The 55,539-nt window shown below is 40.7% G+C and overlaps 3 protein-coding genes across 3 annotated transcripts; 1 reads left to right on the forward strand and 2 right to left on the reverse strand.

Moving 5' to 3' along the window:
• Nucleotides 1-16,818: 16,818 nt before the first annotated feature.
• pou3f2b (POU class 3 homeobox 2b) lies at nucleotides 16,819-21,916 on the forward strand. The gene has a single exon (XM_088999294.1). The coding sequence runs from the start codon at nucleotides 18,017-18,019 to the stop codon at nucleotides 19,202-19,204; it is 1,188 nt and encodes a 395-aa protein (XP_088855420.1). The 5' UTR covers nucleotides 16,819-18,016; the 3' UTR covers nucleotides 19,205-21,916.
• A 5,012-nt stretch (nucleotides 21,917-26,928) lies between these two features.
• Nucleotides 26,929-40,178, reverse strand: fbxl4 (F-box and leucine rich repeat protein 4). The gene is made up of 8 exons (XM_088999000.1): nucleotides 39,579-40,178; nucleotides 34,927-35,254; nucleotides 34,197-34,441; nucleotides 33,828-34,041; nucleotides 31,712-31,783; nucleotides 30,870-30,994; nucleotides 30,558-30,745; nucleotides 26,929-29,894 (listed from the first exon to the last, which is right to left on the reverse strand). The coding sequence occupies exons 1-8, from the start codon at nucleotides 40,067-40,069 to the stop codon at nucleotides 29,731-29,733; spliced, it is 1,827 nt and encodes a 608-aa protein (XP_088855126.1). The 5' UTR covers nucleotides 40,070-40,178; the 3' UTR covers nucleotides 26,929-29,730.
• Nucleotides 40,179-42,623: 2,445 nt separating this feature from the next.
• On the reverse strand, nucleotides 42,624-55,070 carry LOC148896182 (uncharacterized). Its single transcript, XM_088998359.1, has 6 exons — nucleotides 54,966-55,070; nucleotides 54,768-54,896; nucleotides 43,964-44,082; nucleotides 43,811-43,858; nucleotides 43,375-43,464; nucleotides 42,624-43,257 (listed from the first exon to the last, which is right to left on the reverse strand). The coding sequence occupies exons 1-6, from the start codon at nucleotides 55,068-55,070 to the stop codon at nucleotides 42,624-42,626; spliced, it is 1,125 nt and encodes a 374-aa protein (XP_088854485.1).
• Between the last annotated feature and the right edge of the window lie 469 nt (nucleotides 55,071-55,539).

Below are 55,539 nucleotides of genomic sequence, written 5' to 3' on the forward strand. Positions count from 1 at the left end.
TTGTGTGCACTATTCCAGTTACTGTATCTTGTATTTGACCCCCATGTGTGCTTGTTTGGCGGTCGTGTGGCAAAGGAACATAAATTGCTGTGATTATATGGCAGTAATTGAGCAGTGACGGTGTGTTTAATTGAGTTCTTTCTGATGTCTCTGTGACAGGTGCCTGAGAGTTGGCATCTTTTTTTATTTAATTTTCTTCCATGCTGCCAGGGAAGGCTTTGTTGTATCTCTTTTAGCTTGCTTATTCTGTGTTTGGCCTAATGGTTTATTTGACTGGGGAGGATGCTATAGAGACTGTTTGGAGGGTTACCTGACAGAAAGCGATATATGTCTTTGTGGTTGTCTGTCTTTCAAAATGTGTATTTGAAGGCTTTCATTGTTCTTGCATCCTTTATGTATTCATGTTCATGCCTATGCTGATGTTAACATCTGTTTGTGTGTGTGTGTGTGTGTGTGTGTGTGTGTGTGTGTGTGTGTGTGTGTGTGTGTGTGTGTGTGTGTGTGTGTGTGTGTGTGTGTGTGTGTGTGTGTGTGTGTGTGTGTGTGTGTGTGTGTGTGTGTGTGCGTGTGTGTGTGTCTGATCTGCCTCCTGGGCTCTATGACCCACATCAAATGGTAGGAAACATCAATTTCACTATCTTATCTCCTCCTCCCCTCCTTCCTCTCTCCTTGTCTAATTTCTTTTCTCCACTTGCTCTCCTCCCCTGCAGCTCCTCCTTGCCTCCTTCTGTTACAGAGGTGTGATTAGGGTGCTCTGCTGTTTGTGTCTGTTGGCGTGTGCGTGTGTAAGTGTGTGTGTGCGCATGTGTGTGTACATGCGTGTGTGTGTGATTGCTGACTCGTTGGTGATGCAAGCAGTCTGGCAATGGGTATTGTATGGTGCAATTCCTGGATGACGTCCCTCGATGAATGCCTCAATTCACAATTATAGCCTCTCCATTAGTTGGAGCCTTCACTGTCTTGTAGTCGGTACTCCTTCCAAGAAAAAAGACGCAATTAAAGGAGGACAAAAACAAGCACAGACACAAACGGCGAAGATAGGGAAAACACTTGGTTGGAGAGACCTTTTATGAGTGTATGTGCATCTGCGTGCTGGTACGTGTGTACCAAGAAGTCTCTTGAACATACAAATAAACACAGATTGAGATGTTCACTGATTTTTCACATTTCACATTTTTCATTCGCTGGTTTTTGACTCAAGAATAGACTTTGTTTTTGTGTTTGATGAATTTGACTTTATTTTTGTTTTTAACTTTTGGACATCTGATTTTACTCCTTGTACAGCACTTTGTATGCAGTGGTGTTTGTTTTTGAAGTGCTCTATGGACTTTGGGTTGCTTTTTTTTACTTCTGCTAGCTACTTTTCTGTAGGGTGTATCTGATCAGCTGATCCACAACATATTTGGAAATACAGTAAAGTCTCGTTATATCGATATTCAAGGGAGTCCGAAAAAATATCGATATAACCGGGACTATCGATATATCCGACCCTGTTTGCATGTAATTTTCTCCGTGCGTGCATAGAAATAGTATCGATATAACCGGGACTATCGATATATCCGATATCGATATAACGAGACTTTATTGTATATCAAATGTCAGAAGGAAGATTTACAGGTAATGCCCTTATGGTGGACATTTCTTCACGGATCTTGACAGTGCTTGTAATTCATGTCACACAGACATTGGTCATCTCATGAATCATTTGTATTTTAATGAGAGTGCAAAGTAGTTCAAATTAATGTTGTGCAAACAAAAGCCCAAATTATGTTTTACATTACGAATCGCTAAACTCAAACATTTTTGTTCCTTTTTGAAATTGAGCATTTTCAAAGTACAAGACTTTTCCTTTCAATCCCATACTTGGAAAAAACATGAATAAAATGTTTTCAAAATAAGAGAGAATTCAGTATTTCAGAGGATTTGAGAAACTGCATCAAAAATGGGGTGATGCTTATTATTTGTTGATCTGTGATATAGAATGATTAATATCGGTGTGAGAGAATTACAATGATGCTCCATGTGAACTGGAAATTTAGTTCAGGATATGACATGGTGGTAACATGGTTGTATGAGCAAAATAATAACTTTTCAATGTGACATTAAATGCAACTTGCAAAATGGCGACAAACTTTCCTCTGTGTTGAGATCAAATTACACATTTATCATTGTATAGTTTTCCTTTGCCTGTTTGTGTCTTTGTACGCGCATCATCTCCATCCTTGAGTCCATGTATAAGTGACCTAAGAGGTTCGCCGTGGAATGAAAGACAGGAACTACCGTGTTGCTGATCTCACGGTTCCACCCAGTCACGAGTAGCTGTAAAGAGACACGCAACAGACACATGCTGTGATTTCCGATTCCAATAGTGGCCTAATTTCCTAAGGAGTGAAGTTTCCCCTGGACATATCTGCATTGATCAACCTCACATGTTGAAATGAGCGAGACAGCGCAAAAAGCGAAATTAAGGAATGGAATGTCTTGCACTGTCAAGGTGAAAGGAATTGAATTCTTGCACGTGCAGCATTTCCTTTCAAAGCCGCGCTCACTGTCAAGGCTTTGGGATACAAATACTCGTCTCAGCGTAATAACATTTGAAATGTCAGAATCATCGCCACTGAGATGGGGATCAGACAGGTGAATCAGGACTGAGATATTGTTATTCTGATCCGATCTGCACACAACACTTCAAGTTGGTTTAAATACAATGAAATATCATTCCATCTTGAAAAGCAGTTGGAGATTCGATTGGGATATAATTGCTGCTCTATTTATTCATTCTCAGCACTGCATGTGCATGCGCAACTCAGAACGTCCTTTCCAGTGCGCATAGCTCAGACATCTATAGCCCCAATTTGTGCACAAGTGGTAGAGTGAAAAACATTGTCAAAGCAAAGAGGAGGAATCAATTTTGACAAAAAAAAGGACAAATCGATTGATGTTTGAAAACACGAGAACATCTTGACCCCTTCCCTCCACACACACACACAAACATGAGCACACTTCCTGACGCTCTGTTTAACAATTGACATTTTTTGCTTTTTTCCATTAGTATGTTGGGTTGAAGATGGGGTGTGGCCTGTGTGCGTGTGTGTTTTCGTGTGTGTGCGTGCATGCGGGCGCCTCTGCGTGTGTGCATGTGTGCATATTTTGGGTTGGGGGTTGTCTCTCAGTGAGCACTCCTCCCCCCCCACTCCCTTTTGCTCTCATTTTCACCAAAGGCTTCTCATCTAAAGTCGAAGAGAAAGATCCGCTCCAGGAAAAGATGTCAGTCGTCTGTTTTTGTTGACAAGCTAAAGGCAAAAAAAGATTGCATTGCTTGAATGAGCGGCCGATCTGACAATGTGAAGCATTTAATGCGATCATTTTGGTTCTTGGTCTTACTTTTGAGGATTGGTTCCTATTTCATGTATGTAATAACACAACCATAAATAATAACATTGTGCCCACAAAGATATTTTCAATAATTTAGTAACAGCAATTCAAATTCAAGTTTAATTATCTGGAATTAATGCTGTATATCAACAACATATTTCTGACTAAAGTCACACCGATGTTTTGGACCATAATTCGCAGGCTTTTCAGAAAGTTTTTTGAAAAGCGATTTGTTCGAAATCCAAAATAGTCTTATTCGCCCATAATTAGGGGCTAGAACACTATGCAGAAGTGTAAAAAAGTCTGGCTGGTGTAAATAACAACCAACACCTCTGCTCTCAATGGAGGTTACACGAGGAATTGTAACTTTCTCATCAATTGGATTGGCTTTAATTAGTCTCCCACTGGAGGAATTAACATTTTACAGCAGCAAAGTTATGGAACGAAGAGGAAAGGGAAAGAAGAAGTCGAAAAACATAATAATAATAATAATAATAATAATAATAATAATAATAATAATAATAATAATAATAATAATAATAATAATAATAATACTAGTGCAGCGTGTTCTACCGGAAACAAATTCCTTGTGTGTTCTACATACTTGGCAATAAAGATGATTCTGATCTGATAATAATAATAATAATATAACAACAAAAATATTGTAAGGAAACAGAGAGGAGACCTTGAATTTTATGGTCGAAAACGGATTTGGTTGAGAACAGAGACGTTTGACAACCGACATAGGGCTGTACTTATTTTTAGAGATGTCAATTTATTGCATTAATTGCGACTAAATAATTACAGCCTCTTTAGCGTGTGTCTTTTTTTATTAATCTATATTTTAACCTGTAACTTTTTTGTTTCTATAGGTTGGTTGCCTTTTTCTAAGATACCCATTTATGAGTTGATTTCCTTTGTTTGAGTTGTTGAGGGTGCGGAAACAAGTGTCAGACACAGCCCGAAGCCGACATTGATTGCCATTATGTTTGGGCTTGTTTAGCCAAAGCTGATTGGCTCCCATTGGAGTTGGGCGGGCTAAGTAAGCAGCGGTGAGGAAAGGAGATTCCAAAAACACCTTGACAGCACTATTGATAAGGGTAGAGTGGCATGCCTAATTTGTAAGGGGCTCAAATTTAGCCAACCACATTAATGCAAAGCACCCACCGACGAGTCGAGAGTGCACCCCCAGCTAATGTTAGTCCCGAAAGCACAGCAAAGCTCATCAGCAAACGAAACTCAAGGAGAACACCCCGTTCTCAAGGCAGGAAGTCAACATAGCTATTAGGTCGTCTGTGGCCTCCTGGAAATGATTGATTTTTATTTCAGCATTTTATTTTGAAATAATGAGCAGTATTTTTTATTGTAATTTACAGCACTTGATTTAAGGGTATGTTTTGATTGATTTATTTATTTTTTTGGGTGTTTGGTGTTGAGTACTCCGTCAGAACATTGTTCTTACTGTTTTTAATTGGTTAACCTTTGCATGTTTGAAGGACATGATGTTCTATTTTATTTTTATATTTTAATGCTTTGGAGATTTACAAAAACTAACAAAACAGTGATATCCCCACTCGTGGTCAAAACTAAATGTTGCAGGTAAAACTTGGGACTCATGTCAAATACAGCAGAAAGTAAACAATGATGACTGTATTTTTCCAAGTCTTTTGAACAATAAAATAATAACAATAAAATACTTTATAATGCCACTTTTTGTATCTGTCTCAATAATGTAATACAATGAAAATGAAAATTGGGGTTTTTAAAGCAATTTTACATGACATTAAAATGGGGATTAAATAGATCAATTAATTATGGGTCTTTATCATTTAATCTCATTTTTAATTACAGTCCTTGACAGCATGCTCGTGTATTTGGTCATCTTTTTTGTTTCAATTGTGGATCCGGCACCCTGAAAACATGATAAACTGTCACTTCTAGTAACCACTGTCCCTGAAAGTGTTAATTCAAGTCACTGTAACAAAGTTGTGACTAGTCAAAAACATCCATCCATCCATCCATCCATCCATCCATCCATCCATCCATCCATCCATCCATCCATCCATCCATCTATCCATCCATCCATCCTTCCATTATTTGTACCACTTATTCCTCATTTGGGTCGCTGGGGCTAGTGGAGTGTATCTCATCCGTTTTAGGGCACTTGGCAGGAGACACCGTGAATTGATTGCCAGCCAATCGCAAGGCACACAAAGACAACCATTCACTCTCACACTGACACATAGGGACAATGTTTGAGTGTTCAATCAGCCTGACATGCATGTTTTTGGAATGTGGGCGGAAACTGATGGACTCTGAGAAAAACCACACGGGTCTGGTGAGAACATGCAAACTCCACACGCGATGGTCAAAACGATACATTGTAAAATCTGTGCTCATGGTTTGATGCATTAATGTTGAACTATGGATGGCAATGTATTTTTTGCCAAAATGACACTTTATTCTTAATCACAGAGATTTATCGACAGTTAACTTACTTCCAAACAGAGCGAAGGGAAGAATAACTCTACTGCTGCTCTGTTGATCCATTTATTTGCTCGCTTTCGTGACTGTGAGTAAAATTAGAATAGCGTAAAGTTGCTCGCTCGTCAGCGCTAACCGAGATGGCAGGCAGCGCGCATGTGCGTCAAATCTTTCCAGCAATGCAGGTGACAATAGTATTGCACAGGAGTGTCCGTGAATGAAGAGATGGAGAAGGTAGCATTGTATACAAGAGGGTGCCCAAACATTTTGGACCAAAGATTAACTTTTTGATCAACCAACCTCCCGCGATTGACCAGCGCATATACACACATACGCAAAGGCCATGATGAGCAACAGCCTGACACAGACGCATTTGATGCACTTGTGCAGCCCGTGAACTATTGTAGCAAACACATACCAATGTCAAGTGCTTCCCTCAGCACTCTCGTTTTGTGTTCTTTGCCGTGCCTTCTTTGAATTGCATGCGTGGCGAACTCTAACTAAAAATAATGATAACGATAAAAGGTAGAGCGCCACAGCTTTGATCACAAGCTAAGCGCTCACAACTTCCAATGAAACAGGTTTTAATGTCACTGTAGATTAAAGATTTACCTGCTTTATTTATTTATTTATTCATACTTTTTCTGAAAATGAGACTCATGAGATAATTAAGATGCAGAGTACATTAAAACAAAAAACATATGAATAACATACACAACGAAACACACTTTGCAATCCACTTGGGACTCGTCTGCGATCAACTGGTCAATCAAGTTCATTCATACAGAATTATCATGGAGTATAAAATTATTAATCAACGTCAGTATTACTCTAGCCATCTCAGATACTAAGTACGATATTCTGAATTTACTTGTGAACTGAAAACTACAGTAACTTCAATCAACAACAAAATTGGACATAATATTACCATCCTTTCTTATGTATAAGGCGCACCCAAAAGCTTTCTTCAAAAGATGACAGTGCGCCTTATACGCAGGTGCACCTTATATATGAAGTAATATTGAGTATTGTAAGTACTTCCCTTCATGCACCAATAAGTTAACATGTTCCGCGTTTACTGCTATTTGTTGTTATTAGCTTGTATTCCACTGTGTAAGATAAAGAGTTAAGACAGAATCCCTTAATCATTTGTTCACAGATTGTGCATTTAGGATTATTAACAATACATGCATTTGTCTGTACTGTATTTCAGTTTGACATAATTCCCAGTAAACTTCATGGAAATGAATCGAGTGTGCCCAGGAGTTTTTTTAGGACTGTTTAAACTAAATTGGATCATAAGCCAAGACAGTAATCACAAAGTGATACATTTCTGTGATCACGAACAAGAACAAGTGTCATTTTGGCAAAAATTACTTTGCCGATATCGGTAGTTCAATGTTAATGCATCAAACCATGAGCACAGATTTTGCAATGTATGGTTTTGACCTTCCCGGACCTGTGTAGGTTTTCGCCGAGTCCTCCGGTTTCCTCCCACATTCCAAAAACATGCATGGCAGGCTGATTTAAAAGGCCTTCCAAACGACTGTCCCCAGCCACGACTCCATTTCCCCCTGTAGAAGTAGTAGCTAACTCCAGCCTCTACTGTAACGCCTTATACCGTAGTGTGCCTTATATTTGGAAAACCTTGATATATTTATATATTATATTTGAAAAAGTTTTTTCATTCATTTAAAGTGCGCCTTATGGTCTGGTGAGTCTTATACATGGAAAAAAGTTTGAAAATACATCATTGATTGGGGGTGCGCCTTATACACCAGAAAATATGGTAATTATTTTCGGCTTTGCTGAATTTATCATCATTTACATTTGTACTCCCCAAGAAGTGGATTTTTGCTCCATTCCGGGATGTGTGTGTGCTTCACAATAATCTCCCTCCGCCCAGTAGCAAGATGTATACTCAGTCTCCAGCAGCCTGGGAGTTCTCTTCGCTCTGTGTCTTTTTATAGGTTTGTCTTACTGTACTCCCTACTGGGCTTCTATTTTCGTGAATGCTGTGAGAAATAATTGAAAGTGTTGTGTGCAGTCTTATCTTTTACAGCGTTCACACTTCTTCCACGTGCCTTGTAATAAACTCCATCGGTAAAATCCCTGCTGGCTGTGGATTCTTAATTCCTGTGAGATAGTAAACACTTGCTGGAAATTTGAGCAAAGATGAAATCTACACCGGCGACTTAGACAGTGTTTGATTGATTTAAGATTCAAAGTGTTTGTGCTCATTTTGTACCTTGTGACAAACACAATCGGTCGGTCTGACAGTCTCGATATCCATAAGGGGACAACACATTTTCATATTTAGAGCTTTTGATATTCAGTGCAATCATGACTCACTGCACTCCAAATATAATGCAAGGAAAGGTACTGAAGTACAGATCCTTTTTTCCACTCAACTCAAGCTTTTCTATCACTTTTTGATAAAGTTTTGGTCAGAGTCTTTCAGGACTTTGCTCGCACTTCTGTCAAATGCCAGGTTGTCGTTTCTCTGCAAGGAAGCAGTTTGCCACTTTTGATGATGCCTCTTTACCCCTGGTCATCAAAACCTCTGCAGACATTTAATTGTTACATCTTGACATATGCACTTTGGAATTTGTCACTTCAGTCACTAACAGAGTCATTTGTTCCCTCTAATTTTTCATGTGTCTGAGCAGACACATAAGCTCCCTGAGCACACTGTGGCCTGTAACCCGAACGGCATGTATGGAAAGGGCACATTCGTGCCGTTCTGCTCCGATTGGCTGCGTACAGCCACCTAGTACATTGCAAAACGGTACCAAAAAAAAATATATATATATATATAACGCAAGTGTCCATCAAATGTGGCATATATCAAGGTGATGCACTCTCCCCACTGCTGTTCTGCATAGGACTGAACCCCCTGAGCCAGATAATCGCCAAGACAGGCTATGTATACCGCCTCAGAAATGGAGCTACGATCCGTCAACTCCTCTACATGGATGACATAAAGCTGTATGCTAAGAGCGAAAGGGACATAGACTCCCTGATCCACACAACCAGGATCTACAGCAGTGATATCGGAATGTCATTCGGGCTGGAGAAATGTAGTCGGATGGTGACTAAGAGGAGAGGAGCAAGGTAGTCCACACTGAAGGGGTCTCACTCCCTGAAGGAACAATAACAGACATTGAAAACAGCTACAAGTACAAGTACAAGTACAGCTACAAGTACCTAGGTATACCACAGGCCAATGTCCTCAGAAGCCAGCTCAATGGCAAGAACAAGACCCGGGCAATAAACAGCTATGCCCTGCCAGTGATCAGATACCCTGCAGGAATAATAAGGTGGCCAAAGGAAGAGATCCAGACCACGGATGTTAAGATCCGAAAACTCCTCACCATGCATGGAGGGTTCCATCCCAAGTCCAGCACCCTGAGACTGTACACAAGCCGTAAGGAAGCAGGCCGGGTACTAGTGAGTGTGAGAGCCACTGTCCAGGATGAAACCTCCAAGCTCAATGAATACATCAAACAGAAAGCTCCAACGGATGATGTACTCAGAGAATGTCTCAGTCAATGGGGAACAGAGGATGAGGTGCTGGAAGAGGGACAATCATGGGAGGAAAAGCCCCTACACGGGCTGTACCACCGAACCATAGCAGAAGTGGCTGATATCAACAAGTCATGTCAGTGGCTAGAGAGGGCTGGCCTAAAGGACAGCACAGAGGCACTCATCCTGGCTGCCCAAGAGCAGGCCATGAACACCAGAGCCATCAAGGCAGGGATATACCACACCAGACAAGACCCAAGGTGTAGGTTGTGCAAAGAGGCACCTGAGACAATCCAACACATAACTGCAGGGTGTAAGATGCTGACAGGGAAAGCCTACATGGAGCGCCATAACCAGGTGGCTGGCATAGTCTACCGAAACATCTGTGCGGAGTATGGACTGGAAACCCCAAGGTCAAAATGGGAAACACCTCCCAAGGTGGTGGAGAATGACCGAGCAAAGATCCTGTGGAACTTCCAGATACAGACTGACAAGATTGTAATGGCGAACCAACCAGATATCGTGCTCATAGATAAAGGGGAAAGGAAAGCCGCTGTCGTGGATGTAGCGGTCCAGAGTGATGGAAACATCAGAAAGAAGGAACATGAGAAAATCGAGAAATACCAAGGGCTCAGAGAGGAGCTGGAGAGAGCCTGGAAGGTAAAGGTGACAGTCGTGCCTGTGGTGGTCGGAGCACTCGGGGCAGTGACCCCCAAACTCGACGAGTGGTTGCAAAAGATCCCGGGAACAACATCGAACATCTCGGTCCAGAAAAGCGCAGTGCTGGGAACAGCACGGATACTGCGCAGAACCCTCAAGCTTCCTGGCCTCTGGTAGAGGACCCAAGCTGAAATGGGAGACAGACACCACCCATGGTGGGTGAGACGAGGATTTTATATATATATATACAGTAAAGTCTCGTTATATCGATATTAAAGGGAGTCCGAAAAAATATCGATATAACCGTGACTATCGATATATCCGACCCTGTTTGCATGTAATTTTCTCGTGCGCGCATAGAAATAGTATCGATATAACCGGGACTATCGATATATCCGATATCGATATAACTAGACTTTACTGTATATATATATATATATATATATATATATATATATATATATATATATATATATATATATATATATATATATATATATATATATATATATATATATATATATATATATATATATATATATGTGTGTGTGTGTGTGTGTGTGTGTGTGTGTGTGTGTGTGTGTGTGTGTGTGTGTGTGTGTGTGTGTGTGTGTGTGTGTGTGTGTCAGTGACGTGCGGTGAGGTTCATGGCTGGTGAGGCACTGACGTCATCAATGACGTCACCGCCTCACCGTATTTGAACGGTAAATTCAGCGATTTTGAAAAAAATCCTAAAACGGTGAAGTTAAATGGACAAGAACTTTAAAGTACAAATCACTAAATACATCTAACTGATTAATTTATTTTTTCATTTGATATTTCCATGACAGCTTTCCATGATGACAGGTGAGGCACTGCCTCACCTGCCTCCACTGACCGCACGTCACTGGTGTGTGTGTGTAAGCAGTGCGCGATTGCGCATGCGCCTGGCTTAGAGGGAACATTGTTTGGGAGTGCCTTTTTTGTGAGCCTTCTGCCTTTCTAAATTTCTGTCATCAAATATTTTCCTTGACCATTCAGCGTCTCTTATTATAAACGGGTGGTTTCTTTTTCGTCTGCAATTGCTTATTTTTCACCCACAGACGACCCACAGATGACTTTCATGTCCGTCACACTTCTTCACGTAGTCTGCAAAGGAAAAACTCAAGTGCAGACAGGCAGTGCTGAAAAGTTAATTGAACTGTTGAGCTCTGGTCTTTGATTAGTGAATGAGTCTGGCGGTGGCAAGACTTTTAGAGAACAGTGTAACTGTTTGTTGCATACCCTTGATGCAGTTTTAGGTCATCAAAAAGATATAAACTTTTGCACAAATGCAGATTAGATCATCAGATCATGCAACACCTTGGCCTTACCAGAAGACACGGCATTCGCAGATGTGTGCAAGTTTCTGTCGCAACGAGGGAAAACTGCAAAGTAAAAGGCAGTGCAAGAAAAAGAGGAAAAAATAAACAAGGGTTTTCAAAAAGAATGAAATCAAGTCAACTGTGCGGCAAGTCAGATGATCATGAGTCAAGCCCTTGGCTGCGTGTGTGTGGCCTTACCGTCAGCAAAGAGTTGGATTACTGACTTGGTTTTAGAACTCCATCACTCTGTCACCCTGCAAACACATCCAAGCATAAATCACCTGTCAAAAACAAATTGTCTCAGGAGCAGGTCCTTCCTCTGCTTCGAGTTTTACAGCTCAGACAAATATGTTTGTCTTTTTCCACTTCGTTGAAGTGCGAATTCAGATCCGCTAAATAGGAAATGGAGAAGTCTTTAACGAAGGAGCCTTCGTCATTCCCCACTGGGTTGAACAAATAACAAATTAATTTCTAGCCGCCTAATTTCTCTCTGTTCTCCACTGAATTTACGGTAACATCAAATTACCGATCACAGGAATGTGAACTCCCTCAAGTCTTTATCAATTCATTAAAAATGATGCCGCAAAGGAGACGCTACAGAGCTGGTTCTCTTTTTAATTTGACTCCATGCTTCCTTTAGCGCCTCGGCACTCCACAAACACAAATCAACTGATGTGTGTCATCCAAATGAGGAGATTCGGCAAACCTGAAACAAACTGATGGCAGAAACATGTTGCATTGTGATAATTACACAGTCGACTTTCAACTTTTCAAAGTAAAACAGTCTGACTATGTAAACTATTTTCTCTGTGGGTCGCGCTGTTTGGTAAAGAAGCAGTTGTGTATTGACAGGGCCGTATTGATGTTTCAATTAGAGCAGTGTTACATTGTGCAGCAGCACGGTAACACCATGCATCTCCTGCCATCTGCTCTGCCTCCACGTCTGACGAACGACACACGTGGGGCTAATCGAGCCACACATGAGCGATGGGACCGCAAGCTCTGACACACGGTCACACACAGGCATACATGCACATGCGCGCACAAACGCACACTCCTTCTTTATGTGCATCCTTCTGCAGAAAACTGGGGGATGGACGAGGGCGGGCGAGCTCCTGTTTTAACACCCTTCAGAAAGCCTGTGATTCCTCCCCTTCTGCCTTCATGTGCGCATCACGAGCGGGTTATTCCTCTGACTGGGAACATGCAAAACAGCAGATGTAAGAGTTCAAATAGATCAAAAGCTCATCTGATGCAAAGATTGAAAAAACAATAATAAATACGTTGGAGGAAAAAAATAGAAGGGGACTGACTGCTTGTGCCAGATTTGCCATGCAGGCGTTACCGCCTGCCAAACCACATGAATCAAAGAGCTCATTGTATGGATTATTTTGTTAATCTATTGATGCCATTGAAGAGTATTGCAGGTGTTAACGTGCCAGATCCCCCCCCCTGCTTTATTGGGGAGGTGTAGCGTTAGGTCGGTAATCTGTTTTAAATGCTTTCTGGGGAACCAGACACTGAAACGCAGCCAAGAAAATTCTGCCGTGCTGAAGAGCCTTCCCTTAATACAACGCAGGCGAGACTAATGCCAACAGGGGAGCGCCAAGGAGCAACACTTGTTGAAATATTTGACTGCATGAATAATAAGGTGGGAGGGATATGATATAGCTGAAGCAGTCCGTTATTCGCATCCATCCCACCTACGCCCCTTCTCCTGCACGAGTTGTGTGTTCTATGCCAAGCTCTTCTCCACGCCCGCTCCAGCTGACTTTGGAGGAGCACGGCAAAGCGACACAAAGAGGGAAGGCCATAAAGAGGCTGAGAGTGATGAAAGGTAAGAGGGAAAGCGGACAGAAAGAGAGGTAATCCTGCCTTTTCTATACTCCCCAGGGTGGTCTCTTCATCCAGGCCTTCAAAAGGAGGGACGGAATACACCTCTGTGACAATGGAAGGGACCCACAGGAGTTGGTGCTAACCGTGTGCGAGTGTGTACGTGTATTTGTGCGTGTGCATGTGTGTGTACGCGTGCGCACGGCCTGGTACAGCTTTAAGCAGGGCTTTGAGTGGCCTAATTGCGTTGGAATACAAGCAGTCTGAGAGCTGGCTCAGATCACGGTGGGCTGCTTGGAGGGGTTAGAGTCCGCGCCTTCGACAGCCACACTCAGCAAAAGAGAGCTCAATGCGTGCAATTAATGTTCTCCCTCTCGTTAACTCGTTCCCCACTTTTTGTCCTCCTCAACTATTTGAGACCGCTCCCCTCCCCCTTCGCCGTCCCTGCGGTTCCCTCCCTCTCGCCTCAGCCTGTCGTCATCGGGCCGACGCATTAATCCGCCTTTCCAGCCTGTCAATCTCCATCCTCTTTGATGCCCTCAACAATTAGAGTCGGCATGAAAGGCGTGGGTCAGCTGCTGTTATGTAAGCCTCGCAGCAGCCTTGACAACCATTTTTCGTACCTGTTATTCAATAAACAGTATGACTTTCGAAAGAGATGATACTTAATGCTTGATTTAATCATAGTATTAGTTTAGAACTCACTATTATTTGAAATATTGCGATGGTGGAGGGGAAGAAATCTTTGATTAAAAAAATAAGTCATTTTTTTCCACCATCTGATTATCCCAAATTTATGATTATTTACATGCATGCCCATTTGTGAGCCCTTGAAAATGGCCGTGCTCTTGAATAAAAAAGTCTGTATGATTCCAGGATGGTAAAATTGTTTTGTTTCTAATACATTGTGGTGGTGTCAACAAGCCAAATTGTGACTTTTTTTTACATTATCCAAACACTTCTGAATTTGTCAATTTCATGATTAACCCCCCCAACCACTCCCTTTAAAAATTTCATATTTTACTGCACACTCCAAAGTGGGGTCTTTGGCTGGTGCCTCTGCATCACGGTGGCCATTGGGGGTTTACATCAGGTCCTCTATTTCGACCTGCAAAAATCCATGGAAGGTTAATTGAACACTTGAATATTCCTATGTGTGAGAATTATAGTTGGTCTCGATCTTTCGGCTTTTTTGTTTGACCGACGATCAGTCCTCGTTGTTCCCTGCACAAAGTCAGTCGGGATAAGCTCCAGAGCTCACCTCTGACCCTGAGCAGAATAGGTGAGAGAAAGAAAAAAAAGATGGATGGACCAACTCCGTTCCATCAAGTGATTGAAAGCATCATGAAAATTATTATTGTGCTTTAAATATGAAATGAGGAAGTCAAAAATCCATAATATTTCCGGCCATGTTGTCTAACATGGAATCTGGGAACTTCTGCTCGTGTGTCACTTTAGACTTTTCAAATGGAAATGGTGGACAGCGTGTGGAACAAGCCATTTAAATGACATATCATATTTCAACGGTGCCTCCTTTGTCTCCGTTCATTACACAAGCCATGTCTTAATAAAGTGCAATTATTTCCGCTCACAGGATGCTTTCTAGTGAGAAAATGGCAGAGGGATGTGAACTGGGGAGACGGTTGCCTAATTAGCGCGTTAGAAATTGAATCTTTACAACACACGGGTCATATAATTATCCCACTGTTAATTTAATGCTTACATTCTCTGCTGTTCATCTTTATTCCTTTAAACGTTGGTTGACAGCGGCTCTTGGTGCCTTGTGAATAGTTTTGGGTAAGAGATTTTACTTTGGCCCCATCACACTGGGCCCTTTGAGCGATGGAATAAGGAAGGATCCTGCAGTCCAAATAGCAAGGCCCACATCATTTATGCATAGTTAAACCCTGTAATTGAAACAAGACATATTTTGCATATTAGACCATTAGAATAATGCGCTTTACGTTTCTCCCAACACGACTATTTAAGCCTGTGTGGCGATGTGGTAATTCCTTGAATTACAGCCTAATTAACACAATGTTCTTTTTATTTGGCCCATTTCTAAGTTACGCCACAATAATGTTCAATATTACCAGAAGGAATTACCGAGCCGTGCCCAGAAACTTTATCTCATATCACTTGAATTCATTGAAAGGATTATTAGCCTATGAATTGATCGCCGCGAATGGTCCAATCAGGTGCACTTGTTGAATGAAGCGTTCCACTAAGAACTGGAATAACAGTACAAGCACTCGGTGGGTTTTTTCACCAGGCTTTGCGAAGTGCTCCCATCTGTTTATTCAGTAAAAAGGATTGTTTGCTCAATAGATGAACGGTGAAAGCCATTGCCAAGCCTTAAAACTTTCAAAATATACTTCTGTAAACGTAAACAGCATGTGGCTCAAGCTACCTTTAGCGGTATACACGTTGAGCAATAAATATTCCATCTTTATCGTAACAACAATTGGGGTGGGCTTTGTGCAAAATGAAGATTTCATTCTTCTCTCAGTGACTGTGGGTGAGTGAGTGATTTTTATTGCCATTTTCTCTGTGTGATACAAAAAAATACTGAATGAATTGTAGTTCTGTGTCAATGTATATACAGTATGTACATTTGGTCGATTTGAAGAACGCTGTCCATTGATTTGTGAATCTGATCCTTTTTCGCTTTGTTCGTGTGAGATGAAATTTAAACTAAATGGGTGCTTTTCTTTTTTGTGTTTTCTTTTTCTTCGTGGTCATATTCGTTCAATTATTAAATCCATTCAAAAGTAAACACTTGTGATTTACCTCAAAAAGGTGTTTTTCCAAAACTTTTCCTTTCTTGCTTGCTTTCATTCTTTCTTTCTATTTATAAAAGTAGTTTGCATTATCTTACAGCGGTGTGGGGAGAAGCTTTGAGGAGGGACATAATCTCTCTCATCTTTTCGGTTTCCTTCTCCTCTGGCCCTCTCAGGGCTCTGTGCTCTTTCCTCCTCCCTTCCTTTATCCCCGGCCATGCTTTGTCCCCACAGCAGAGAGCCTCTCTAAATAGAGGCCTTTCGATGCCACAGGAGCATTCAGGGAGGGGGAAGGGACTAACGCCACTGCTGTTGTTTCATTTACTTCTCCCTATGGCAACCAGCAGCGTTGAGACAGGAATGTCCCCTCTCCGGACAAAGCCCTGGTCCCCAAAGCTGACACCAGGGGGATGACAGCTGGGAAGGGAAAGGATGGAAGCCTTCTCCCTCTGCTCTGGACCCAAGGCCCCAGTTAGAACATTAAACTGTCTCTTCATTAATTCTGATCTGTCTGTGCTTTGCTGTGTGATGAGCAGCCAGTTTCCCCACACGCCATTAAACTTGAGTGTGACGAATAATAGAACTGCCGCAAATATTTTGAAGATCTCTTTTGGTGAGGATTGGGGATTTTACAATTTCACCTTTGTTTTGGCCCTGATCTCACAGAAGGTTGTACAGAAAATGTAAGGTCATACAAAATACATCATCACACTCATCCTCGCAGAAAAAGTGCAACTTTTTTTATTACTGTCAGAAAAATAAGAATTCACAAAGTTTGTTGAATATTTTATCCTTCTTTTTTTCAGTTAATGCAAAAATAAAAATGCACTGACATGTTTTTGAACATCTTGAAAGTTATGGAAAGCAAACACTTTGTATTTTTGTACATTTTCTAAAATGCTCGGAACCTACATGAAACCATTTTAGCATTTCCTTTTCTTGATGAATCATGTACAATTCCATTAAACACAATTAACCCCAAGGTCGCATTCAAATCGTTTAATTCGGCATCTATCTAATGTCAGACCATTACACTTCAACGTGCATCCTTCAAAATCTACATTTTTTTTTAAATACAGCATTTTTTTATCTTACAAATGATATTGCCTGAAGTTCCTTTTTGTCAACATGCATCATTTCTAAAACAAACACATCTTTTTTGTATAGTTTCTTATTCAAAGAACAGCTGTGACCATTTACTGAATACTTGTATTGAGAAAACATGTCAAACAATCTATAAATTCTGTTTATAGGACTGCAAATGTATAATGTTTGCTCACGTGTTGTTTTCAAACATATTGCAATTTTTTTTTCGATGTAAAGTTCTGCGTTGCAGCTGTTGTTCAGTGCAATACAAATGAAGCTGTGTTCTATTAACGTATAAGTCAAACTTTAATAAAAGACAAAGTGGGATCAAACACCATATTTTCGGAATTGCAAGTATACCGCACATCAATGCGAACAACTGCAGTAGCATTTAACATTTAACAACTCCTGCACGTCGTCACGATCGAAGTTTCCCCAAATTAAAGATGCACACAAATAGATGAGGACGTTGTCGGTAAACAATTTCATATGCCCATCAAGACAATTGGTATCAGCGGTGGGCATCATTTCTTTTCTGGCGTTAAGGGCTACCGAGAGATATCTTTCGTGATGACAGTGCGTGATAATGCCAAATAAATCAACGCTATCTTACAGTTGCACTGCCACTTCCCCCGCCGAAGCCACCGCTCCGCGTTTCCATGCCGCACTCCAACTCTCGCCTCCGCGAGGCTCCCTCTCACACCCCGCTCACTCACCAAAGAGAGGAAGGAGCGCGTTGCCGGTGGCCAATCGGCGCCTCGTCGCCCTTAGCAACGACGTCAATCAGCCCGGCTCGGCCAATGAGTGCGCGGGGCGTGGCGGCGCGGACTCTCAGGTTAGCCTCGGCGTCCACTCCGCAGAGAGCCTGGGAGGGAGCCGACTGGAAGCAGCGGGCGAGAGGATGCGCGCGTCAAATGCGAGCTGGCTCTGATGAGAGCTGGCAGTCCGGCTCCGAGCGTCATGGCGACCGCAGCGTCTAACCACTACAGCATCCTCACCTCCAGCGCGTCCATCGTGCACTCGGAGCCTGGCGGCGGCATGCAGCAAGCCGCGACGTACCGGGACGCGCAGAGCCTGTTGCAGAGCGACTACCAGCTGCAGGGCAACGGCCACGCGCTGAGCCACGCTCACCAGTGGATCGCCGCGCTGTCCCACGGAGAGGCGAGCCCCTGGTCCTCGGAGCAGGACATCAAGCCGACTGTGCAGAGCGCCCGGGACGACCTGCACAACTCCGGCAGCAACCTGCAGCACCAATCGCGGGCGCCGCCGTCCCACCTGCCGGTGCACCAGGTGGCGCACGGGGGCAGCCACCACGACGCCCGGGCGTGGAGGACCACCACGGCAGCGTCGCACATCCCCAGCATGGCGACCACCAACGGCCAGAGCTTGATCTACTCGCAGCCGAGCTTCGGCGTCAACGGGCTGATCCCGGGGCCGGGCGGCGGCCAGGGGCTGCACCACCACAACCTGCGAGACCCCCACGAGGACCACCACAGCCCGCACCTGAGCGAGCACGGCCATCCGGCGTCTCAGCAGCATCAGCACCAGCACGGCCCGAACCACCACGACCACTCGGACGAGGACACGCCGACCTCGGACGACTTGGAGCAGTTCGCCAAACAGTTCAAGCAGCGGAGGATCAAGCTCGGCTTCACGCAGGCGGACGTGGGGCTCGCCCTGGGGACCTTGTACGGGAATGTCTTCTCGCAGACCACCATTTGCAGGTTCGAGGCCCTACAGCTCAGCTTCAAAAACATGTGCAAGCTGAAGCCTCTGTTGAACAAGTGGCTCGAGGAGGCGGACTCCACCTCGGGCAGCCCGACCAGTCTGGACAAAATCGCCGCGCAGGGCAGGAAAAGGAAAAAACGGACCTCCATCGAGGTCAGCGTCAAGGGGGCTTTGGAGAGCCATTTTTTGAAGTGCCCAAAGCCCGCAGCCTCGGAAATTATCTCCCTGGCGGACAGCCTGCACTTGGAGAAAGAAGTGGTCAGGGTTTGGTTTTGTAACAGGAGACAGAAAGAGAAACGGATGACGCCTCCCGGAGGACCTCTGCCGGGGAGCGAGGACGTGTTCGGGGACACACCGCCCCACCACGGGGTCCAGACCCCCGTGCAATGAGCCCCCTCCGACGGGACCTGGTCGAGATCGTGACTTATCTCCGCCGCGCCGCGCGGGTTATATAGAAATCACTGGACTATAAAACGATAGTGGGTGTTTTATGTATGGTAAATACCACCAGTCCCCAAATCTGCAGCGACAACGAAAGGAGAAAGGGGAGGCGGCTGCGGGACGACCCCTCTTCTCGTGTCTCTCCCAGAGCTCAAGGAACATCAACGTGTGTTCTCTTCTGTTCTGAGGATACCAGCGTAGCACTGTGAGTCCATTCGACGCAGTTTCAAGGTGTAGCCCCCCATTGTGTCATGGAATTATCAAAGCGCAGAGGGAGGGGAGGGCGCAAGGATGCCGTTGTTTTCAACGCCAAACGCACGCGTCCGCTCTTCAACTGCAAAATCGCTTCGGCCACTTTATCCACAACACTTTATCCCCGTGTGTAAAAAAACCGTAGCGATTAAAAAGAACAATAACAAGGCAAAAGTGTTTTAGGTGCGTCGCCCCATGCAGCAAAGATGCTCGCTGCTTGATTGGATGCTGGGGGCCACTAAAGAGTCGAGCTCAGGGTGAGCATCTGTCAGCTCTGCATTCATTTTATTGTGCCGAGACAGCAGGCCATGCGGCTCCTATATTTAGTCGATGATAACTGAGGTTATCAGCATTACATCATCCAAAACAGACACGTGTCGGTGTAATAATGAAGGAATTGATGATTGTATTTGTGGTTAAAACTCATGGCCGTGGCTGTGATGTGATCAGCTTTTGTTAACAAGAGGATAAAGTCTTATAACGAATCAAAACGCCGCGCCTTTTTTGTCCTTTCGACTCCCAGCTTCCAAAAACAAAGGACGGACTCTTGATTTGTACAATAATAATAGCAACATTTGCATCCGATTTTGTAAATAATGTACTTTAAATGTAATAGTTTCTTTTTTATTTTATTTTTATTTTTTTCCACTGGGGCACTTTTTGAAATAATATTTCAGATAGAGATTTTTTTCAAAGCCGGATTGCATCATAATCGACCCACTGCCTTCTGTCTGTGTGTTATTTATCGTTCGCATTGGCCGGTGCATTTGCTATATTTTTTATGTCATGTAAATTCCGTTTAAATCGTTTCAGGAGTTTGATTCTGTTGCACTATACTGCTGAAAATATTTAATTCAATGACAAATTCGCAGGTATGCTTGATGAACTCCATTTTAAATTAAAAGTCATTCTTTTTTTTAGGAATTCACCACAAATCAAGGTCAGAGTGAGTTAAAAGGAGCAAAACTAAGCAGAACCTCTCATTTGTTACCACCAAGCATATTGTAGACTCCCACCCCCTCCCGAAAACATCAACATTTGATCAAAAATTATTATTATTATTATTATTATTATTATTATATTATTATTATTATTATTATTTTGTCGCCGACGCTGTTGCGGGGGAAGTGTGATGGGTTCCCACTCAGTGGCGGTGTGAATGTGGGAGTGAATGTTTGTTTGTCTCTCTATGTGCCCAGCGACTGAATGGCGACCAGTTCAGGGCGTAGTCTGCCTTCCGCCCTAAATCAGCCGGGATAGGCTGCAGCAACTCCATGCGATACTGTTTAAGAAAAGTGGTGTTGAAAATAGATGGATTGGTTTGAATTATTATTATTATTATTATTATTATTATTATTATTATTATTATGGCAGTGTTTTCGATTTGTCATATTCATTTTTTTTGTGTTTTTTTTTTCATCACTTGGAAGCCTTTTGTTTTGTATTTGTATTTGTCTGTATTTGTAATTTATTCTTGAATTAATGGGGGACACGTGATAGTGGAAAACAAGGTGTTGGTTTCCTAGGGAACAACTATTTTAATTTCCATTTTCACAACATGTATAGACATCTTTTTTATCCCGTAGGTGGCCTCTTATTTTATCCAAACATTTCGACCATTGAAGGGTTTGTTTCACTCACTGGGCATTTTTGTCCACGCCAGAAAGCAAGAGAAACCCTCGTTACATTGAAATGTTTCTTCGGTAGCTTTAACCAATCGATTCAAGTCCAAATTCACTGCAAGTTCAAGTTGTGAGATTAGGATCTGCTCTGAAACCACCCTACGTTGTTTTTACTTTTTTCATGCGGGGATATGACTTGTTTTTTTTTTGCGTTTATGTTTATTTGTTTGTATATGGCATATTTCCAGGATGAACCTGGGGTTAAAGAGGCGTTAATTGTGTGGCCATTTCATGACGCCTATGAACAAACGGACTACTTGCACATTTTTAAACAACGGGGTTAATATTAAAGAGCTTTTTTCCAATGTCGGGACTAAATGTGTTTTAAGTCAAAATTGAGCTCATTCACTGGCTTGATTTGAGGCCAACCTCTCGGATGTTGTTTTTATTCGTGCACCAGGTTACTTTAAAAAAAATGAGTTTCTCATTTTTTTTCATTATGAGGCCCTGCAGGCATTGGTGAGCCACAGAGAGGCCTTTTTATCCCCGCAATTAAACTCTAAGAAAACAAAGCTCTAAAAATGAAATATGTAGAGATAAACATACCATAAAATCCATCATTTGAACGTTTTGGGGGTATTAGAGGCACGCTTTAAAATGTTTAATGACTTAATTCCTTCCGAACACAGAATGGAATATTAGTCCTGCCACAGGGCAATACATTCGGGATTAACAAAGCAATAACAACAAATAACAACAATAAATAAATAAATAAATAAATAAATAAATAAATAAATAAATAAATAAATAAATAATAAGAATAACAAGGATACTACTACTACTACTACTACTACTACTACTACTACTACTACTACTACTACTACTACTACTACTACTACTAATAATAATAATAATAATAATAATAATAATATGACCGAGACGTCATGAAAATCAGCGATAGGGATATAGATAATAACAATAACATCATTTTGTCTGTACTTTTTTTCAAATAAACAATAAAACTCCATGCAGAGTTGCAGACAATTTTGTTAGTGTTGAATTCTGCATAATTGCAAGTTTACTTTGAGTCCAAAAAGATTTCTGGAATTCATTCCTGCGATTGTTGTTGTTGACAGTTGCAGTTAACGTGAACAGAAACAATTTAGCAACCCCGTTCATTTAAATTGCGATAGTTAAACATACAGTATTGACAGAATCGGATGCTATAGCGGTTGGGAAATGCCATCGTTTTATTTAGCAGGCAGGTATAATTAGGTCTTAAATAGTGTTTAATGAACTCATTAAACAAAATGACCTTAAATATGGCTGTCTGTAAAAACTTAAGCGATGTGGTTTCTTATTTAGTTTCCTTTTCCACCTCACCTGTTTTTATGGCACATTCTAATATAAGGGCAATGTGATCAATTCGTTTCAAGAGCGGTTAATGTTCCTTTAAAATTGAGAGTTCCAGTTCACATCGCCAGTAAACACGTCTTTTTGAACTGGCAGCTCATTTTATTACCAGTCCGCGATGCCCAAAAAGGACACCCATGTGCCCGCTGTAGCAAATGCAATTAATAGTGCGTTGCCTTAATTATACCTTCCTCTTTATTTCAGTGATATTTCCCACTAGACTTTCAGGTAAGGAAAAGTGCAGCTTTTGTCTGGATGGTGGTCGTAAACCATTGAGTAAGAGTAGTCAGTTTCGTAGCGCCACCTCGTGGTATTACGTGACGCTCTAGTTGGCATTGATGGAGAGTGGAAAGATTTGCTCATCCCAATCCATACAGTATGTATAATGAACGTTAACCATGTGACAAATTAATCGTGCAGTTTGAAGAGACTGTTATTTTCCGGATGAATTTGAGGCTGCAAACGATGTCAAACATGATTTGTTCAAAAAACAAACAAACAAACTGCAAAACATCAAAGATTTTCAAGGATCCAAGGACAAACTACCGTATTAATCAAGCGCTTCCTTTCCGAGCGTATGAAGACAGATAAATTCATTTTGAAAAATCACAATAAAATCAAAACAGAGTCTCTACTAGGGTCAAACTGAGTATGAAATGAACAATAATATAATTACATATAATTAACAAGAATTAATCTGGCAAGAAACAACATTAATGCATTTGAAAATGAATTTATCTGTGTTCATATGAACAGGCTTGGTGTGAATGGGTTAAAAATAATTATGATAAAAATCTCTTTTATAATGGCCAATCAATTCGGCGTAAAAAATGTAAACTGTCACTGTTTGACTAACAATACACTAGTGTGTACATCACTATCACTTTGATTCCTCACAAAAAAATATGTAGTAACTGTCAACTAAGTTTTAAATATTCTTACTCCAAACAACAGATTCTGTAACCATAGAATTGTGGGCACATTATTTTATTTTAACAGCTTTTGAGCATCCTTGGTAGAACGATTGCATCAATCAAGCAATAAAGAGTGTCCATAAATCACAACAGAAGTCAAGGTGATCCTCCAAAAGGCGGAGAAGATCAATGGAAACATGTGTTGGACGCTTTTTGGCTTCCAGCATCTCACCTCTGACATTCTGCAGCACACTTTTCTCAACTCCAGCACACCGTAAATTGATTACGTTTTGGCAGCGGCTTGGATCAAACAGGGAATAGTCCCACCTCACCAAAGACATTGTGACAATTCAAGGTAAGGTAAGTCGGGAAAATGAATTCAATTCTGGGTACGGGGGTTCCTGCAATACTTGAATTAAATAAGCAGATCAATTTTTCTTCCATGCACTGTATTAGAAATGAACCATTGCAGAGATTGCCGAATGTCGACAAACACAGTTGGAGGGAAAACAGTCCAAATATAAGATAAACATCGATATCTTCTGGTGCTGCATAATTGCCATTTGATCCTTGTCCTTAATCTGGACAGTTAATTATTTACTAAAGCATCCAAATCCCGATGCTGTCATCAGAAAACTACAACGCATGAGCAGTGGCTGACTGTAGGTATCATTGTCGCTTGGAATTTTTTGAAATGGCCCCAATTTACTTCTAAAAATCTGTTAAACACTTTAAAAAAATATGTAAAATGACTGAAGCAAATCCAATGCTAAATGGTGGCTTGTTGTTTTGTGGTCAATGAGAAGAGGCCCATAATGTTGGTCAAGCCATCATTTTTGTTGACATCAAATCATTCATATCTTGCTGTTTAAATCATTGAGCACTGCTTGAAAGCAACCATGCAAATTTCCCCATTGTGGAACGATTAAAGGCTTTCCGATTCTGATTCAATGCACCAAAAGGTTAAAAGACACAATAACTACACCGCGTCGAACCGAACAATTTTCATTTCCCGGTAAGACTTTTCCTAATAAAATTATTTGTCATATACTGTAGTTACACCATGTGAGGAGGCTCTTTTGCAAGTCAAACATTGTGCAACTCCAATATTTGACATTGTTGTTCTTCCATCTCGCTCAGACGCTCTGCTGCTAATTACACCCGGCACACTTAAGCACACAAATACGTGTGTGTGTTCATTTGTAAACGATTTTAGTGTTTAATTAGAACTTCATATGAACTTTTCTGATCAGTGGAGCGAATCGTGTCACCCCATCGGCGATTTGTTATGCCGGCTATAATTGCTCGACATGCTCATTTGAGCTCCGAATCCTCCAAAACCCCCCTGAGACACTGTTGGTCAAGGTAAACCAATCGGAACAGTCAGAAGATGCTGTAAATAAATAAAATAAACCAATTTAAAATGTTGAATGGATATTAAAATTCGACACACCCTTGTGCAAATGCCAAGTTTGGTAATAAAAAAAAAAAAAAAAAAAAAAAAAAAAATCAACACATGTTCAAGGCATTTCCATCATTCATGCAACCTACAACGAGTCAATTGGGATCTCTTTGTGAGGGACAATATATAACCAACTGATCTCAACGTGTTGCAAAAATATATATTCCATCTTGGCTGTATTCAGAATTAAGATTACATTGGTTTTAAGGTTTAAAATAGCAAGATTACATAAAATTACATTACCTTACGCTATTTAATGCACCTCTGATTAATTAAAAGTAAGGTTTTGCTTTATTGAAGCCTTTTCATGCATCCGAAAATGGGTTATGCCGAAACCAAGAGTGAACCACCAACAAGAAACAAAACTCATCACATGGTGTGCCATGTGGTAAGCCATCACTCTCGTTCTGTCCCCCTTTGTTAGTATCATTCTTGTTTCATTTCTTGAACAGGTTCATCGATACAGACAAACCGTTTATATCCATGAGGGTCACAGGCGTGAAGGAGCCTATCTCAGCTGCCTTCGGGGGTGGGGCGCGGTACACCTAGGTGTCAGCCAAATGCCAGGCACACACTACAAAAACTTTGCAGTAACATCCATGGACAAGATTTTTGTTTTTGGAATGTGGGAGTACCGGGAGAAAACTAACTAAATGTGATTTTTTTATTTGCATTTAAAGACAAAATGGTGAGGAACCGTCCAACTCTGATGGCTTCTACTCAGAAATCTCCCCTTGCATGTTTGCAAGCGTGCAAGGGAGCACCCAGTGTAGCTCTAAATTGAATTTCTTCTTTTGCAATCAATTAAATGCAATAAAAATTATATACACGGAGTAAATATCCTTACAGTGACAATACTTTTGTTTTCTCACTTGGGGAAATGCAAAAGCCAATGAATATATTTTTATCTAAACTGAGAAAAATCCACTCCTAAACATCAACATTGCAATCTATATCCACTCCAACATTAGAACAAAGTAATTATAAGTGAAAAAAATAATTTAAAAAACAATACAAAAACCCCTGAATACATGTTCATTAATTATATGAAGTATAATTGATTACTTAACAAAAATAATTGCAACAAAATCTTACTGAATTAACTGCAACAAATAATAATTCTAGCAACAATGTACTTAATTTCATGACTCTTCATTTTCAATTCATATAATGGATGAGCTTGCAGGGTTCGTTATTCGTCACAACAAAGTACTTTATCTAAGTCGAACTGTGGGCAGGAAAACAAAAGCGGGTGCTTCCGGATTTCATCCTCATCCAAAAACTTTCATCCTCTTTTCAGCAGTGCTTAAAGTTGTCCTTGAGAACATACCAAAGAGAAAGTAGGATGCAAAAAGTAGAGCCAATATTCAACCTTTGCTCATCACCTCATTGTTTCCTTCACTGATATTTCCAGGTCCGAACTATGAAACAGAGAGTAGATCCAAACTCATCTCCCACAGATTTAACAAACGTGCTCAAAGTTCAAGAAACTGCTAGATTCCTGTCCTCGGATAAAACTGCTTCCTAGCAGAAAGTGAGTGGGGAATCAAACGACAGCACCTTGCAGAGAAGCCTTCAATGAATTCTGTTTGCATCCTCACACTGAGCACTGGCTGAGGAATAATCATTGGGGAGGCAGCCTAAATTAATACTCCAGTTGAAGCCGCCTCATTCTCCGTCATTAGGGCACATTACAGGGCCACAATATACATCATTAATCTAGGCACAAACAATTCATTAAAAGGCAGTTAAGGAGACAAGCTCGTGTCACTTCTCCCTGTGGTTTTAATAGACCGCAAAACAGCAGAGGTCCAAGTCAAAAAGAATCATCCTGCCATTTGCTTACATTCAGTCATCCTGGCTAATGGCTGCATTTGTCCTCATTGTGGTTGAGGCTTTTGAACCATCTCACTCACAAAGCCAGGCGTTGGTAAATTGGTAAATACCTCAGTAAATAACTTCCACTGCGCAACAATCATGAAAAGAAAAGAAGTCCTCATGCACCAGTCACCCATCAGTTTTTTTATTTAACATTTGGTTCAAGGGAAGTACACAATATGTTCACAAAACCAGAAACAAAAGCATGTCAACGGGGGCAAAGTGCAGCATGGCGTGCCCAACCAATATGGCACTGTGATTCATCACACATTGGGGCTGGGAGGGTTTAATGTTCAAAAACTGAGTAAATTTCATTCAGTCAGTCTTGAATAGAATATGCAATGCTGTGTCGAGTATCCAAAAATAAATCACAACGATTCTCTTTACACATTACACCAATCTGCTGTCGCACATGTACCATAGGCATAGGTGGACATAATTGGAGAGACAACAATGTTGCTAACATCAACATAAACTGATGCACAACTGGAAGTCAGTCTGAAAACACACAAAGAATTGCATGTAATAAGTGCACGTACGATTCCGATTCATAATTATATGTATTTGGAACAGACTATTTGTGTCCTCCAGTTTCATTTGGGTTAGTCTGTTAAATCATAATTCACATGTGATATGACTAATGCACAGTGTTCCACAAGTATTTCAGCAGATAATTCTCCAAACTCAAAAGCAGCGTCTGATTTTCACGGTTTGATTTGTAACAAATGTTCTTTTATTTTGACTATTACTAAAATTATTGTATATATTTTATTATTATCATCATCATCTTTTTTTGGTTTGTTTCATAACAGAAGGGTACGAACAAGTTTGTCCAGTTGCATGTCCAAGTTGTGACCGGGACATTGATTGCATTGCCACCAACGTGAGGGCAGCATGAGTTAATCTAACAGAAATAACCCTGTCGGAAAAATAAATAAAAATATGAAATAAAATAGACAGTAAAATTTGCAGCAATATGTCAGTATTGATGTGTTATGCTAGAACTATGACGTTGAACAAGAATTGCTAAAAGTTGAGCTGCAGCTGCATGTGAATTATGCAAACAAAATAACTCAGACTGGATTAATTAGGATTTGGTTGCACCATTTTCAGAATTCCAAAAGATATTCACCCTGATACATCATATTTATAAGTAAAGCTAATTTGGTGACTAAATAGTGATTGGTAGTATGCTAGCTACGGTATGTCTGCTGTGTTAAAAAAGCAAAAGGAGATGAACCCTGAGCTTCACAACAAATAGTGATCATAACAGAATGACACGGTGTCATTTTAAGATGTTAAGAGTACAAACAAGATGAATGGATTGGCCAGGTGGATTACAAATGAATTATTCATGCAAGGAATTATTCATGCAAGGAAAATAATTTGGATCATTGTTCTAGTCAATATCGCCAACATTTTGGAAAATGAAAACAAAAAAAAGAGTTTAAGCATGGCATTTTTTTACTATCTGTCTTTTGATTGATAGATAGATCGGCGGGGTCACACTCAAAGTAGTGCTACAAAAACCATTTCGATGGTCGATTATAATTATGGAAATGAATCACTGAATTGTACATTAAAATGTGGTTTTAATTTGTACCCCATTAGTCAAAAAAATTGGTTGGTGAAGTCAGAAAATCTCAAAGGGCCCAACCGCTGATTATTGATCCAAAGTACAAGCAAAAAATTACAATGTTTTCATTTTAAAACATCAACACATAAAGGACAGACATACTTTGTGGGTGTATTTACTGTTGAGAGGCTGAAATTATGAAGATTCAGACACTTTAAAATTAAACGAGGCCTGGCATGGGCCAAAACCCAATATGTCAAAATTTGGTAAATTTAATAACAATGAGAATCATAAGAATAAGAACACCTTTATTTGCCCCACAATGGAGCAATTTGCGTGTTTTTTCTTCCCAAAACCGAAATATGTCTGCTAATTTTACAAATCATTGATCAGAGTTGGAAAACGGTTTGTTCTTTGACAATGCAATCTTAATGGCGAAACAAACATGTTGTTTATTTGGTTTCGTGAGAAGAGCAGGTTTTGAAGATGGGAAAACACCATCTTGTGCCAGTGTCATGTTAAGTGACAGTCTGTAAAGACTTCCTCTGATTAATAACAGTGGCATTCCACAGAAATTGACAGAAATTTTCTGCTTATCTGAGCTAAAAAAAACATTCAAACCCAACCACATTGCTGTAATAACACACTGAAATCTCCAAAACGCAGGTGGAAAAATTGGCACAGTATTTGTTTAGTCTTTGTTTCATCATGTTGCGCAATTGAGAACAGTTTCTCAGTCAAGATGACATGATCTAAGGAAATAAAGGTTGCCGTTTTGGTTCTAATTTCCAGAGGTGTGCTTGGCACAAACAACACTGCTCATCGTCAAAAGAACACCATGCCTTCAATGGAGCATGGTATTGGCAGCTTCATGCTGGGGACTGGAACTCGGGCCTGAGTCAAGGCAGAGAGAATGATGAACAGTTTCAAATACAGCCCAGTTTTAGCACAAAACATTCTGTTGAAGGTCCATAGGAATTTTATCTTCCGGCATCGCATGATACTGGTCTTATGGTCAATCTGACCAAAGACTGACCAAAGAATCAGAATCAGAAAACCTTTATTCGTCCCACAATGGGGAAATTTGCAGCCTTGATTATTCACGTTCAGAGATGCAGTTCACTGTGTCCAAAAGTACTCAAATTTCGAATTTCATAGACCTCTCGGTCTAAGTCAGTTTTGTTTTGGATTTGCTTTTGTTCCTTTCCAATCTAAAGATCTTCACCACCAAGTTGACTGTCTTATTTACTGACCACTAATAGAAGATGTGATACTGACGCGTCTCTCCATCTTCTACTGCGCATCACTTTGCCACCTCTGACTCTCCAAAGGCAATAATAAATGAGAGTGTATTGCACTCAGTGTGTGAAACTCCTCTTGATGGCTACACCAGGGAAGAGGCTGGATAGCTCTTGAGCTGTCCTTGTGTCTATTTGGGAGCAGAAGGAAACGTCCAGGAGGAGCAGCTTTGGACACGACTTGAGGAGATTCTTCAATGAGGCAGCACTCACAAGCCGCGTACCTGACATGTCAAAACATCAATATGAAGTGAAGAAGGTTGGAATGTTTGATGATGCTAATTAAAACACATATGCACAAGCAGAATTGCCATAAGATTATCTCATGTCAACTGACAGTATTTTATTCGCTTGTCAAATAAAGAATGCAATCACTTGACACTTGCACAAATTTAGAAATGAACCAGGACCTTGGAACAGATTGTGTTTGGCGTTCAAGAATTCACTATTTGCTTCTAACGTTGACGTTTTGGTGTCATCCACGTCCACATGCAGGACAAAATGCCGTGAGCCGCGATGGGTCAATCTAGCATCTGCACGCTTTGGTGATCCTTAACAACATTGCACACGTGCCACAAATAAAAAGGCACAACTAGGTTCTAATGGACGTGCATGACCGAAGATAATCAAGAGTGAGTGAGAGTGTGACTTCTAAGTGAAGGGACCGCCATACATGAACGAAACAAACACCTATCTTGCAATTTGCTGGAATTACAAATTTGCATTTCTCAAATATGTCCACATTTTGATAACGTTGCAGGACAGAACCTACTTCTATTTGGTCATCGTAGCTACTGTGGTGATTAGTGACTTTTATGACAGTGTTGCTACGACCATTGACGTGACATTGCAATGCCTGTTGTGTAATGTAAAATGAAATCATTTACCCAGTATGTCAAGATGTTGAAGCAAGGGGCAGCTGGAGGCCAACTCTTCGATGTCCGAGTCACGGACCGTACGATTGGCAGTGAGGAAAAGTTTGCGTAAGCGCGGTAAGCTGCGAGCGAGGTGCTGGAAACATCCAGTGGTGCTCTGCAGTGTGGGACTCCAGCCCAAGTCCAGTTCCTCTAACATTCTGAGCAGTCACAGATCAAAACAACAAACACTTGAGACAACTGAGTGACTCCAAAATTTGCAAGCCACCATAAGTGAGGTCAATTTTGAACTGCTGCCGGCTGTCAGAGCTAAATTTGACTTACCTGCAGCCAGAGACAAGCTCATTCAGACCACGATCTGTCAGGTTTCTGCAGCGCCAAAGGTCCAGTGAACTTAGCGAACGGCAACGGGTAGCCAGCATACTGGCCACAACATCGTAGTCTTCAATCTGTACACAATCACTGCCAGTCAGGGCAGACTTGCAGTTTAACTGTAAACCTCAAGCTTTGGTAACCATCTGCTCATATTTTGTATTTGACTGAGAACTGTTTCATATCCTCATCATTGAACTATGGTGACCTGATGAGGGACTTTTACATCTCATCTATCACAAACGATTAAGAAAAAATTAAATCATAAAACCAATGTGATTAACCTTCCAAAGGGAAAAACACTTTTAAATGCACCTGTACCTTATTTATTAAGAAAACAAAGATTGAAGTCTTTTTGTCATGCCAAAAAAAACACCACACACTACCAATAATGCTGGTGCAGCATAATGCCAGCAAACAGACCACGCAGACTAATGTCACTTCTCCAGAAGAACGTTTAGACTGGGCCAGCAAGAAGCCACATATGAATTTTAATTTGATGAATGAATAAAACAAATCACTCAGCTATTCAAACTTGCGTGCCATTTTGATTCATCTATCATAGTGGATGTTGGGTAAAAAGTAATATACATCTTCAATCAGTATTGTCTTGCTGTCCATCCGTCTTGTCCATCAATATGTCCATGTGTCCACCGGTCTGATTAAAAGGAGCATTAAAAGGCTAATTTCTATAAAGGGGCTACTTTTTGTCACATAATGGCAGAATGTCCTCATTCTATCACTTATAAAAGCTGATTCTAATTTGTTTTTGTGTATGTTGTGTTTATTCTCACCCTGACACAGCTCCCGAGGTTCAGGTGTTTCAACTCAATGCAGAAAGTCAAGATACTAAGAATAGCTGTTTGCTACAGTGGAAGCAAGGGAGAGAAGACAATGTAAATGTAAGGATTGTTTAACAGCTATACACATCCAAAAGACGGTGGTTCATTTCATACAAATACGAAAACGGACGTAGTGTAGCTGACTTTGTTTAAACCTTATTATGCTGACACTCGTTACACACACTTGACCTTGTGACCAAGGGCACAATTAAAATTATTCAAAATAAATGCAGCTATACTGAAGATTAAAATGCAAAAGGATGACAAATTAAGGTGGTATAATCTGAGAGTACACCAACAGTATGTGAGGAAAGGTTGAGTTTTTATGTGGACACATTTATCAGCAGTGAGACAGTGTCAGTGTAAGTAGACATGCTCAAGTCCGCCTCTGGCATCTTTGGTGAGCGAGACATTCATGCATTGAGTGACAACATCATGACAGCCCGAGAAAAAAGAAAAAGACAACATAACGTGCTGTTCATTCTTTCTGTCTCGCTGTAAACAAACTGCATGCATGGCGCCATCCATCCATTGCAGAATCTCAACTTCTCTCTTTTGACGCCTCAGTATGAAAACATGACGAAGAACTAAAATCTCTAGAATCTGACACCAGAGTCACAACTTTATATCTTACATACATCCCCGAACATGAGCACTGGAGTATTTCATGGTCCGCACCGGCTTCTTATGTTAAAATCAATGGTGGCGACTCTGAGATATACAAGTGAATCAACATATATTATGCATGCTGGGGTTTTGTTTTTAAATCCAACAAAAAAATGTGTTAAAAAAGGCTCAGATCCTACAAATACGAATTTGTGAAGAAAAAAAAACATAGGTCAGAGTTTAATTGTTAATTGGTTGTATTTACGCGACCTCCAAAATGTTGTCTTTTAAGTGACGATTGTGTTTCTTCTCAATGCCGATTAATTGAAAACAATGGTTTGACGGCCAAACAGCAATCAAAGCAAATGCTGTGTCTTCCTACATTCGAGTCAAACTTTAATACTCAAAAAAAGTGGGTTGCATTTATGAGATGAATGAAGAAATTCATTAAGTAAGTGCTGTTGGGAACACAAAGTTGTATTTCCTCAGGTATCAAGAGATTCAAGAGAAGAGAAGATTGGTTTAAACTTAAGCTCAAATAAAACAGCAAATATCTTTATGAGTGCACATTTAAAAGGAAATAGACACAAGACGGCATGGTGATTTACTGGTTAGGATGTCACCTTTCCTGTGTGAAGTTGTCTGAGTGGGGTGTTTTTGGGGGGGTACTCCGGTTTCCTCCCGTGTTCTAAGAACATGCTTGGTTGGTTAATGGAGCACACTAAATTGTTCCGAGGTGTGATTGTGAGTGTGAATGGTTGTTCATCTATGAGGGCACAAATAGATGAACAACCATTGACACACAATTGGATGGCATTCAGGTTGTCCCCAACCTCCTGGCCGATGACAGTTGGGATAGACTCCAGCACGCCTGTGAGCCCCGTAAAGATAAATGGATTAGAAAATGGATTGATGGATATTCACAGACATCAATCCACAGGAGATTGATGAAAGTGACAAATGCAGAGCAACTTGTAAACAATCCATTTAGTCCAGGTCATAGTAACATTAACACCTACCATATTTTTCACACCATCAGGTGCACCTAAAACCATTACATTTTTTCAAAAGATGACAATGTGCCTTATAATCTAGTGCGCTTTATATCTGAAGAAATTTGTTGAAGGTATATCTTATATATGGAAAAGTTTAAAAATGTCATTCATTGAAGGTGCACCTCATAATCGGGTGAGCCTTATGGACCGAAAAATACTGTAGTTACATTGTTATATAAAATTCTGTTCCATTTCCCAGTTTTCCATGTTGTATTTTTAATCGTATCCTAAATTGAACCATGAAAATGGGCATTTTGTGTTGGATTTATTAAAAAAAAACACCACCCAGGTTTACCTGTTAAAGACAAAATATGTGCTGTACAGCAAAGAGCAGTCTGGCATTGTTGTGAGGTAACGATGCAGCTTGCGTTCAAACAACAAGGTCGCTGATCTATGACGGCGCCTACCTCAACCTTGGTCCGATAAAGCACTAGTCTGCGGAGACGTGTAAGTTTGGAAATGTGTGTGAAGGCTTGCGGGTGAAGACGGTCGCAGGAGGCCAGGTTAAGCTCCTGTAGGCCGGGACAAGTCTGGGCAAGGACCTCCAAACAGGCCTCATTAAGGAAGTGGCAACAAGACAGCTCAAGACACACCAGACTCAGCCCACAGGCCTTCATGAAACTGTGGAAAAAGGAGAAATAAGGATAGATACGTCATTTGAATCAACTACTATGAAATATCAGAAGTGGGTAAACTTGTATGTATGCAATCCTTTGCAACTTTTCAAGTTCTTCAAGGCCATTTCTATCCTTTAGAGTCCATGCTGAGAATCTGACCTGCTGAAGCTAGTGAGGGTGAGAGCGCCACGGTTGCCAGTCCAAGAAAGGTTGAGCCTCTGGAGGCGTGTGCAGCGGCTCTGCAGGTGTCCCAGGGAGGTGTCACTCAACCTGGCCCAGTAGGGCTGCAAACTCAGCTGGGTGTATTGCAGCGGGTCACAACAGTGCTGGTGTAGCATCTTACAACTCTGGGCCAGACGGCACAAGTCTGGCAAGGTCAGGTGGCTGAGTATCAGTTGAATGAGCTAAGGATCGGGGCAGAAATCAAGAGAAGGGGGAAATATATTTGAGGAGAGAAGGCATCAAAACACCAATAAATAACAGCAAACAAAGATGAGCAGAAAGCGGAAATTTGGGGGCAGAAGGGGACAACACCTCACCAGACAATGCTGATGAACATTGATTGGAGCGATCTTATTTTCAGTACATAGCAATAATTACAATGGAAAATGCATTGTGTAGAAATCAGGGATTTAGTCAGTTTTGTTGATGACGTAACATTACTTTGTATTTCACAGGAGCAGTGGTGCATTATGGGCACAAATTCCAATTGTCTTGTGTGGAGCTCAGCTCGTGGACTTTATTCAGGTTGTGTGCAATTGATCTTTCTGCTCCCTTCAAAATTACAGCCACCTGAACACCATATTTAGGAATAGCCTGACAAGTCCCAATTTCAGTCATAAAAAATGATCAAATGAATAGAAAGTCTTGCCTCAGTAGAGTCATTCACCTCATAGGGTAGTTTGTCAAAGTAGCCATTGCCTGTCCTGCTGTCTGCACTCTGTCTGAAAGGACCTCCAAGATCAGAAAAGTCTTCTTCACTGTCACTCAGGTCAATGATGTCAATGACAGGTATTTTGTAGAGTGCGAGCATGGGCCTCTCTTTCACGCCACGGAGGATGACGGCATCCAGCTCAGTATAATAATCCAGAAGAGAGCTGTTGACCTCCAGGCGTAGCAGATTAGTGGGAAAACTGATATGCTTGATGTTCGGTGAAAACTGGCGAGCCTGGGGTGCCAACACCTTGGTGGGCTCCCCCGACCACAACACCTCCCACCTGCAGGAGAGAAATTGAACAGGATGAACCTCCGATTCATTATTTAGTCAAGTGATTGCTATGACTTGTCAGTGTTTAAATGGTTACATCAATCTATTTTTCTTGCCAAAAATATTACAGTGTTGTTATGATTTATTTTTGTTGTATGCAATCAAACCTCTGAAGATGGAGGACACTGATTCGCTGTGGTGACCCTTTGAAGGGAAACGCCGAAAGGAAAAGAACAACTCCAGAGCTTGAAACTATAAAAATATTTTGTTCTGTACTGTGATCAAAATCTGCTCAGCAGATTTTGTATTTCTGCCTTACCATCGTTACCATCAATTGCCTCATGCTCAAACACCCAATGATCTGTTGTCATTCTCCCTTATCTAATAATGCACTTCAGGGAGATCACAACACACTCCTCAGTAGGCTGTGAAATATGTGCCACCAGAAATTAAATGTGAAAGATTCACACATCAGATTGGCTGCAATTAAATCTGTGTGAAAAATATTTGAATATGTCATTCAATGTGAAAAGGTAGACACAACTGAAATGAAATTCTAACTGTACAATTCGAATCCTGTTTTTCAAAGCAAAGATTCAAATTGAACAATGCAAATTCAATTGATTGAAACTAGATTCAGTTTTTCAAAGAACTTTATCAAATTTGGAAATTCAAATTAAAATGGAAATTATTCTAATTCAGTTTGTAGTGGAACATATTCCGGCCTATGCCACTCAACGTCTATGTGTGCATCAGAGCTTAACCCAAAAAGTCTACATGTGCTTTGAGTACTGTTGAGAATGTATTTGAAAATGTCCCGTGAGTGGTATTTGGGGAGTGTTGGTTATTTAAAGGTGCAGCTTTTATTTACAATAATGGTAGTTTGTGAGACATTGAGATCAATGGGAATATGTTTGTTCATTTTTTGATGTGAATTCTGACATTTAACTTGTTTTTCCAATTATAATTAAGGGGATTTCAAGTTCAAAATGTTCATTCCAATGCGATTTTGCATCCCCATGAGGCTAAATAGAGTGCTCTGATTAATTTTGCATTTGTTGAATATGAATTCAGCCAAAACATCCAGCCTGTTGAATTAATCACAGAGGTTGAGGTTTTGCCTCAAATCACCACTTTCTGTCGACTGAAGATGACATCACAGTGCCTAATATGAAGAACCATCATGGCTCAACTGTTTTCTGGGTTTAGTCATGCGACGTCGACTTCAAGTAGCAGTATACAAGGCAAACTGGCCAAACCATGAGATGGATAAAATGGACAGATTTTTCAACCTTATTTATAGTCCACAAAATGCAATATTAATCTTAATAACTAATTCTCACAAGAGGGGGTGCATAGAACACTTATTATGATTATGTTTTGACTAGACTTTCTCTCAAGGATTGCGTTCTAAGTGCCATTTTGTCTCAGATTAAGCATTTTACCTTCCAAGAAGTACAGGTGATGGCTGAAGAAACCTTTTCATTGATGGCAGAAAGATAATTTAAGATGAAGACCATAGCACAGAAAACAAGTGAGTACAATAGAGCAGTAGTGAGCAACAAAATGCAGTCTCTGCCCTGGGATGTGAGAAATATTACCATGTTATGTCATTTGTAGTCATAGTGTATCGATGAAAAGGTTTATTCAGCCGTCATCTGTACTTCTTTGAAGGTGTCGGACATTTCGCTTCTTATCCAAGAAACTTTGTCAGCAAACTGAGTCATAGTTATAGTGTACTTTTCATCAAATGGTGAGTATAGTTTTTACTTTTTTGAATGTTGCTGTGCCGATGACCATTTTGTGTTTTGGAGCTTTAGCTTTGTGGCTGTAGCCACAAAGGGACATAAGTCTTCTTGTGCCAGTCCCAAGCCCGGATAAATACAGAGGGTTGCGTCAGGAAGGGCATCCGACGTAAAAGCTCGGCCAAAACAATCATGCGGATCAAACCTCTAAAGATGGAGGACACTGATTTGCTGTGGCGACCCCTTGAAGGGAAAAGCCGAAAGGAAAAGAAGAAGATCGTAAAGAAAAAAAAAGATATGAACATTTAAAAAGACACATTTTTCCAATGGTAGTTGGTGCAGTTCATACTATAGTATACAGTACTCATTTGAGTGGGAAAGAATAAGAAATTGGATTTTTCTATACAACCTGATGGAATACAGCAGACGAGCTCATCGGCAAGCTTTGCAGAAGCCTCATAATGACCGTAGTCATCTGAATCAGGTGTGTTGGAGGAGGGAAACATGTTTAACAGGTTGGGTGGGGACACTCGAGAAGCAGACTTATATATTGCGATTTGTCACTTGCGATTTGTCACTTGTATTGTACTTCAAGTTAACAACACATGGTGGACACAATCCTAGCTTAGAGTAAGTTACGTGAACACATTGGTCACTTCCATGACAAAGAAAAATTAAAAATATGACAGCAATCCAAAGTACTGGGCTTATGTTTTATTGGGGGGAAATGTGATGTATTATGAAAGACTTTATTATTGTGAGATTGGCATAATTGCAATATTTTGCATGGACCTAAGGAAATATTTAATTTATTTTCAAATGAATAAGAGAGTGTTTTCATGGGGGAAAATAAGTAGGCTCTATTCTTATGGAATTAATTGTAGCGACTTATTATTCATTCATCCATACATTTTCCGTTCCAATTTATCCTCAAAAGGGGCGCAGGTATCCTGGAACCTAGAGCAGGTGTCTTTGGGAAGACAGCGGGTACACACTGAACTAGTTGTAATCCAATCGCAGGGCAGAGATAGACAAACAACCATCCATGCTCACACTCACAACGAGAAACAATTACGTTCGGTGAACTTTTCCTGCATGTTTTTTAGGAAGTGGGAAGAACGCACAGTACCGGGAGAAAACCCATACAGGCACAGCGAGAACATAGAAACTCCACATAAGAAGGCCAGGAGCCAGAATTGAATCTTGCACGTTCTGCACCGTGAGACACATACGCTAATCAATTGACGACCTACCTACCTTATTTATTTACATATAATACATTTCATTTTGTGTTAAACGCTCCTAGACACCGTTCCCATATTGGAAGCCAATGCAAAAAAGCTGCATGTGATTGGTCAATGTCATCAGAAAATCAAACAAACAATTGTGATATATCCATATGAAAGTATCCATTTTTGTGATAAACATCTCGCAAACGCCATTGTTGCAATATTTTAGCAAAATATTATTTATTCCTACAAGTTATGGCATCGCCTTACAATTAAAGGACAACCGACACCATTTTTGTTTCCTAACTGACATCAAAAAAGCGTTTTATAGCATCTAAAATAGCCAAAACATGCAGACTGATATTTTTAGTCAAATGCAAAACACCAATAACAATGACTTAAAGTGTCCCAAAACTGCCACAAAATGGGCTCGGAACTGGGCAGATTCAGAAAGTCCTGCCTCCTTGTTCGTGACGTCACAATTGGTCACACACTGCTTTGCTCCACAATCAAAACAATGGCTTCAGAGTTCAGATTCTGAGAAGATGCTTTCTTGTTACTCATCCAGTTATGAATATGATTCAAATAGTTCTGAAGAGGAAAGCATAAATGTTTGCCATCTGGACTCCAATGTAGCGCCCAGAAAATGCACAAGATGGCACACGAGCTCCGTGGGAAATGGGCTGATTTGTCCGCTGGGAATTTGTATCAAATAGTAGTCTTGGTGCAACACACAACGATTCACCATCGCTTTATTTATGTGTTTTTCTTATAATTTCGTCATCAACACAGGTCAACATGATGTTTTTAGACAAAACAAAGTATCCAAAATGCATTGTGGGTCGCTTTCTCGGTCACGGGCGTTCCTCCGTGACGTCACTTCGGGGATCGTCATCAACTCCAAAACAAGACTTGCTGAATATTAAGTGTCAGTCTTAAAACGTAAAATATAGCTATATGTGGTGGAATCTTTGTAAAATGCGCTCAGTAGAAGTCATTTGAAGTGATTTTACATATTATGGACACAACTTGTCCGTGGTGTCGGTTGTCCTTTAAGTCATACCTGTCGATGAATGAGATAAGAACGAGGGTGTTTCAGAAGTGTTTCAGGAAGCTTTGTTTTCACGCTCAGGTGTAACACATGGCAAGTCGGACTCATTAATTAACACTAAACATGCATTTTTAGAAGATATAGGAGCTTTTATGCATTTGCTTCGATTTCCTCTCTATGAGTTAAGAACCTTAATTCTAAAGATTCTTGTACACAAAGCATGGGCTAAGCATACAGGCAACATATGCATGTAGTAACACATTGACATTGTGTCTGCTCTTAATTTTCAAAATGAGATGGTTGCCTCACCTGACATCCGTGGGAGGATTTTGGGAAAAGGGGTTATGTGAGCAGGCCAGAATCTGGACAATAGCCCCAGGGTAATAAGTCTCAAGCACCTCCACAGCTGTCGGGTAAACTGGCTCTTCAAATCCCAACTCAATATAATCTTGGCTGTAGAAACGTTTAGGGGTACGTCGGAAACGCGGTGAAGCGCTGGCACATTGTTCCCACCAATTTCCATAAGTTCTGAATACCGCAGTTTGTGTAAAGTCCCCAGAGCTGGGATAGACATTGGGTACACCAGCCAGGTTCCACATAGTGTAGGACATACTATTCTCACTTCCATAATGAGAGCTGAAGTCCAAAACCTCCTTGGTGTATTGCTCCAACTCCACACTGACGATTGCCCGTTGGCCAGACTCCACTGCTCGCCGACTGGTCAGTGGCTCACCACGAGTCCCACTCCTGGAGCGTCGCCGGAGACAGATATAGTAAAACATGCTCAACAGGGTTAACATAGGGAACTCTGGGCTGTTGGAGGCAGTGGGGACAAATGGAGACGAGCTAAGGAAGAGCTTGCACCGACCAGAAGAATAATTGCTCTTGGGTGATTGGTAAAAAAAAAAAAAAAAAAAAAAAGGGCAGGTTAGAGGCCTGGCCGCATGCATGACCTGTAGGTTAGAGACAAACATTCATGAGTGAGAATATTTCCTGACTAAATTCATGAATACAAACCTAAAACAATATCTTTGTATAGATGCTCATCTGCTCTTTTAACTGGTTTGAGAGTTTTGATGTTTAAAATGTATTATTATAATTAATAATAATAATCTTCTTCTTTTCCGTTCGGCTTTTCCCTTCAAGGGGTCGCCACAGCAAATCAGTGTCCTCCATCTTCAGAGGTTTGATTCACGTTTGTTTTGGCCAAGCTTTTACGTCGGATGCCCTTCCTGACACAACCCTATGTATTTATCCGGGCTTGGGACCGGCACAAGAAGACACTGGCTTATGTCCTTAATGAAGATGAAGATATTGATGAAGATAAAGAAATACTAATACGACAACAACTACTACTACTACTACTACTACTACGAACACTAACACTAATACTAAATACTAATACTAATACTAATGTTAATATTAATACTAATACTAATAATACTAATACTACTAATAATAATAATCAAGTGTAACAATATCCTTGACAGGAAAAGCCAAAAGGAAAAGAAGTGTAACAATATCAATACGTATGATCCTTTTGGTTCGTGTTTAGTATTTTATAAATTAATGGCTTTTAGTTGCAGTTTAAATGAGGAAAACACAAGTGTACATTTGGTGACGCTCACCTCAATCAATAGTTGTCCCATAGAGTAAAACTGTATATTCATTCATACAAGCGGAGCAAAACTAAAAGAACCTAAAATAACATTCTGGTGGTGATATATATTTTTTGGTTTTGTTTTTTGCTTGCTTGTTTCAAAATTTCCATGGAAAGTTGTTCGATAACAAACAAACGAACAAGCAATGCAAATGCACTAGATTTGGCATACAAAGTTACCACAAAGCATTGTCATCCATATCAGCTTTATCGACATGGACAATATGTACCAAACGAAATTTTTAAATATTTATTACGTAGAAGTTATAAAAGTGTTTCAGTGTTTGGTAGTCAGGTTACAAGCATTGAGATCACGTTCGCGTTTAAGTAACAAGTAGTGCTAAAACAGCTGATGTTTTTAGTGTTAGCTAGCTAACGTACACAGTCTCGTTCGCTCACCTTTCTAAAACATGAGCAGTTAGTCAACAACCAGACAGAAAGGAACACACATGGGGAAAGTATTGCTAAATGTAGACGGACGCATACATTGATTTAAGGGGGCAATTCTATTTATATTCTCAAAATACACGAACAGCCTGACCCGCAATCGGGATGTTACCTTATAATGCCTTCCATAACGTTGCAGTTGCACGCACACCCTAATTAAAACGGCAACCCATGCAGTACGACGGGAAACGATACCAGGATGTGTCCAATTCCCTGATAGGTAATAAAATGCATACTGGTAGGCAAGCTCACTCAAAAACTATATCGTATTAGGAAAAATACTTATATTGCACTACACAAGGGTATCTATTCAAAATATGCTGTAAAACGTCATCATACGTCCAATTTTAGATTAGCATTCTTTACAATGAGAAACGATTTAAGGTAGAACCCAAAACGGCAGGAAGCTCCATGTTATCGATGACAGGAGCAAGTTCGACAAAACATTAGATCAACTTCCGGTCGGTGGAAGAAATGATTTCTGGGAGTTGGTGTTTTTTTTTCGTTTATTTATTTGCGGACATTAAAATCTATACAGTATTTAAAAAACATGAATTTATTTGAATCTGGCTTCCTATTTAAGATTTCTTCAAGCAAATGAATTGAACATCCAGTAGATTTGAATAAAGAGGAAACGGGTATCAGCACCAAGCCTTCGGACTGTTAAAATAGCAATAGAAAACAGCAAATACATAGTTATTTAAACAAATCAAAATATCCCCACAGTCCACAGTGAGTATATTACAGTCGACATTGCAAATATATATGTTTTAGAAAAGGCATATGGTGTAATGTATGTTCTATATGTAAATAACGCAAATGGTTTCTCTGGCAACCTGCATGGCCCCAAAGTCAACTACTGCTGGAATAAAATGCCCCATTCACAGTACAGTACTGTCATCTAAGAAGTGATTTGCACTTTTGTCACCCCCCCCCCCCCCCCCCCCCCCACACACACACACACACAACCCCCATCGTTCCACTTTGGATAAAGTGAAACAAAAAGCGGGCTTGAAATTGTCCTGGGAATTTGCTTCAAAAGCAAATGGAGGCCCACCAATTTAAACGTTACAATTGCTGAAAAAACTTGTATTCAGGTAAGCGTGGCGCTGACGTCACCATGCATCTAATTATTTTATGAGGCAAGCTGCAACTACTGTGTGACTTGGCAATAACCCACTTTGAGGAGTGGACCAAAGGCAAGAAGACATCAATTATAGATATAGCATGTAAATGTAAAAATTCTATCATCTTAATCTGTTTTTCACCCAATTTGAGGTGTTACTGAGGATGCTCAGCAACATTGTAGTCACTTCCTGACTAATGTTCTCTTTCTCTTTGCTTGAAGAAAGTAACTGATCTGATGATAAAGCGACTGTTTCTTCAGTGGCAACAGGATCCTTCTCCTGGGTCGGCTCCAGAATAAGGTTGTCATCATCTGGCACAGAAGCCGTCTCCAAAGACAGGTCCGCAGATGGTGAAGACGGAAAGGATTCAAAAAGAACAAAGACTGCACCAAGTTCTTCAACCGTGACATCTGTGATGGTCTTTAAGAACCTTGGTTGAAAGCTGTGAATGCTCTCCACCAGGTCATATGCATTGAAAGCCTGTCTCACTTTTTTATGGATAGACTGGACTAAATTGTCTCTTATGGAGTAGGAGAATTGCAGTTGGACAGAATAAAGTGTCTGGGAGATACGGTCCAACACAGCCTGTGTCACTCCGAGAGCCATTTTGCTAAGGTACCTGAATGGCATCTGCAGGACCTTCGGAAGAACCTTTATCACCATCGCACGTGGATTAAGAAGATCAGCATAGGTTGTCATCTGCCGCTTCAAGCTCACAGCAAACTGCTGAGCTTTGCGAAGGATCATGGTGTGGCTGGAGTTAATAAATAATTCAAACATATATTGGAATATATGTTTGATCGATACTGCATGCAGACATCAGGAATACCATACTTTAGCTAATAATAAATGTGCATGATGGCTGACTCACTTAAACTGGGAAGGGATCATCTCAGGAGAATCAAGGAGCCTTTTGGCTTCAACGTCTCTCATCTTCATGCTGGTGTTCACTTCAAAAACACAATAACAAGAAGCTGTGACATCTTTCATCAGATTTATGCACGTTTGCAGAGCCAGTATTATTAAACAAAACCATAAAAATATCGAACAAAACTCCCTGCTGCAGTGAACGACATCACAAATTATAGAACCTTCTCCACAAAAGCCTAATTTTCAGAGGACAAAAATTGTCCGCCTCATCTTCTAACTCAATGTGACACAATTTATGTAGGTATAAATAAATAAATGGAAAATGGAAATTGGCTTCAAATCTTGGAGAAGTGCCTCTACTCTCAAGTTGAGCGTTTTCTAACAAAATGATGTGTGACAAACAAGTGAATGCTAACTGTTGGGAGTCTTCTCTTACCAGCTTGGATTCGGCCTCACAGCGGTCTTCTACTTTATACTCCCAAAGTCTGCAAATAAACACCAACAAAAGACTAGACTTATGCCTCTTCACACATCTTCAAGAGAGTCATCTTAGAATGAGAAGAACCACCTTGATCAAAGTTTATACTAACTTCACTCGAATTGAATTATTTGTCTCCTCAACGAGCAGGTCAGCTATTGCATCAGCAGTGACCGCAGATGAGATCACGTTCTTCTGCTGGAGTACAAAAAGTTCGACCAACAGTCCGATCTAACAAAGAAAACAAGACCATATATCTTCTTCTTCTTTTCCTTTTGGCTTTTCCCCTCAGGGGTCGCCACAGCGTATCAATGTCCTCCATCTATCCCGGTTTTGTCCATCCTCTTCCCTCACGCCAGCTACCTTCATGTCCTCTTTGACCACATCCAGAAACCTCCTCTTCGGTCTTCTCTCGGTCTCCTGCCTGGCAGTTCAAGGCTCCGCATCCTTTTCCAACGAACCTACTTACAAATAAAGAGAAACATGAAACTCTTTAAGTTCACGCATGGGTGCTTGAACAACGTGCTGCTGGGAGAGGTTTGTCAACGGTGCAGTTGCGTCTCCACGCCCAGGTCGTTGCCAAGGAGATGAATATACACGGCTTTGCAGGAGGACCTTCTTGGTGTTACCGCTTCATGCAACGCAAACGCCTCTCTATCAGAAATCTCTATCACAAATAAAATTTCCCCAAAAATGCGACTTCTCCTGCAGTGCGACCTATATATGTATTTTTCTTCTTAATTATGCATGTTTTGGCTGGTGCGACCTATAATCCGGAGCGATGTATAATCCAAAAAATACGTTAATGGACTAGGGACAATAGAACAACATTGTACTGTAAATGTTGAGTGTAGTCACACGAAAGGATAACATGGAGAAATATACTTACTGGTCTCTAAATGCTAAAATATAAATAACAAAACATTTTCTTCACTGAGGCTTGTAATGTTGTATTTTGTTTTGTTTTTACTCTGGATGACCGACAAGCTTTCTAAAATTTATGGTAAATAAATTCATTTCCATCTTAGTTATGAATGACAAACCAGGCTTCACCATAAATATAAATGATCAAATAAAGAGTCATGTTGACTGATTACATTCATCATCGAGGCCCGCGCACATGGCATCTGACTTGTGATAACAAATATGAACCATTGCGAACTTCTCCACCATTCCACAGTTAATGACAGAATCAGCAGAAAATAATTAATGCTGCAAGAAAACACAGCCAGAGATAGCAGAGAGCAGCTGTCATGTGCTATTGTTTTGCCGTACGTGTCCTCCAACCGAACTTCACCAGCCGACAGATTAATTGGTTGCACAGAATCGGGTGTGTGGAGGAGCCATGACCTTGATCTTTCTCTCAGATAAATGATTTTTTTTAACCAACCTGCTATACATGCAAATATAGGGAAGTAAACAGATACAGATTGTCTCATTTTCTCGTGTGTTTAGTGGCTGATTAGCTGCCTAATTAAATAGAAAGCTCCTAAATTCAGAAGCAAACAGAGAAGACACTGACCCTGTGACTTCCAAGGTACCCTGGGGAAAATCTGAACAAAGAGAATAAACGCACACGGTCTGATATATAAAGCATACATTTACTGTAGAGACTTTGCACAAACAAGTGTCATCAGATCTAAAGCGGAAAGCTATGTCCTGATTTCACCTTGCACCTTCCGTGATGAAAAATAGTAAATAGACAGAAAGTTGAGCATAAGTACACATATGAACAGAAACATCACTTTAGTTTAGATTTGATAATTTTAAATGACGAATATTCATCATTTATTTTATAATGTGGGAAGCAAGATGGACAACTGGTTAGCATGTTGGCCTCTCGGTATGGAGGTTCACGGTTTGATTGACCGCACGGGTACTCCGGTTTCCACGCACATCCCAAAAACATGTGTGTATAGTTCATTAATAGTCATCACTCTCAATCGTCTAAAGTGTGTGTGTGAGAGCAAATGGTTGTTCGTCGATGCAATTAGCTGGCAACCAGTTCAGGGCGGCTCGGATGGGCTCCAGCATGCCCGCGAACTTTGTAAGAATAAGATAAAACATGGATGGAAGATGGATGGACATGGACAGCAAAGTTATACTCATCGACTGGAACTTAGTTTTCAAAGATAAAAATATTCAATTAGATAATGAATGCAGCATACAGTGGAAAGTAGCTTTATTTCTAGCCATTTTAAATCGAGATAAAATGAAAGCTGATCTAAATAAGAATACAGTGCATCCAATGTGGCTGCCTGGGACAGGAATGTGATGACTTACACAGTACAAATACTGTCCATGTTGGACAGTATTTGAATAATGCTGCTCATCAGTTGAAGTTTCCTTTTGTGGGTGCTTAATTGTCTCTAGTCACTGGGCACTGCTGCAATGGACAAACCTACTCAATGTCAAGGTTGTCATCATCACTAAATTTAACACAAAGTATTTTTTGTTATTGTAAAGATATTTCTTAATTTCTTATCTTGGTGTGAATGTATGTACATGTGCTCAGTGACTGAATTCACCACTTCATGGTGTAGGCTCCTTTTTGCCTGAAGTCAGCTGAGATAGAATCCAGCACCCCACGTCGCTGAACAGGATAAGCAATGTGTATGGATGTTTACTTATCTAGTGGCTGATGAGATCTTACTGAGTCTCTCTCTTTACAACTTCCACAGTGATAAAAGTAATGCCAATTCTTTGGCGGTGTACTGTATACTCTGCCAAATCAAAAACGATAGTAAAAAGACAGAAATTAAAAGGAACTCTGAGTTCCAGAAATTTAGAAAAGAACAAGCCGACTCTCCAGGCCAAAGCTGACAAAAGATACAAAATCTTCTCTTTTGTTTCACATCCAAAACAGAATGTTTCACAGGTTCCACCAGCCAACAGATTAAGTGGTGAATCTTGGGAAGTCAATTAATGTCAATTTCATTGTTTGTTTGTTTGTTTGTTTGTTTGTTTTTTTGAGGGGATAATTTGGAAGATACTGTCCACATCTATATGTTCTTCTTTGGAGTTAGATGAAATAATCTGATGCCAGGTAGTAAATGACATGAGTCAGTCAGGAAGTGGTCAAAGGTGATGGCAATTCGAAGAGCCCATCACTGGCAGGTAGCGCAGAAATGAGTGCAGCAATGAAGTGGTGGGCCCATAGTGATGTTTTTTTTTAATCCAAATGCCTGAGCGACTACAATGGCACAGCGACTTACAAAATTGAAAGAGATCCAATCAAACAGCGGCATGAAAACATTTTTTTTTGTAGTTTGCAATGTAGTTTGCAACGTAGTTGATCAGCCCGAAAGTATTTGAATGGTGATAGAAGTTCATCAATGCAACAGTCAAGACTGACAGATGCCAAAATGTCTTCATCAACATGGTCATCTATTTCATTCTCATCAGGATCTGGAAAAATATACAGTACATGTGTATTTTAGGAAAAAAAACATATGGACCGCCGTTTTAAATAATCATACAGTGAGACCTCAACTTACGAACTTAATTGGTTCCCAGATAGAGTGTGTAAGGCGAAAAGTGTGTATCTAAAAAAAATCCCATAGGAAACCATTAAAATGGGAATAATCAGTTCCCGAGTTTCCATAAAATATACTTTTCAACTAAATAAGCCTTAAAACTACACACAACATACCTTATTCTATGTATAATAAATGTGCTATTGTATTGTAATGAAAGAAATACACTGCATTGTATCATAAAGTCACTTTACATTTGTGATGGTCATTTATAAGCCATATATGACGATGGAATGGCGTTGGAGGCCGAAGGTCAAAGGGAATTGCTCTTTGGAAAGAGAGGCGCATTACATGACGAATGTAATTAAAGAAATAAACTGTGCTGTAAAATAATGTTTTATTTACCTTTTTGATGGTCGTTGATGGCTTATGGATGGAGAGTCACCTTCCATAAGGACTGTTGGTAACTTAACCTCTGGTGCTGTTCGGTCGTGTGCTTCCGCCGAAAATCACTGCGCCAGCCGTGGTGGGTGTGTATCATGAAAATAGTGCTTATTATAAGGTTTAATTTATTACATAAATAAATTTGACGTTTGTAAGACAAAAAGTTTGTAAATTGAGGTGTTTGTAAGCTGAGGTCTCACTGTATTCAGAATGCAAAGCTATGAGGTACTGCTATTAGTGGAAAACGCACCATTCACTTACAATTATTCACATCGGGTACCAAGTCAGGATCAACAATATCAGATCTGATCAGAAAACCTTTATTCGTCCCACAATGGGCAAATTTGCAGTCCACAGCAGCAATTGAAAAGGGATGGGGTAGGGGTGGGGGTGAAAGGATAGAAAAAAAGATATTCTAAGCATAACAAAATAAAGTGTCAACTGTATACTGTGCAGATGTAAATGTGCAAAACCGTTCCATAAGAAAAACTGTACATAGTGCAGAATCAAGAAATGCATTTTGATATATTGCAACAACCCATATTTACAAGTGTCCAGTTTTTTTTGTTTTTTTCACATGTGATCATCATGAAAATAGTGTTAGCGTTAGAATGTTCCGAATTCGGGACACTCCTTATTTTTAATATTTCTCGGTAAATAAACAAGTTAGCGTTAGTTTATGCATGTCAGTATCAAGGTAAACCTCATCTGAATAGCTCATGAAATACAGTAAAGTCTCGTTATATCGATATCGGATATATCGATAGTCCCGGTTATATCGATACTATTTCTATGCACGCACGGAGAAAATTACATGCAAACAGGGTCGGATATATCGATAGTCCCGGTTATATCGATATTTTTTCGGACTCCCTTGAATATCGATATAACGAGACTTTACTGTAGTTACAACATATACGTACGTGGTATTTCATCCATGACGAAAAACAGAAGGCGCTTTGAAGAGGGAGGAGAGCAAGTTGTGTTGTGCATGAAGGAGATGATGTCACTGACGCTCTTAAAGGCAAAGCTGCATATAACCTGTTTTAAAGGGACATGTAACTTGTGCCGCATCGGTTTCAATCTGCACTTGAACTGCTACCCTTCATTTTCTCGATCTATAAGCACAATCGTCCGTAAAGGGTTAACATCCATTCACGGCACGCCTGTAGTCGGAATCCGGCATTATTTGTTATCGCTTCAGCCCGACTGGAGGCGTGACTCGGGAAGTAAAAACACGACTGTAGTCGTTTGCCAGGAGGAAAGAGTTAAAAGAAAAAGCCTAAAAAAGTAACAAAAAAGAAATAAACAAATTTAATTTCTATCATCTGTCGGACATCCATCGACTGCAAAAGAAAACTAGGGCTAATAAGTGTGTGTAACATAATCAAAAGAAAATGAGTTCATTGCTGTCATCTTTTTGATGAAGGGGCAATCAAAATCAAAGTGTGGAAGATTGTGTTTAGGAATTCAAACTGGCAATGCTTCAAAATGACAAATCCACCTGTGCAGTGCATGTTGATTGATTCCATCCATGAAACGCTAATAGATTTAGCCCTCTGCGAATTTGGCTCTCATTAACCTCGCACCGTTTCGTCTGACGATGGTTTGGAGCCATTTTATCCAGCACTCAAAGGCAATTCGCTAGGTGATAAATCCTTTGCCTTATCTGGCTGCAGGTGACAGCACAGCAGTACACCGGACAGGCGAGGGGGTAAACACAAGACAAGACAACACAACACAACACACACACACACACACACACGCGCGCAACACACACACATTGCCTGCACACCTCTAACACGTCTTTACGGGGTCTCGATTGAGACAGGGGAATAAAAATATGGTCCGAACAAACTGTACTGACCCGAGTGATCAACCACAAACGAAACATCTTCCTTGCCGCCTTCTATAGAGAAAAGAAAAATGAAGACAAAGGAGGAGAAGAAATCTGAATTCAATTATACAGTGGAAAAACAGTCTTTGCCCTCCGGGAGTGATCCCGGCACCATTTAAAAATCTGATTACTCACAAAACCAATAATATTTTGACTCTTTGGCAATGGACCAGTAGATTAGAAAATTTAGATTACATTTAACTGCCTGTAGATTCTCATTAAAACGCCACCAACTGGTTAGAAACAATAGGTAATTAAGAGTGTAATGAAGCACAGTAACGCAAGCACACGTCGGCGGCACCAGTCTTACGTTGCACTTATCCTGCAGCAAAGCCAAAACATCGTCTCATTTGGACACCATGACATATCTAATTAGATTAATGAATTTCGGCGGCCTCTCCTTGCGGTTGACTGTGCTCCTTGAGGTGACAGTAAATCAAAAGATTATATATTAGGGACGCCTCCACGCTAGAGACAGCCCTGCTCAGGTTGCTCCCTCGACAAAGAAGAATTGTTCAGATGGGACGCGGCGAAACTTGTGTCGGCTTCACTCCTGTTCACAACAAATAACTGCAAACAAACGAGCTGCATAACCCCAGATTAGATTCAGACGAGTGAGACACACAAAGAAATTAAACATGGCTGACGATTGGCGGTAAATAAATTAGTGGAAATGTTTGACTTGAAGGTATACGGGTACGTAGAACCCAATGTTCCCTCTAATTTTTCATGTGTCTGAGCAGACACACAAGCTCCCTGAGCACACTGAGGATCACTGTGAGCAACATCAGATGTGTACGCTGTGGCCTGTAACCTGAACGGCGCGTCTGGGCAGGGCACATTCGCGCCGTTCTGCTCCGATTGGCTGCGTAGCGTATGTGAACTGTACGGCATTATTGGCTGTACACCTGTCACTCATTGAGTTACATTGCAAAAAGGTACAATATATATCCATCCATCCATCCATCTTCTGCCGCTTATCCGGGGTCGGGTCGCGGGGGCAGCAGCTTCAGTAGGGAAGCCCAGACTCCCCTCTCCCCAGTCACTTCTTCCAGCTCGTCCTGGCAGATCCCAAGGCGTTGTATAAAATATTACCCAGAGTATGAAAAAAAAAAAAATATATATATATATATATATATATATATATATATATATATATATATATATATATATATATATATATATATATATATATATATATATATATATATATACATGAATGTATACAAATAAATGTTAAATAATTTTGTGTTTTCTGGATTTTGGATGGGATAAAGGTGCGCATTTCTCCCATCCAAAACAGTAGAGTTGGGTTCCCACTAATTGACTCTGAGAAGGTGATTGCAACCACCTGGGAATGGCCAATTGCTGCTGGGACCTGATTGGCCAGAAGCTCAGGTGAAGCACCTTTAAAACCAGACTGAGCCAGTCACTTCGAGGAGGAAGAAGAGGGATTAAGGACAGCCTGGAGAGCAGTGTTACCTGTGGTCTGCCAAAACCGACATCTGTTGCGACTTCAAATAAAGAAAACTCACAATACCCTCCCTGCATCTGGCTGAGCGAACTTTTATCATCTTTCCACCTGCTTGCTGTCTCGCCGCATGACAATATATATATATATATATATATATATATATATATATATATATATATATATATATATATATATATATATATATATATATATATACAGTAAAGTCTCGTTATATCGCTATTCTCGGGAGTCGGAAAAAGTATCGATATAACCGGACTATCGATATATCCGATCCTGCGGCATGTCAATTTTCTCCTTGCGTTCATAGAAATAGTATCGTAATAAGCAGTACTATCGATATAATCGATGTAACGAGACTTTACTGTATATATATATATATATATATATATATATATATATATATATATATATATATATATATATATATATATATATATATATATATATATATATATATATACTTGGTCTAATTAACTAGATTATATCAGTCCTAAAATTAGATATGAAGTAATGCGTTTCTGTTTTATTTTATTAGATTTTCTTGTGTATGTGCAAGCAGTGCGCGATTGCGCACGCGCGCAGCTTAGAGGGAACTTTGGTAGAACCACAAGTTCATGACTCCGTGTGAAGAAGCCAGTTGTGAATCTAACATTTCATTGGCAAACTCATCTAATTTGTTTCTGTGAACCGTTTGAACTGATGCATACTCTGATGGAAACACACAGGCTGAAGATAATGCTAAAGAGAAGGAGCAGACATGTTTCAAAAGCGTTAGAAATTGAATCAGAATCAGAATCAGAATCAGAATACCTTTATTCGTCCCGCAATGGGGAAATTTGCAAAAAGTGCTCATGTTGAAGGTACCTGCGATTGTACAACTTTAAAGAAAGAATATACATTGCAAAAGATGCACGGAATTTTGGATTGTGGATGGCCAGACAATGCATGTCATCTCATGAGATGTTGACAAATTGTATTAAGATCTCAGACCAGAGCAAAAGACGCTCCAGACCAGAGTAAACTTTTTTTTTCTAAGTGGGCCTATTGCAGTGGACGGCAAACCAAAATGTTGAAAGAGTCATATTGGACAAAAAAAATCTGTCTGGATCCCCACAAAAAAATTAAAAACTTGAGATAGTCCCCAAAATGAAAGCAATAAATATGGCATGAATCTATATTAGCCATACTAGTTAATCATTGGCTCCCCGGTGTCCCAGTGGTTATCGCTTTGACCTCATAGTGCAGAGGTCGTGGGTTCAATTTCAGCTCCCACCTCAGTGTGAGGAGTTTGCATGTTCTCGCCGGGCCCGCGTGCATTTTCTCCGGGTCCTCCGATTTCCTCTCAAATTCCAAAAAACATACAGACTGATTGAACACTCCAAATTGTCCTCAGGTGTGAGTGTGAGCGCATGCATGTGTCTGTTTGCCCAGCGATTGGCTGGCAACCCGTTCAGGGTGTGCCCCGCCTAGTGCCCGAAGACTGCCAGGATAGGCTCCAGCACCTCCCGGGACCCGAGTGAGCATTATGCGGTTCGGATAATGGATGGATGGATGGATGGATAGCCGAGTTGCTTACAAATACATAATGAGCCTTCATGATGAAATTAAAGGATTAAATGTGGAGAATTATACACCACGTGACCACTCTGTTGTAGGATGCCACCTCAAGTTTAAATTTGTTCCAATATGAATGGATTACAGTATGTTTCATTGCTTCGAAATTATAGAAATGCAATCTAAAAAATATGTTATTAATGTAATTTTTATCATGAGCATTAAAAAAACAAACTAAAAAATTGCAACCACATCCTGCCGACACCTTGCCAGGTAGGCAACCGTTCTTCGTAACACCACGGGAGGCATCAATGAACAACACTAAATTTAACTTGTTCAGTGAGCAAATCAACTATTATTCTCAACAAGAGTTGACAGCCTGTAAAGCAAGCCGATTCACATTCAAAGCTGAACCACACAAGATTGAGCACTTGTTTTCAAAATAAAGACAGTTTATAGCTGCTTCATGGGTAGGTTTGCTTCCATTTAAACCATCATCACTAAACCAGCATGGCATAACACAAGCATGAATAATTGTGCTGTTCAACAAAATGGGGACTATTTTCAGTGCACATTGAGCACTTATACTGTGAATCAATTGATGGAACATGCTGGAATGAGTACATGCTCAGTATAAAACTCATCACAAATTCAATGCCCTGATGTTGGAACAACACTCATTACAATTATGGTTTTTGGGCCGAGGTGCATGTCTACTGTGGATATTGAATTGAAACCTCACACTAATTTTCTGTCATATTGTAGCATACAAAATCCCAAGGTCCATCAAGATCTCATCTACTATAGGCCTTTAAAGGCAAATGTGTGATAATGATCGGCCCACTTCGACTTGAGTACATGGCTTTAACTGTCTATTTTCTTAGTTTTAAAGAGTTTGATGTTTCTCTGTTTTTGTAAGTAGGTTCGTTGTCAGATCTCCCAGGCAGGTGACACGCAGAGCTTGATCGTGGCGTGGAGTTGAGCAAGTCGTGCTGTGAAACTCCGTGCGATGCTGAGCAGGTCTCTGCGAGCTGCGTATCTGTCTGGGTCTGAGTCCGAGATGAGTCTGATTCTCTCAGCGACGGCTACTTTTATACCATTTTCAAGCGTGTGACATGCGTCAGGCTGAGACGCACATCAAGGAGATCAAGGGCTTGAAAGACATCAAAGCCGCGGTGTGCACCGGTGACGCCACAGTTTCATCCTCTGATGAACCACGCCGTTCTCTTTCATACTTGTTCAACACTGTCTCCTATTGGGCAAAGCCCTAACTGCGAGTTTGAGCCTTGAAACTTTAATGCCCCACGGCACCTCTTCTTCGTTTCCTTTCGGCTTTTATTTATAGTAATATCCATCCATCCATTTTCCGTACCGCTTATTCCTCATTAGGGTCGCAGGGGGTGCTGGAGCCTATCACAGCTGTCTTCGGGCACGAGGCGGGGGACACCCTGAATTGGTTGCCAGCCAATCGCAGGGCACACAAAGACATACAACAGTCACTGTCACACTCACATACCAAGGACAATTTGGAGTGTTCAATCTGCCTGACATGCATGATTTTGGAAACCAGAGTACCCGGAGAAAACCCACGTGGACCCGGGGAAAATATGCAAACTCCACACAGTGTGGCCGGAGCGGGACGCGGACAGGCGACCTCTGCACTGTGAAGACGGCGTGCTAACCACTCGACGATTATTATTATTATTATTATTATTATTATTATTATTATTAGTAGTAGTAGTAGTAGTAGTAGTAGTAGTAGTAGTAGTAGTAGTAGTAGTAGTAGTAGTATTATAAGGAGAATGACAGTGTTGAAAACCTTTTAAGCAATATATTCTGACGTTGAGTTGTTTTCACAGTAACTGTAAAGGTCTTTTGAGGTTTAAAACTATTGCACTGAATCTGCAGACGAGTCATCATGTTTCTCCGTATGCATACAAGCCGGTTGTGAATCGCAAGGGGAATGTGCCTTGAAAACACTCATAAACACCTGCAACCTGGCAGAGTGTTTGTACTGGTAAACACTTGAATGTTTGAGCCCGATTCAAACACAGAAGAGGAATGAGAAGAAAGAGAAATGGCGAGCAGATGGCTCGCTGGAGATAGACTTGGAAAGTGCGCCGTAGGAGTGCTCCCTGAAGGACGAGCCCTCGTATTGTTGTGGCAGCGAGGGCTGCTCCTGTCACACAGCGTAGCAGGGGTCCCCAAAGAGTTGGGTCTTATGGTGTCAGTGTCCCTCCACCGCTACCCCGACCCCGCCCGGGCCCTCATCCACCGGCACTGGCCTATTGTCGCGGCTGCTTTTTAATTTCTCAAATGCAATCAAGTGTGACACAACCTGTTTACTGAGCATGTCTGCCACAAGCAAGGGGAGAAAGAGGGATAGAGAAAAACAGACACATAAAACAGGATCTCTGCACAAAATAATCCTCTATAATGCCGGAGAGTTTAAATAGGCTTTGCCAGCGCACTACCCCAAATGCCCTTCTCCACCTCCCTTGGCTCTTATGAAACAGAGGAGGGGGAGATTAAGAAAAAAAAAGATGGGGCACATCAAAAGAGAGCTGTTTTATTTCTCCCTAAGTCTGGCTTGGGATTTATAATAATTGTTTTTTAGAGCACAACAATCAAATGTTAGGACATGAGCAACTTGATAAGATCCTGATGAAGGTGATGGTGTGGAGTGGGGTGGGGATATGAGCAAAAGTGTAAGCGATCGGGGGCCCATCAAAAATGACTGTCATATTAATGTCAGCTTTCTCCAGACAAAAATAACCACACTCCATGCATGTGCACATTTTGGAAGTAGGTGCTTGAACTCA

The sequence above is a fragment of the Hippocampus bargibanti genome, linkage group LG06 (genome assembly GCF_051943395.1).
Source record: "Hippocampus bargibanti isolate YZ-2025 linkage group LG06, ASM5194339v1, whole genome shotgun sequence".
Taxonomy (NCBI): domain Eukaryota; kingdom Metazoa; phylum Chordata; class Actinopteri; order Syngnathiformes; family Syngnathidae; genus Hippocampus; species Hippocampus bargibanti.

What these genes read in the sequence shown, in the direction of transcription:
- pou3f2b (XM_088999294.1), top strand. Translation starts at nt 18,017, where the DNA reads ATGAGAGCTGGCAGTCCGGCTCCGAGCGTCATGGCGACCGCAGCGTCT.
- LOC148896182 (XM_088998359.1), bottom strand. Translation starts at nt 55,070, where the DNA reads ATGCTCAGTAAACAGGTTGTGTCACACTTGATTGCATTTGAGAAATTA. An exon ending in TCTTCTCATTCCTCTTCTGT is followed by an intron (nt 44,083 to 54,767) that starts GTTTGAATCGGG and finishes TTTCTTTGTTAG; the next exon opens with ATCGGACTGTTGGTCGAACT. An exon ending in TGTGAGGCCGAATCCAAGCT is followed by an intron (nt 43,465 to 43,810) that starts GGTAAGAGAAGA and finishes TTCTTGTTATTG; the next exon opens with TGTTTTTGAAGTGAACACCA.
- fbxl4 (XM_088999000.1), bottom strand. Translation starts at nt 40,069, where the DNA reads ATGTTAACCCTGTTGAGCATGTTTTACTATATCTGTCTCCGGCGACGC. An exon ending in TTTATCGGACCAAGGTTGAG is followed by an intron (nt 31,784 to 33,827) that starts GTAGGCGCCGTC and finishes CTTCCACTGTAG; the next exon opens with CAAACAGCTATTCTTAGTAT. An exon ending in TCAACATCTTGACATACTGG is followed by an intron (nt 29,895 to 30,557) that starts GTAAATGATTTC and finishes TTGACATGTCAG; the next exon opens with GTACGCGGCTTGTGAGTGCT.